The sequence below is a fragment of the Oncorhynchus masou genome, chromosome 8, assembly GCF_036934945.1.
Source record: "Oncorhynchus masou masou isolate Uvic2021 chromosome 8, UVic_Omas_1.1, whole genome shotgun sequence".
Classification (NCBI taxonomy): Eukaryota; Metazoa; Chordata; class Actinopteri; order Salmoniformes; family Salmonidae; genus Oncorhynchus; species Oncorhynchus masou.
In genome coordinates this window covers 16,161,000-16,232,863 of record NC_088219.1, presented here as the reverse complement: position 1 = coordinate 16,232,863, position 71,864 = coordinate 16,161,000, and the positions used below count along the sequence as shown (strand labels likewise).

Sequence of the window (71,864 nt, the reverse complement as noted above, 5' to 3'; positions counted from 1 at the left end):
TACGACAGCAGAACCAGACGGACCTCCAACCTCTGGGAGGGCAGTGCTGGACTGGAGCAGGACCAGGTTCTGATGAGTAAAGGATCCCTCCTTCTTCACAACCCAGAGAGTGAGGAACACTCAGGAACATACACCTGTACATTCACAGGCTTCCAGAGGAGACACGTGGTGCAAACCCAGGTCAACATCACAGCCAGACGACCCACTGCAGGTAACATGTAGGAGGAACAATCAAAGATATGGAGGATGATTATCAAAAGTAAAATGACCATGATATTTCCAATTACAGGTGTAACCAACGTGATGGCTGATCACATGCTGTGGATGATTCCTGCAGTGTCAACACTTCTGTGGCAGTCCCTGTGGAACCATATACACTGAGTATACTGAACATTAGGAACACCTTCCTTTTGCCCTCAGAACAGCCTCAATTCTTCGGGGGATGGACTCTACAAAGTGTCGAAAGCATTCTACAGGGATGCTGGCCCATGTTGACTCCAATGCTTCTCACAGTTGTGTCAAGTTGGCTGGATGGTCCATCACCCAAAGGACACACGGGAAACTGTTGAACGTGAAAAACCCAGCAGCGCGGCAGTGCTTAATTAACACAAACCGGTGAGCCTGGCACCTACTATCATACCCCGTTCAAAGATGAAAAAAAATCCTTATTCAACCTGTCTCCTCCTCCTCATCTACACAGACTTAAGTGGATTTAACAAGTGAAGTCAATAAGGGATCATAGCTTTCACCTGGATTCAAATGTCATGGAAAGAACAGATGTTCTTAATGTTTTGTATACTCAGTGTATAAATTAATAATATATTTGTGGAGTGATTTCACATGGATGAATTTACACTTTGGGAGAGGGGTTAGATGCCAGCAATATTTTTTACATGGTAAACAATGGCCAGACACACACTTACTCTCAGGCACAGTTTTATGGCACAAGTTGTATGGTTGATTAGTCTGTGAACTCAATTACTGTGGCCTGGCTTAATGGAGTAATGTTTAATGAAGCAGACAGCAGGAGCTTGGCCTGGGTGGTGTGCAGGTTGTTGGAACTACTGCTTGAATAGTTGCACAAAGTGTACACCACAGGCAGACGGTGGCACCTCAATTGGGGAGGACAGGCTTATAGTAATGGCTGGAACGGCATCAAGGGAATGGTATCGAGCACATCAAATACATGGTTTCCATGTGTTTGATACCAGTCCATTAACTCCATTCCAGACATTATTATGAGCCATTCTTCCCTCAGCAGCCTCCTGTAACCAAGTCTGCAGTGACAATGACAATAGTATATTCTGAATGAGGAGAGGGTGGAGAACAATTTACGCTTTTCTAAATTGAAATCCTAATAAAAAAGTAAAAATATAAAACTAACTTTACCTCAGTGCCAAACCGAAACATAAAAACAACCCTATGAGCAGTTCAAATGTAATTTTATTCAATATTCTGTCTTTCAATGTACATTTACACAATTTTGCACACAAATGTTTCAGGCTGTATATACCAATTAATGATGTATTAAAGCCTGATTAATCAGACTAACCTAGTGACTACTCATGGTTAGGCAGGTTAAAGTTTTACTTGCTTGGTTAATATGTCCTTGTTTCATCAATGTAACAGCCACTTTGACATGGATTCACACGACACAGCTCATTACACACACACACACACACACACACACACACACACACACACACACACACACACACACACACACACACACACACACACACACACTCAATACTAACAGATACAGGATCAGTTCTGAACACAGACCCTCTGCGATGGCACTGACACATGGATCGGCCACTGTGCTCCTGGTCTTTCTGTGGACATTGTCTATGACTGACTCCAAAGGTATGACTTGACCTCCTCTGTCTCTCTCTCTATATATATATATATATATATTTATATAATTTTTTTTCTAGGGAGAACTGTCTGATCTACTGTAACTAAGCTCTAAGGAGGTGCTGTTATTGGGGCTCTACAGTATGTGTATCTCTTGTTTTAGAGCACATTTTACTTATCCATTTGGTGATCCATATAATGTCCTAACGGCAGCAAAGATAAGAGATATTTATTTGGGAATGACGATTCAGGTAAAAGCAAGAAACTAAATGTAGTTACTTCTTCATCTAACCTTCCTGAATGTATTTATTGAACATCACCAGAGAAACAAACGATCGATAGATGGTAATATGCTGTTGTGGACTTCTATTCCACATCTGATTATAGTTGTACGTAGATTCATATACATTTTGTCAAGTCTCTGCTGTGAGAAGAGACTGCATGTTAAATAACACAAGACACATGATTTGTTTGGGTGGGAAACATCTTTGGGTATTTGCTGTTGGTCATTGATAGTTTAGAAGTTATAACACTAAATATGCTGTAATATCCTGAAAAGGCCAGTCAATTGCATGTATTTTACTTGAATCAACATTCTGATATTCTGGTCATCTCACTGTTTGGATACGTTCTCCTCATCCGTGGATGCTGAGGTGTACTGCAAGTGTTCTTCAAAACCACTACTTTCTAATTGTCAAACATTTCTTTTCAGAGGCTTATGTGACTTGTTTATTCCATGAGGATTGCATGCTTCCCTGTAGCTTTAAACCCACTGGTGCCGTGGTCATCCACTGGTACAAACAGCAGATCCCTGTTCACAGCTACTATTACAACAAGGACCAGTATGGACTGCAGAATAAGCACTTCAATGGAAGGACATGCTTGTTCAACTCCCAGATCGCCCATGGCAATGCATCGCTCCTCCTGAAAAGGATAAAAGTTCAGGACAAGGGAAGATACAAGTGCTACACCAGCACCAGAAAGAGGAACCAGGAGACCTTTGTCAACCTGGGGGTGAAAGGTCAGTGACAAATCTCACTACTGTCTCCTAGTTTATTCCTCTTCCATGCAACATTTCAATGGACAGTTCACACAAACCACTTTCTATTCATCAGTAGATTCCACATTTCAAATCCTGTCCAGACATTTGTAAAGAGTTTAAAAGCTGGTAGGCTTTGTTTGCCATGCCTACCCCTGTCTCACTGTCCCTATGTTAACTGTGTCAGTTTATTTGTTGTGTAACAATATAAACCTCTGTAGGAGAGCCAAAAGGAGTGTGGTTAATCTGTAGTGTTTAATAAAAGCTTAGGCCTACTATTGAACATAACACATTTTTGGAGGACCATGTTTGTTAGTGCCCTTTAATCCTGAAATATATATGTAGATATCTTTGTTAGAAATAATACTTTATTTCCCTTAATGGAGTGACGCTGAATGTAAAAAGAGCCTAACTTACCCCACTACCCCCTACGGGCCTATCGCATGACCAAGCCACAGTCACTGTGGAAACATGGTCGTGACTTCAGGGGGGAATAAAGCAGTCTCTATTTTCCACTGTAACACTTGACTGGTCCCTGTCTGCAGTAGTCTACTGGGAACACCATGTTTGTTCTATATACACCTAACAAACACACAAAACACAGAAAAATCATGTTTTTTTGACTGCACTGGGCCTTTAACACAGGCTTAACACCGAACAAACACTTTAGATTTTTTTAAACACTTTAAACATTGGCCAGTCCCTGGTGTAACCTCATTTCCCAGTGATAATGCCTTGCATTACGCCTGGGAAGAAAACCCTTCAATTTGATCAATTTGCCATTGGCTCAATCATTGGCTCAACTTAGCCCAAGGCAAACATTTAGATATCATTACCCCACACTGCTACAAGAATGCTCTTTCATGATAAGTTTAAGACCTCATTTTGAAGCTTATAGATACCCCAACTGATGTATAGAACAATATTCAAATTATCTACTTTGGTTTTAGATTCAAGCATCATGAAACCTCTAACACAATACACTCATTTGACCTTTAATTTGACCACTTTTTCCATGTGTTTTTTTACTTCACAGACTCCATGAAATTATGACCTCTCCCTAAATATTTGGTCAAATTATTAATTGTGTGTATGGTTTCCTAGAAACAACAGGTGGCTCAACTTACCCCATTCTCCACTATGTCATATCTATGAAAGCCATAGTTGTCATACTAAAAATGCAAGCATCACTAGATCAGTAGGACCATTACTGATATACAATGATATGCCATGATTGGACATGTAAAATCCTTCTAGAGGGCTAGTAAATTAATGTTATCAATCTTTGAAAAAAAACTAAAGCTTAATTCTTTATTCAACACTATCAAGAAAAATGTTTTCTCTTTTGCAGCTCTCATTCAGTCAGTGAGAATAGAGATGACTGGGGAGGTGGTCTCCTGTTCATCTCAGAACATCTATCCTGCCCCTCAGGTGGCATGGTCCACAGACCCACCGTCTGGTCCAGAAACACTACAGAACTCCACCGTCAAAACCCCAGACTCCAAGGGTCTGTACACAGTGGAGAGCACAGTGAGGATCTTGGGTAATGTCTCTGACCATGCCTACTTCTGCTCTGTCATCTCTGCAGACAAGGCCCAGGTGTGGACAGTCTCTCTGAGGCAGCAAGGTATGGATCAACATCCTTGGATGCAGTGTTATGGTTATAAAACTAGGTCTCTCAGAAATTCACAGTGAACTAGCTGTTGTCTCCTAGATATAATCTAAAATGCATATTACAAAGAACTGACTGAGCTTGTATTTGAGATGCTCCTTGGAATAGGAATTAGGAAATATAGCTGTGAGCAGCAATGAACGGGGTTCACAGGATGACAGAAAGGACACAAAATCAGTTCGATAACAAAGCAAGCACTGTACATTAAATGGACACATAAAATCAGATTTGTTTAATTTGTCAATAACTCAGCCATCTTTTAACCAATACCTTTTAGCTGTTCTCAAAGTAAGTTAAGACGTACCATAGGCCATTTGGTGTCATTTGGTCCTATGGTTCATGAGAAAAAGATGTTTTAAGTATTTTTAGCACATTTCTGCATAGCGTATGTGCTAATATGCATCTACTGGTATAGTGTGGCCATCTTTGAATGCATCAACATTATTTTCTCAAACTATTTAGGGACTATTGTGATGAGTCCAATTACAAAATGTAAAGTCCATGAGATTAAGATTTTTTATGATTATTTTAGGCATTAACATTACATTGTCAAAGGTGAATTAAGTGTCTCTTTTTTTTAAGAAATCAATGCCAAACTTAACATGGTTCATAATGCGAATGTCTTTGACGACCCTAAAACATTTCAAGTTGATAGGCTATTGTGGAATGGATGTAAATGGACATGTAAATGGACATGTCAAATCTGATTCACTGATTTATCAATAACTGAGGCATCCTTTAGTTTTTCTCAAACTAAGTTAAGGTGCACCATGGGCCTACATACCAAAGATGGAGGCTGTGTGTCCTTGAGGGAAAGGCACCTACATACTCTAGGTCAAACGGGGCAATGTATATGAGAGTTTACAACAGTACCCCTCATCAGCCAATGGGTGCTATTTTTCTTTACCAAGTTACACCATGGCCTCTAGTTTCTGTGTGCCAAATTAGAAAAAAAGTTACCAATCTACACTGAGTGTACAAAACAATAAGAACATCTTCCTATTATTGAGTTGCAACCCCTTTTGCCCTCAGAACAGCCTCAATTCGTCGGGACATGTACTCTACAAGGTGTCGAAAGCATTCAACAGGGACACTAGCCTATGTTAACTCCAGTGCTTCCCACAGTTGTGTCAAGTTGGCTGGATGTTCTTTGGGAGGTGAACCATTCTTGATACACACAGGAAAATGTTAAACATGAAAAACCCAGCTGTGTTGAGGTTCTTGACACACTCAAACCGGTGTGCCTTGCACATACTACCATACCCCGTTCAAAGGCACTTAAATATTTTGTCTTGCCCATTCACCCTCTGAATGGCACACATGCACAATCCATGTCTCAATTATTTCAAGGCTTAAAAATCCTTCTTTAACCTGTCTCCTCCCCTTCATCTACACTGATTGAAGTGGATTTAACATGTGACATCAATAATGGATCATAGCTTTCACCTGGATTCACCTGGTCAGTTTATGTCATGGAAAGAGCAGGTGATCCTAATGTTTTGTACACTCTGTGTATGCTTGACCATGACAAGGATTTATTTTTAATAATAATTCAGACAATAACTATAGCTTTGATGTGAACCCCTAACTACTGGTCAGTCTGTTCTTTTAGTGTCTCTAGAGAAAACCAACCTGGAGATTTAAAGGCATGTAAAATATGTGCCTCATAAAAGTGTGTTATCAGCTTAGAATCGCTTCCATATGGTTGAATTTTATAAAGTTGTTGACAAAGGGGACACCAGTTGTGTAGTGGAGGGTAACATCCCTTAAATGCCATTTACCCACCTTTTTTGGTACGAGCGTTGACCACCTTTTGTGCAAAAATGAAGTGAAAGTATAAGGAGTGCTACTTTACTCACCATTGGTTACCCACCTTTTTTTTACCACTACATCATTGATTGACTCATGACTTGTGACATGTTTAATCCTGCAGTGGAATTGATTGGAGAGGCGGGACGAGAGCTGTCCATACCCTGCATCGCTCCACAGAAACTCCAGAACTTCTCCCTCACCTGGACCTTCACCAGAACCAATGATCCCACAGTCATCCTCAGCTACGACAGCAGAACCAGACGGACCTCCAACCTCTGGGAGGGCCGGGCTGGACTGGAGCAGGACCAGGTTCTGATGGGCAACGGATCCCTCCTTCTTCACAACCCAGAGAATCAGGAACACTCAGGAACTTACACCTGTACATTCACAGGCCTCCAGAGCAGACACATGGTACAAACCCAGGTCAACATCACAGTTACTCCAATAGGTAGGTGCACATTCATTCAATTGATATGTATGTGCCCTTTATAATACTCATATAGAGTATATTACCACAAAGACACCAAGACAAGCAGATAGTTAACGAGGAATCACAATGTCTGTTTCACAGTAGAGGATGAGCAGAACAGTGAGAGGTCATGGCTGGGCACAGTAGCCTCTGTCGCCTTCTTTGTCTTCACAGTTTCTGTGGCCCTTCCAAGGTATCTAAGGCACAGAGGTAAGTGACGACAGACCTCTAAATATAATTTTTATAATTATACTATCCAAAACACATAGCTGTACACCTGATTGTATTTTCACCTATCTGTCCTGTAGGAAAGCAAACAACATATAATTGGAAAGATGGACGACCATTGCCTATAATGAGACCCTCACATGCAGGTAACCATAGCGCAGGGGTATTCAACTCTTACTGGAGCCTCCTGGTTCTCTGTTCAACCTGGTAATTAATTACCCCCACCTGGTGTCCCTGGTCAAAATCCCTGATTAGAGGGATGAATTTTAAAAAAGCAGTGGAACTGGCTTCGAGGTCCAGAGTTGGACTTGAGCACATGTGTCAAACTCATTCCACGGGGGTCTGTGGGTCTTCACTCCTCCCTTTTACTTGATTGATGAAATAAGGTCACTAATTAGTAAAGAACTCCCCTCACCTGGTTGCCTATGTCTTAATTGAAAGGAAAAAACAAAAACCCGCAGACACTAGGCCCTCCATGTAATGAGTTTGACATCCCTGGACTAGAGGGTAATAACAGTCAGCTTGTTTTAAACCGTTCTTGAGGAGGATGACTGTATTCGGTATTCTTGTGTTGTAGATACAGCAATAATCATGATTGGTGCAACTTTACATCAACAAAATGGAGCAGGTCTGGATGAAACAGGAACAAAGGAACATAGACCACATAGCCAAGGACTGTACATATCTGGACCACATACACTAGATTGTGACATAACACAGCCATATACTCCAAGACCGGATGAATTGTCAAGCGATGTACCAGAGACAGCAGGACGTTGTTCACCACGATCACAGTCGCATTTGAGTGAGGAGCTAGATGGTGACACAATCGAACCACAAACACCAGGCAATGATGAACCACAGCCACACATACCAGAGAGTGATGAACCAGGAAATGGTGGCCCTGTACTTGGAAGTTATTCACAAGACCTTGATGCAACAATATCATATGCCCAAGATGAGATGCCAGGACCATGTACATCAGGAGATGATGAAGAAGTAGGACTTCATCATCTACAGACACATGAAGAGGTCCTGTCCGACCAAACACCAGAAGAGTTGGTTCCTCTGGATCAGATGACTCTGAAAGAGGTGCACATATCCAGGACATACCAGGTAGTAACGCACCAGGACCTTACATAACAGGACGTGGCAACATGTCATAATGGACTAGCGATTGAGGAGATACTGCACTTCTCACAGTACTGGAGCAGGCAAAGGTCAATGATCACAGCTGATGATGGACACATGGCTACATCAATATCCTCACAGAGTCAGAGTCACGCAGGCTGATGTGGCCAGACCTATAAACAATATGACTATGGCAAACTTTGGGATGGTTGGATTTTTGGTGGGGAAATTAGTGTAAATTCTGTCAAAAATACTATTTGATTAGTTAATATCGCCCTGTTTGATATTTGCAATGAGTATACTGTTATGGTAACCTATATTTTCAGACTAACGTTTGAATATATGTATTAAAGATAACTGGGTCAAGTTGTTGATTTTTCTGCCTCCTTGTTTGTTGCTGGCTGTCCACACAGAGAATGAGACTGCAGGTTACCAATTGTTAAATGAGGTCAACGCATGTTTATCCTGGCCTCACACTGTGGAGGAAACACATCCCAATGGTGACAACTGACACAGGAAATGAAAGGGAATGTTTGACAAGTCAGATTGCTCTGGTTCTGGTCCTCTGAAGGACATATTTAAGTTCCCTCGTTGCTTAGTAACTGTAATGCAGATTTTTACCAGGAAATACTGTTAACTTCCTTTTACCCTATCATATATGATAATATCAGATCAAAAGTGTATCTAAGGAGATGACAAGCAGTATGGATGAAGAACTAATGAAAATATGCTTGTGTGACCCCTGGGTCAGCAGAAAGGGGACCTTTGATGACCCTACAGAGAACTTAATTTCCTACTTTTGTTCTGACTGCACTAGCCAGTAAGTAATAAATACTGTGTGCGTGGCTCAGGGGTATAGTGATCACAGAGAAGGCTGGTGGGAGGTGCTATTGGAGGACGGGATAATTGTAATGGCTGGAATGGAATTAACGGAACAGAGTCAAACTCGTTGTTTCCATGTGTTTTATGTGTTTGGTACCATTTCATTGATTCCATTCCAGCCCTTCCTCCCTATAGCTCCTCTCACCAGCCTCCTCTTGAGTGATCACATGTCCTCTGTGACCATCACATGAACAGTGACAACACATGAAGTAGTAGGGAGTTTGTAGGGAGTTCTAGGGTGTTTTTCCTAGCCACCATGTTTCTACACCTACATTGCTTGCTGTTTGGGGTTTTAGGCTGGGTTTCTGTACAGCACTTTGAGATATCAGCTGATGTTAGAAGGGCTATATAAATCAATTTGATTTGAATTTGATTAGTAGTTGGAGCGAATTACTTGAAAGCATAAGGACATTAGTGCTCATATAATCTTGGTTAACCCAGAACTAAAATCTTGCATAATTATGTCTGTCCACAAGAGATTAGTGCTCATAAAATACAGGGACTATATGATAGAAGTGACATGAGTTGTATCTCACTTATAATTTCACAGCCACAACCACTTTCTCCTCACACTTACAAAGGCACTTAGCCAATCACACGCACCTGCATGAAAAACATGCACAAACTCACCATTGCAAAGCTACATAGTGAGTTACACTCTCTCCATCAGAGTACAGCCCAATGGATCCATTGTAGGGTTTTGCAGCTGTGACCATTTATCTTAAAATCAAGCTTCATCGACTCTGTTGCCCTTTTGACCCTACTGGGCCATGAATCCAAAAGGATGGCCAGGCTAAATTGTTCCAGGACAACAGTAATCCTTGGTTGTACACTGGAATTAGGATTCATGTACATGCAAACAGTTGAGGTCACTGGGGTTTCAGGGTAAGCACAACAACAACAGCAGACTAATATCTTATAAAAGTGTTGAATACAAAGTGTTGACACTGCTGAGTAAGAACTTAAACATGAACTCAGTCATAAATACAGCAGCTCTTTGCTGTATTCATTGACAGTCTCTCTAGTCATGGTTTTAAACGTATTGAAATCTCACAGTATCAATTTTACCGTAGCTTTATTTTATGCCTGCTATGTTATTGCAGTCTCGGTCATCTGAGCACTCTGATTGGCCCACCGGAAAGGCAGAGTTTGTACCTTCAGACACATGAAATGGCAACAGTTTGCCTACCCGGCGCGCAGGGCAGCTGAATTGGCTGCACCGACCACCAACAGCCCGAGACTAATAAAACAAATAGGAACACAAGGCTTTATCGTTGGGTTTTTACAGAAATGTTTGGCTATCGACTAGACATGCCTTAATTTAAGATTAACTTGTGGACACCATTTTTATTTATCTGCGTGCATTATGAAGGAAGATAGTGGTCGTTTCGCAAGCCAATGCTAACTAGGGTTAGTGCAATGACTGGACGTCTACATGTACGGTAACATTTACATTAAAAATATATATTTTGGGAGCAGTGGCGATTTTAGCATGTAAATCTTGGTGGGGCAAAATGTTAGATGCATCCCAGCAAAGCCACTACCCAACACAACACTAAACAATACATTCATTGCACAATAATGGTGACAAAACGTGCTCACAAACTGTTACACAAGCCTAAATAAAGCTGTTCCAACAGCAATATGTAATATGCATATTATTGATACCATTTGAAAGGAAACACTGTGAAGTCTGTGGAAATGTGAAATGAATGTAGGAGAATATAACACATTAGATCTGGTAAAAGATAATACAAAGAAAAAAACATGCATTTGCAAAAAACATTTTTGTTCCATCATCTTTGAAATGCAAGAGAAAGGCCAATATATGACTTCGAAATCTAGGCACAATTTAGGTTTTGGCCACTAGATGGCAGCATTATATGTGCAAAGTTTTAGACTGAGCCAATGAACTATTGCATTTCTGTTCAAAATGTTGTATCAAGTCTGCCCAATTTTCAAGTTCATAACTGCACTCTCCTCAAACAATAGCATCCTATTCTTTCACTGTAATAGCTACTGTAAACTGGACAGTGCAGTTAGATTAACAAGAATTGAAGCTTTCTGCCCATATCAGATATGTCTATGTCCTGGGAAATGTTCTTGTACGTACAACCTCATGCTAATCCCATTAGCACATGTTAGCTCAACCATCCCGCTTCGTCTGCTATGCAGATATAAACGTACAGAAGGAGGGTAATTCCTACATTTTCGATCCAAATATTTTGTATAAAGAAAAGCATTATGTTGTTGGATTATAGGAGTAACTCGGGTAGGCCTGAAGCAGTCCTCCTCACCTCAAGGTCAACTGTCATAGTCAGTTGCAGCGCTGGGGTGCACTGCCTTTATATCAATGGCCTGCTGTAGCTAAAGCTTAATAATAGCCACACCATACCAAACCTTCACAAACGTTTCTAAACTTTATTAGGGTAATATCAAAGTAAATCAAGCCATTGTTTATAGGGAAAATATGAGCAGAAGAGCAAATGTAAACCAGGGAAAAAAACTCACTACCCTCCCCTCAGGGTCTTTAGGGGGGGGTTTCCTGTTTACAAAAATATGTATCCTTCCGTCCAGAAGAGATGACAATCCGCAAGTTTCATTCCACCAATAATGCTACAGTCTTCTTTTGGACTTGTGAATATTCTGTCGAGAGTCGAGACCTTAATGGCACCGAAGAACCCCCCCAACGAACAGTGTCTCGCACTGTAAAGAGATGCCCTCCTCGTAATTAGATTAATTTGCCATTAATGTCCATTTCGGGAGTTATAACTGAAGCTTGCAGTTCGACTTCAACAATGGTACGTTTTTTCTTACAATTTTACAAGTGGTCTGACTAGCTTGAAGCTCTAACTGATTTAAAAGAAAATTGCTTCCTACACTGTTAGTTATTTTCTCATTTTTAAACAGTCTCTGATAGTAGGCTACAGACGTTGTAATCCTGAACACTGCGGGTAACAATGGCTCCATTATTATCCTCTGAATAATGTGACTTGCAGCAGCAGATACAAATGTATCAAAAACCCAAATTCCTTTACATTTTATGATCTGGCCCCAGATGAGAGCTGTTACTAGGATTCCATTGGAGGAGAGATGTGAGACACAACACTCTGATGATGTTTACACCATAAACACAACTCTATGTCCATGGTTGTTAGGACAGGAATGACTTTGAATACATGTGGAGGATGTAACGTTTTATCAATTGATTGATACTATATAGATCAGGAGCTGACTCTTGACCTCTTGAAGGGAAATTGGTGGTAGATATAGTGATATATAGTGACTGTTTGCCCGGTTGTGTCATTCCCCTCGTGAGCTCATGATGGACTTTCAGACGATAGCTCGCTATTAAGATTCACTCTGGACCATGACCTGGTTCCCAGAGCCTAAACACAGCATGGGTGTTTTGACATGCAATAACACAGCTGAGTGAACACACAATCTGTTTCTCCTTAGATGGGTTTTTAACAGAGTAATGCTGAGACTCACTTTAAAATGAATGCCAAACAAAAACCAATGGTTGCAAAGTAATCAAACCACGCAACTCAAAGTAGGACACAAGGATTACTTATCAATTTCCACAGAACATTAAAAAATAAGTTTGGTAACAGGATGACGTTTGTGCTGTTTGTGCTGCACTGTTCTTCAAGTAAATGTGTTTTTAGTGTTTAAAAAAATATATGAGTCTCGACATCGCTCTTTTACTGTGGAAATGTCCAAGTCCCAACTGCCCCTGAAGTTAGGAAAGAATATGATGGTATTACCAGTGACCTCATACAGGATGTGAGCTTTCAATGAGAGGAAATGCATGAGTTTCCACTACTCCTGGGGCACAAGGACATACCTCGAAACTAGCAGGAGACTGGAGCAGTGGGATTATCACTTCACATTACTTTCAGCTCTAATCAATTTCCACTGGATTATTGTGATTTGTCAGTCTGAGTTTAATAACTTGTCCTCACTCCTCAATTTTCGAGGTTACTTGTTTTTTTCTACTTTTACTGACTCTCTGTTTCTCTATTCTATTTAGATTCAATCTTTTCAGCAATTCTCTCACTTTCTCTTTCTGTAGTTTCTGTCTCATCCCCCTCTCTCAAAATCCCCTGAATCTGTTCCTAATTTTCTCTCCTAAACCACTCCCATTCCTTTCCCCCACCACATTCTCCATCCTGATGTAAGGCCATCTCCCTCTGGAACTTCCTATGACATCCATCTGTTCTCAGAGAGTTGTTAGTGTGTGTCTGTGTGTGTGTATGTGTCTGTGTGTGTGTGTGTGTCTGGGTCTACTCTTGGGCTTACATCGTTCTGTTGGTTTATAGGACTCAGACACAAGCAGCTGTACAGAGAGCCAGTCCCAGGCAGAGTCTGATCAGCAAGTTCTAGCAACACCCATGGTGAGTACACACACATGCACACACACGCACACACACACACACACACCAGTGGAGGCTGCTAAGGGGAGAAAGGCTCATAATAATGGCTGTAACTGAGCAAATGGAATGGCATCAAGCACATGGAAACCATGTGTTTGATGTATTTGATACCCTTCCACCTATTCTACTCCAGCCATTACCATGAGCCCGTCCTCCCCAATAAGGTGCCACCAACCTCTGACACACACACACTCTATTTTGTTAAAGCTCACAGCACTACTCCAGGACCCTACCTCACTCTCTCTTTCCCCACAGAGGCCACCACTCAACCTGATAGAGACTGGAGGAGGCCTGAAGGTACAGACGACCACACCTCACCTGGTTAGCCTGGGCAGTGGCCGGCTCAGTGTTGCCATCACACTTATGCCCCTAAATGAAGGTATGCACACTACACTACACTACACACACACACACACACACACACACACACACACACACACACACACACACACACACACACACACACACACACACACACACACACACACACACACACACAAAGAAATAACCTAGATACATTTATGTAAATCAAGTCCAGTTGATATCTAGAGAACACAAACACAGTTCTGTAGACTTCCTGTACTTCCCAGAAGGGAAGCACTGAACTGCAAGCACTCTGGTGTGTGTGTCTCTTGGCTGCTAAAACCCAGAATGATTTGTCCTAGCAATGCTGTGTGAATGTCATAATATCAGTGCATAGTCACATGCCTTTTAAATGAACCAGTGCTAAACGTAGAGGGGTTATGACCAGCACTACTGTATGCATGGAAGAAAGGGGAAACGTGTTCCTTAGTCAGTTGCACAACTGAACGCATTCAACCAAAACGTGTCTTCTCGCATTTAACCCAACCCCTCTACAGCAGATTTTTCCACCTTGCCGGCTCTGGGATTCCAACCAGTGACCTTTTGGTTACTGGCCCAACGCTCTTAACCGCTAGGCTACCTGCCGTGTGTTGATGTTTCATATGGGGTGCTATGTGCTACAGAGACAGTAGCTTTCAATGACGAGACTTTTCTGTGTTTCAGGTGTGACCCGAATTGGCCGAGTGGATGCGTCCGTACCTCAAGACATCACTATTGAGGGCCTGGGTATAGAGGCAGAGCATTGTCGTATTATAAACAGAGGAGGAGTCATCACCCTTCACCCTTCTGGAAACCTGTGCTCACTTGATGGAGTCCATGTCTCAAAGCCAACATTGCTGACACAAGGTAATACCGCAAAGTAATACACATACTCACATATGCACATGCATGCATACCCACACACACACTTGTCATCAACATATTAAACGTATTAAATGGTTCATATGCAAACATACAGATGGATACAAGTATCAGATTGAGGTGAAGTAGAAAATATTTTCAACTCCTCTGGTCTTGTCTAAGGATGTAATCTCCTGTAGTGTTAGGACAACAAACTGTGAGAATGAATGATTTCTTGTCGCCGGTCAGTTACCCATCAGGCCATGCTGTTGACATACAGTAGGCCCGCCCTATTGGGATTGGGTGAGGTGCTTAGTGGGGTGAGACTTCACATATGCTGTAACTCTGTGCGGTCGACGTCACCGGTCTTTTAGCCATCGCCAATCCACTTTCCATTTTCCATTTGTTTTGTCTTTGTTTTCTACACACCTGGTTTCTATTCCCAAATTACATGTTCCTTATTTAACCCTCTGTTTCCCACATGTTAGTGTGCGTGTTTATTGATTGTTCATGGCGGTACTTGTCGGCTAGTTATGTTTGCCGGGTTATGTATTTACGCCCGTTATTTTCGAGTGACCGGTATTTTTCCGCACTTTGAGTATTGTCTGTATACTGGTGCTGTCGTGGAATTAAATACCTTGTACACTCATTTCTGTTCTACTGCGCCTGATTCACTGCACCATTTAACCACCACCTGACAGGAATTAAGAAATATAAAAATATTAGGACGAGCAATGTCAGAGTCCAAAGTATACATCCATATATGTAGAGTTTACAGTAGAAGGGGTAGTCGTCGTTAGAGTTTCTGTTTTCGAGGTTCGTAGACACACAAACACACAGATGCTTCTCAGCAAAGATACTAAACACGGTACAGTACGTGTCTGGTATTCACTCCCCTCCTTCACACGCAGTGTACGAAATAACATTACACATCGACTTGATCACCACTCATCATCTCTGCATCATTGGCGTGTAAGAGAGAAAATTGTTTTGTGTGTTTAATACTGTGTGTGTGTGTGTGTGTGTGTGTGTGTGTGTGTGTGTGTGTGTGTGTGTGTGTGTGTGTGTGTGTGTGTGTGTGTGTGTGTGTGTGTGTGTGTGTGTGTGTGTGCGCTCGCGCACAAGTCAGAGTGTGTGTTGAGAGAGATTTTCAACAAGGACTAAAGAGCAGCATCTGGAAGTAATCAGCAGCCCCTCCCCATGATGTAACAGCAGTTGTGAGTGTGATGGAGAGCAGAGCCTGAAGGGTTTCAGCAGTGGGCGAGTCCCCTGCCTTCCACTGCCTAACTTTCACTTGTACAAATACACCCCAAACACACAGACCGTACACATACACACATACACACTATCCCACGGTCCACACTCTGAGAGATGACTGTCGTGAATTTGTTAGTTCATCAGTCACTGTCACTGCTTCTTTGTACCAGTTTAATATGAGTTATATTATAATTATTATTATATTACTATAATGTCAGCCATATGTATTAGTGTTTGTAGTGTTACCAGGACCATTGTAGTAGCTCTACCTGGTTTCTGTCGTTTGTGATGACCTAAGGGAAAACATACAGTGGTCTGCATTATTTAGGTGTGACAGAAACAAGGAAAAGCACTGATTGGAGACTTAAGTGATGTGCATAACGTGCTGATGATTTTGTTTTGGACATTGCTCTTTGGACTGCTTTCTCAGCTTGGGTCGATTAGGGACAGTTCTAAATGTACTGTGGGAAAGAGGGGGGGTCCAAAATAGGAGAGGGGTTGTATCAAAAAATATGTTTTGCTTTGGGGAGGGTTGTGTGTTTTTTTATTGGGCACAAGAGAGGGTAGTGCAGTTTTTCCTTGGTTTACATTCCTGAAAGTGAAGGTTGTACTATATAATTTCTTCCATCCCAGCCAAATTGCCTCATCTGCTTGCTGGCACTTCCCCTATATCAAGGTGTTTTGGTATTTCCCTTATGATCTACGCTTTTCCCTGCTAACTTTTACTATACCACAAGTCAGTAGAGTCTACCAGTCAGTCTGTCCTGTCCTCTATCCACCATTCATAGTGTCAATAGAGGTAAATAGTAATGGAGTCTTTTTTTGTAGGCACGAACTCCACTATGGTTCATTGTACAAAGCTTATGGGGGAAATTAATGGCGTTTTGTAGGGTTTTTGTATCGTCTGTACCAAACGCAGGTTTAGGAGATCTTTTACATTGTGTTCTTTGATATAATCTTAATCAGCTAACGTCATTTGTTGTTAATTTTGAAGTATTTGTAATAATAAAAACATACATTACAGAAAGGCTTCACAATTCATAAAGGTCATGTTAATAATTGCATTATTGTTTTCAAGTGAGTAAAAAAATATACTCTGCATTTAGATCAGTTGCGGGTCTACTCTCGACAGTTTATAAGGTCTAGAAAGACACCGTCTGGCTGTTTTTTAAGGATGATACTGAGATGTGCTGTCTGTTGCAGATCATCATTCTCCCAAATCGTCCAATAATATTGTGGCCACGTGGGCACCTGACAGGCCCAGTTATTCAGGAAGGTTTAAAGCGCACTCTGCCTCTCCAAATCCGAGCGGCTGTTCCTCACGGACCTACAACCTAACGCTTCAATACAGCCTAAATATTTGTCATTTAACTTCTAGAAGGTATTACATTGTATATATATGGCATAAACACAACCAGACACGATGTTTTAATCTGATTAGGCTAATTCAAAAATATCCTGTAGGCATAAGCACATTCATCCTAAATATAATTCCAGCATTCTCAAAATGGCTTTACATTAACCAGGTTTACATCCAACCCTTTTATGCGAGTAAAGTAGTCCTAAATGTCGGATAAAACATGTCACGACATCATGGCAAAGCATGCCATTTATTAGGCTAGATTAAATCAATTCTGATTAACTTCACATGGGTAGTGAATGTGCACGGTGATGAGCTTGATGCTCCTTTCAATAAATAACGAGGGTCTTATTCTGGTGACATGATGATCAATGCTTGGCTGGCATTTGACAAATAAAAATAATCTCACACTTTTGTCCATAATAAATCCTCATCATGCAGTACTGTATCTACGAGCTGTTGGCTAGAGCGCATACGCCAATAGGTTACCAGACTGTGCACCTATTTAACATTTTTTTTCGGTGCATGGGAATTTAACCGGATTTTTTATGTGCACTAAGTATTTACACACAATGGAAATAAGTCCCGGATTTTATTGTGCAATCCTGGTCACTTTTAAAATATTTGTACTGAGTATATATACTGTGTCTTTTTTTACTGACAAATCAAATCAATCAGTTAATCAATCCAAACTGTGCACCAAAACAGCAGAAAGTTCAACAACATTATGAGATTGTCAATCCAAGCCTTTGATACTGTGTAGGAAGAGATGTATTTTTTTGGGGGGGGGGGCAAAGTCGATATCCAGGTTTGCAAACGCAAACTGCATAGTTAAAAATGTTACATTAAAAAAAATGTAACTGTCCCTTAGGGTTGGGGTTACAGCATCAAACGTCACCCGCCCCCATCACCCCCGTCCCACCAAAGCCCCCTCCTCTCCCCAATTTGGCGCGTCTGCAACCACCCAAATCAGCCAACCAGACTTGCGCAGTCCCCGGGTTTGGGGCTCCGTCTGAGAATGGGAGGAGTGTCTGAGGACTCGTCAAGGTAGCAGAGGGAAGCGCCTCTGTCCCTTTGTCATGCTAATCCAAGGCAGAGGAGTTCCGTCCATCACCGACGCTCAACAGTTTGAATGGGACAGCACACAAAGGTTAGTTGTCGTCCTCGAAACAAAAACATCTCAGACGTTTTCAAAAGTTGCTCCAGAGAGCATGCGTGTCTGTTTCACCATTCTCCCTCCTCATCTTGCAGGATAATAACTTTTTTAACCAGTCAGTAATCTTTCGCGAACTCCAGTTTGGATTCATTGTTCAATTGTAGGCTATACATGGTTTTATTTGGTTATGTCCAGTTTGTCAAAGAGTTGCGCGCAAAATAGTCAATGTTCTTATTTTATTTTAAAGCCATTGAAATACTCGAAGTACATTTTTGTATGGACTCAGTAGTAGGATATGCCGCACACCTTTTAGGGGACTGTTTAAACTTTAGCGGGTTTAGATGGTCTCGTGAGTGGCGTAGCGGTCTAAGGCACTGTATCTCAGTGTTAGAGGCGTCACTGGTTCGATTCCAGGCTGTATCATAATCCGGCCGTGATTTGGAGTCCCATAAGGTTGCGCACAATTGGCCCTGTATTGCCAAGAGTGCGTTTTTCTTAATCATTTTCAAATGGTTGCACCGTTTCGCGGAAGTGGTTTGATACTCCTTGCAAGTTTCCCCGAAGTGGGTTGGTACTCATTGGGGAAAAATAAACAATAATAGCAATAGTCTTACTTATTTATAAGAATTATGTAAATTGATCACTCTTGTTTTTTTATGTGATGTGGGAAGTAGCATAGATGCAAGAAGAGGTCGAGCGGCCTGCGCATTGGTCCCTAATCAGAAGTCAAGCGGCCTGTGCATTGGTCCCGAATCAGAAGTCAAGCGGCCTGTGCATTGGTCCAGAATCAGAAGTCAAGCGGCCTGTGCATTGGTCCAGAATCAGAAGTCAAGCGGCCTGTGCATTGGTCCAGAATCAGAAGTCGAGGGGTACATGCATGGTTGGTCCCTAATCAGAAGTCGAGCAGCCTGCGCATTGGTCCCTACTCAGAAGTTGAGCGGTACATGCATTGTTGGTCCCTACTCAGAAGTCGAGCGGTACATGCATTGTTGGTCCCTACTCAGAAGTCGAGCGGTGCACATGCATTGCATTGGTCCAGAATCAGAAGTCGAGGGGTACATGCATTGTTGGTCCCTACTCAGAAGTCGAGCGGTACATGCATGGTTGGTCCCTAATCAGAAGTCGAGCGGCCTGCGCATTGGTCCCTACTCAGAAGTCGAGCGGTACATGCATTGTTGGTCCCTACTCAGAAGTCGAGCGGTACATGCATTGTTGGTCCCTAATCAGAAGTCGAGCGGTACATGCATTGTTGGTCCCTACTCAGAAGTCGAGCGGTACATGCATTGTTGGTCCCAACTCAGAAGTCGAGCGGTACATGCATTGTTGGTCCCAACTCAGAAGTCGAGCGGTACATGCATTGTTGGTCCCTACTCAGAAGTCGAGCGGTACATGCATTGTTGGTCCCTACTCAGAAGTTGAGCGGTACATGCATTGTTTGTCCCTACTCAGAAGTCGAGCGGTACATGCATTGTTGGTCCCTACTCAGAAGTCGAGCGGTACATGCATTGTTGGTCCCTACTCAGAAGTCGAGCGGTACATGCATTGTTGGTCCCTACTCAGAAGTCGAGCGGTACATGCATTGTTGGTCCCTACTCAGAAGTCGAGCGGTACATGCATTGTTGGTCCCTACTCAGAAGTCGAGCGGTACATGCATTGTTGGTCCCTACTCAGAAGTCGAGCGGTACATGCATTGTTGGTCCCTACTCAGAAGTTGAGCGGTACATGCATTGTTGGTCCCTACTCAGAAGTTGAGCGGTACATGCATTGTTGGTCCCTACTCAGAAGTCGAGCGGTACATGCATTGTTGGTCCCTACTCAGAAGTCGAGCGGTACATGCATTGTTGGTCCCTACTCAGAAGTTGAGCGGTACATGCATTGTTGGTCCCTACTCAGAAGTTGAGCGGTACATGCATTGTTGGTCCCTACTCAGAAGTCGAGCGGTACATGCATTGTTGGTCCCTACTCAGAAGTTGAGCGGTACATGCATTGTTGGTCCCTACTCAGAAGTCGAGCGGTACATGCATTGTTGGTCCCTACTCAGAAGTCGAGCGGTACATGCATTGTTGGTCCCTACTCAGAAGTCGAGCGGTACATGCATTGTTGGTCCCTACTCAGAAGTCGAGCGGTACATGCATTGTTGGTCCCTACTCAGAAGTCGAGCGGTACATGCATTGTTGGTCCCTACTCAGAAGTCGAGCGGTACATGCATTGTTGGTCCCTACTCAGAAGTTGAGCGGCCTGCGCATTGGTCTGTAATTTTTACATCTTTGCTCCAAAATAACCATGTCATTAGCGGTCATTATGTGGTTACTTAATTAGACAAAAAGGGATAGGCTACTATTCTCAGAAGGGGCTGTGAGAGGGGGATTCCCTGAGCCCTGGGTGTTTGATTACCTGAGGTACCACACCGCCAATCTCTGTGGTAGACAGATTATTAATAGAGGATTAAGTTGTTGCGAAAATGTTTTATTAGAACAACTTATTACAGGTCTAATCAGTTGGTAATATACAGCCTACTAGATAATTTCACAAAGTAACCGTAGTTCCAGTGGAAGGCTAGTCACACACACACACACACACACAACACACACACACACACACACACACACACACACACACATTGAGTAGAACCCAAATGTGTAGGAGGACTGTGAATTGGGTTTCCCCAATGGTGTCTATAAAAAAAAATCCTCTGTCTGGTATTTGCTCTGCCTCGCTGCCCTGCTGTCTGTGTGATACTTTAACCCCCCCCCCCCCACACACTTCTCATATGAGGGAAAGCTGTTTCAGGTGGCCAGAGCAGGGTGAACTAACTAATGCTGATGGATTGTATGTAGCTGACTGTGTAAAAGGATACCCCACTTCCTGAAGAACCATCAGCCTGGCGGAGCAGGAAACCTTGGATTATCGGACCCAGAAGACTCCGGCCCTGAAGTGTGTGTGTGTGTGTGTGTGTGTGTGTGTGTGTGTGTGTGTGTGTGTGTGTGTGTGTGTGTGTGTTTGGGGGGAGGGAGTTGTACATCTCTGTCATATCGCCAGTCTCAGAGAGTAAATATTGCTGAAATCATCAGTGTCTCAGTGTAGAAGACAGCCCGGCTCAATGACATAGATAAAAGAGAAATGGAATATTGATTCAGAGACACAGAGCAGCCTTCTCAGTCGTCAATTATTTGTCCACAAAAGTGAGGAGAATTTTGTTTCCATCTCAGATACCATTAATATTGGAGGCTGAATTCTTTTCCTAGGATCTGTTTTCCTACTCTGTAAGGTTTCCTCATTTAGCTCCTCGGCTCCAGACAGTATGGTTTAGAGAACAGAGGGCATCTGTAATGTGCTCCATATGCTGCCTGGACTGAGGCATCGTGACAATGTCTTACACTACTGTCCTCTGCATTATACAATGTGTTTTACTTGGACGTCGATGTAATTGGAGAAAACTCAGTAAAGCCCTTTACTCCAAGGTAGACACATTCTGTTGTGTGTGTGTGGGTGGGTGGGTGGGTGGGTGGGTGGGTGTGTGTGTGTGGGTGGGTGGGTGTATGGCTGTGTTCAAAATACTATACAAAGCGCTCTGTTGAATGTGTGTGTATTTGTGAGAGAGTCAGTTCTGACTGTTGTTTATCCAGGATTCACACTCTGTCTGGGTAAATCCTACTTCTTCCGCTTTAACCACCCTGAGGAGGCCAGACGTATGAAGAGCATGCAGCCCCAGAAGAGTCCTGTCGCCACTATGGGCTACAGCTCAGGTAGGGACCGATCTCTCTCTCGCACAACCCTGAAGACTACACTCTTACCGCTATTTCTCTACATTTCCCAATCCTACTGCTATTCTCCCCTGTTTTTCCCCTGCATGAGGAACCTCCAGAAGTACCAAGGTGTTACTGTGATGGCTGTGTGGTAAGGAAGTGGTTCTCAGAGTTCAGAATGTATTTGTTCTCTCTCTATCTCTCTATCTGTATCTTTGTCTGCTGGGGGCAAGGGTCATGCTCTAGCTCTGCTTGACTCTACTCTGCTTTACTCAAGTCTGACGGTTATACTCTTCAGCTAAGCGATTATGTACACAGCCAAAGACCTTGGGTCAAACTGCCCATGTAAGGTATAAATAAATGGAAGTCCACCCCTTTCTCCCCTGTGTGAGTTTATCCACTGAGAGAACAAATGACAGCATGTCAGCACAGATAAACAGAGCCTGAGGTCGGCCAGCCCAGGTGGTCTCAGAGCAGAAACCCTGCACTGTATACTGGCCCGCGGGTCCCGGCCCGGTGGGAGGAAGGGGCGTGCTGAGAGAGGTGATTCCTCAGGGTCCAGGCTCTCCCTCAGTCCCAGAAAGTACAAAGGCATTCCGGCCGTCTCACTCCGCCAGCATTCTTCCATTTTTAGAAGAAGCTTTCCTTACCCACAGACTGTTTGTTTTGGGCCCAGAACCGTCTGAAGGACGTTCTTCGCTGGTTTCTCCCTCCTTAGTCAGCATACTACAGGGGCTGATCACTGTTTGGTTATTAGATCCCACTCATGCTGGTTGCCTCAGTCTCTCTCAGCTTATAGGCGTTAGGCTTGAGTATAGGGTGTGTTTTTACTGTACTCCAAGACAGGATCATATATACACATTAATGAGAGTTTGGTTTCTATGCATCTGATGTTTCCACAGACTGTGTAAAGACTGAGCACAGCAATGGCGGCTCAGTGGGTGGCACCATGATGAGAGGCTCCCGATCGAAGGCGGAGTTGCAGGACCTGATGGAGACTCTGCAACGCCGGAAGAGTGCTCTAGAGGCTAGCCTGAGGGCCAGCGCAGAATCTACCCGTACCTACCTCAGCCTGCCCCCTCCCAGCCCCCTGTCCCCCACGCCCCCCAGGAGTGCCGAGCGCCCCCCCTCCTCCAGAGGCCTCCCCTACATGACCAGTAGTAGCATGCCCCCCTCCCCTCGCCAGGGTGAGCGTCCTCTCAGCCCCAAACCGCCATACACCCGCTCACGCCACCAATCACAGGACAGCCTGCTCCTCTCTAGCTCCTCTGACAGGCATTGCCCAAATGTAGCCAGTTCCCTCCTATCCATGTGGAATGGTTCCTGTTCCTATGGGGAGCCTGCACACAGTCCTCCTCGGGGCCACAGTGGGGCGGCCAGCATGCCCTCCAGCCCTCGCCTTGGTCGCAGGTTCTATGCCCAGGGCCGGAACGGGGACAATGGTATGGACCCTGCGCCACGTCAGAGGAAGTACTCTACAGGGTCACTCAACGGCCTGGGCTCTACCCACAGCCGCTCTCTACCCCGCCTCCACCGGTCGGCAGACTCCACAGCCCTGTCCCTGCCCCCACGCCGCTCCATGGGCTCCCACAGAGGGGAGAAGGGTTCTGTGTCCCTGTCCTCCAAAACGAGGCGCAGCCTGTCTCCTCTGGAGCGGCCGCCAGACGTAACAGTGCTAGCAACCGCCAGCGTACCGGGTACTCCCCGCAGGGCCAGCCTGGCCTCTCTGGCCTCGCTGGGCTGTGAACTGGAGCATGGGGGCCTGCGGGGCTCCTCACCCTGCCTGGACCTGGGCTTGGGGGAGAGGAGGCAGTCCTTTGGGAAGGGTGGGCTGGGGCTGAGATCAAGAAGAGGCAGCATCAGCTCTCTGAATGGGAAGGAGGAGCTTACAGACTACCACAAGCACCAGAGAGACGAGAGGCTCAGAGAACAAGAGGTGCAGAGACTGGTGAGATAAACACAGCCTTAGATCAATCATTTTACTTGTTGTCTAATGCACTCTATTCATTATTATTAAACCTTTTTTATTATGATGTCATTATTATTATTATTATTATTATTATTATTATTATTATTATTATCCTGCCTTTATTCTTCAGTCTAGAGTCTACTACTCTAGCAGGCTCTGATTGTGTGACTTGGACACCTGGTTTCATTCTGCTAGTTTGTCTGGTCCCGTCTCTTTACTAGGGACTGTTATGAATACATGAAAGTGCTTATAGTGCTTTGATTTCAGCTTTTATTTCTTGAGAAGGCTAATTGGATGTTCTGGCTAGTTGTCATCATGTTTCATTGACTGAACACACTCTCACACTCCTGCTGTAAAGAGATGGAACATACGGAGTGGTGCGCCATGAACCAGTTGGTCAGACTGTTGGTCAGACTGTTGGTCAGACTGTTGGTCAGACTGGTTAAGACTCATTTGAACTTTGTGTTCCTCGGAAAATCACTTGATTACATTTGAAATGTGGTTTCTCTGGTTTTATTGTGTTTCTATGGGTAGTTTATAGGTTGTTTGATCGGGCTTTTGAGTGATGACATGATCCCATTGTGTTGACAGAAGACTGTAAATAGATGAAAATACCCATCTCTGAAACAATTGGATCCCAATAACATAGTCTGTCTAATGAGTAGTACATTGGCAATAATATGTGACTGTGTTAACCACGGGCCCTCTTCCTGTAATGTGTGACTGTGTTAACCACGGGTCCTCTTCCTGTAATGTGTGACTGTGTTAACCACGGGTCCTCTCCCTGTAATGTGTGACTGTGTTAACCACGGGTCCTCTACCTGTAATGTGTGACTGTGTTAACCACGGGTCCTCTACCTGTAATGTGTGACTGTCTTAACCACGGGCCCTCTTCCTGTAATGTGTGACTGTGTTAACCACGGGTCCTCTTCCTGTAATGTGTGACTGTGTTAACCACGGGTCCTCTTCCTGTAATGTGTGACTGTGTTAACCACGGGTCCTCTTCCTGTAATGTGTGACTGTGTTAACCACGGGTCCTCTTCCTGTAATGTGTGACTGTGTTAACCACGGGTCCTCTTCCTGTAATGTGTGACTGTGTTAACCACGGGTCCTCTCCCTGTAATGTGTGACTGTGTTAACCACGGGTCCTCTTCCTGTAATGTGTGACTGTGTTAACCACGGGCCCTCTTCCTGTAATGTGTGACTGTGTTAACCACGGGTCCTCTTCCTGTAATGTGTGACTGTGTTAACAACTGGTCCTCTTCCTGTAATGTGTGACTGTGTTAACAACTGGTCCTCTTCCTGTAATGTGTGACTGTGTTAACCAACTGGTCCTCTCCTGTAATGTGTGACTGTGTTAACAACTGGTCCTCTTCCTGTAATGTGTGACTGTGTTAACAACTGGTCCTCAACCTGTAATGTGTGACTGTGTTAACAACTGGTCCTCAACCTGTAATGTGTGGCTGTGTTAACAACTGGTCCTCAACCTGTAATGTGTGACTCTGTTAACCACTGGTCGTCTCCCTGTAACGTGTGACTATGTTAACCACGGGTCCTCTCCCTGTAATGTGTGACTGTGTTAACAACTGTCCCTCTTCCTGTAATGTGTGACTGTGTTAACAACTGTCCCTCTTCCTGTAATGTGTGCCTGTGTTAACCACGGGCCCTCTACCTGTAATGTGTGACTGTGTTAACCACGGGCCCTCTACCTGTAATGTGTGACTGTGTTAACCACGGGCCCTCTACCTGTAATGTGTGACTGTGTTAACCACGGGCCCTCTACCTGTAATGTGTGACTGTGTTAACCACGGGCCCTCTACCTGTAATGTGTGACTGTGTTAACCACTGGTCCTCTTCTCTCTCAACCTGTAATGTGTGACTGTGTTACCTGTAATGTGTGACTGTGTTAAACGGGCCCTCCACCTGTAATGTGTGACTGTGTTAACCACGGGCCCTCTACCTGTATGTGTGACTGTGGTCCTCTACCTGTAATGTGTGACTGTGTTAAACCTGTAATGTGTGACTGTGTTAACCACTGGTCCTCTACCTGTAATGTGTGACTGTGTTAACCACGGTTGACTGTATTTAACCACGGGCCCTCTACCTGTAATGTGTGACTGTGTTCCTGTAATGTGTGACTGTGTTAACCACGGGCCCTCTACCTGTAATGTGTGACTGTGTTAACCAACTGGTGACCCTCTCCTGTAATGTGTGACTGTGTTAACCACGGGCCCTCTACCTGTAATGTGTGACTGTGTTAACCACGGGCCCTCTACCTGTAATGTGACTGTGACTGTGTTAACCACGGGTCCTCTCCTGTAATGTGTGACTGTGTTAACCACGGGTCCTCTACCCTGTAATGTAATGTGTGACTGTGTTAACCACGGGTCCTCTACCTGTAATGTGTGACTGTGTTAACCTGTAATGTGTGACTGTGTTAACCACGGGCCCTCTACCTGTAATGTGTGACTGTGTTAACACTGTAATGTGTGACTGTGTTAACCACGGGTCCTCTACCTGTAATGTGTGACTGTGTTAACCACGGGCCCTCTTCCTGTAATGTGTGACTGTGTTAACCACGGGTCCTCTACCTGTAATGTGTGACTGTGTTAACGGGTCCTCTTCCTGTAATGTGTGACTGTGTTAACGGGTCCTCTACCAACTGGTCCTCAACCTGTAATGTGTGACTGTGTTGTGTTAACCTGTAATGTGTGACTGTGTTAACCACGGGTCCTCTTCCTGTAATGTGTGACTGTGTTGGTCCTCTACCTGTAATGTGTGACTGTGTTAACAACTGGTCCTCTTCCTGTAATGTGTGACTGTGTTAACAACTGGTCCTCAACCTGTAATGTGTGACTGTGTTAACAACTGGTCCTCAACCTGTAATGTGTGACTGTGTTAACCACTGGTCCTCTCCCTGTAATGTGTGACTATGTTAACCACGGGTCCTCTCCCTGTAATGTGTGACTGTGTTAACAACTGTCCCTCTTCCTGTAATGTGTGCCTGTGTTAATCACTGGTCCTCTTCCTGTAATGTGTGACTGTGTTAACCACGGGCCCTCTACCTGTAATGTGTGACTGTGTTAACCTGTAATGTGTGACTGGTTAACCACGGGCCCTCTACCTGTAATGTGTCTAACCACGGGCCCTCTACCTGTAATGTGTGACTGTGTTAAACTCACCTGTAATGTGTGACTGTGTTAACCACGGGTCCTCTACCTGTAATGTGTGACTGTGTTAACCTGTAATGTGTGACTGTGTTAACCACTGGTCCTCTTCCTGTAATGTGTGACTGTGTTAATAACTGTTTCTCAACCTGTAATGTGTGACTGTGTTAACCACGGGCCCTCTACCTGTAATGTGTGACTGTGTTAACCACGGGCCCTCTACCTGTAATGTGTGACTGTGTTAACCACGGGCCCTCTACCTGTAATGTGTGACTGTGTTAACCACGGGCCCTCTACCTGTAATGTGTGACTGTGTTAACCACTGGTTCTCTACCTGTAATGTGTGACTGTGTTAACCACGGGCCCTCTACCTGTAATGTGTGACTGTGTTAACCTGTAATGTGTGACTGTGTTAACCACTGGTCCTCTTACCTGTAATGTGTGACTGTGTTAACCACGGGCCCTCTACCTGTAATGTGTGACTGTGTTAACCACGGGCCCTCTACCTGTAACGGGTCCTCTACCTGTAATGTGTGACTGTGTTAACCACGGGCCCTCTACCTGTAATGTGTGACTGTGTTAATAACTGGTTCTCTACCTGTAATGTGTGACTGTGTTAACCACGGGCCCTCTACCTGTAATGTGTGACTGTGTTAACCACGGGCCCTCTACCTGTAATGTGTGACTGGTTCTCTACCTGTAATGTGTGACTGTGTTAACCACGGGCCCTCTACCTGTAATGTGTGACTGTGTTAACCACTGGTCCTCTTCCTGTAATGTGTGACTGTGTTAATAACTGGTTCTCTACCTGTAATGTGTGACTGTGTTAACCACGGGCCCTCTACCTGTAATGTGTGACTGTGTTAATAACTGGTTCTCTACCTGTAATGTGTGACTGTGTTAATAACTGGCCCTCTACCTGTAATGTGTGACTGTGTTAACCACGGGCCCTCTTCCTGTAATGTTTAGGAGCACCAGCGGCTGGAGACCATCCTGAGCCTGTGTACTGAGCTGGTCCAGGACCAGGGTGGCTCGGCCATCTCCGACCTGCAGAAGATCAACAAGGAGCTGGAGAAGCTGCAGGAGTCTGATGATGAGTCAGTGTTCTCTGACTCCCCCGGCAGCGTCAGTGGCACCGCCCCGGAGAACGGCTTTGGCACCAAAGCCCGGGAGTACCAGCTGGCTGAGATGCGGCAGGTCCGCCAGCACCGCCACAGCGGGCACAGAGAAGCCAGGGATGCCAGGGCCCAGTCACCTGCTGTCAGCCTGCGCAGCATTGTCCCCTCACCCTCCCCTCACCACAGAGCCAGGGTAAGTCCTGGTGACATGTCTAACATTGTCTTAAGACCCGAGGTCTTTCATCTCTAACCCTTTCAACATCAAACAAGCACATCATTTTAGACAGCCAAACATGTGGGTGCACACATACTCACAGTAGAACATGAGTGGGAAAAGTATGAAATGAAAGAAGGAATTCCCCTTGTCCAAGGGCCTGTTGTTGATAATTACAGGGTTAGGGAGGGATTTATCAAAGCATCTGCATGACATAGTAACTCATTCCGACATAGCTGTGTGTGTTCACCCATGACAGAGTTGGTGTGAATGTAGAGGAAACTATGCAGCGCAGTGAGGGTTGAGGTATCAGTGTTGTTAAAGATATATGGAATTCTCACACACAGAGTACACCTCCAACAGTGCACCAGTATGTCACGAGGAGCTCAGTCTCTCTGCACCTAACCCCAGGGTCAGTCCCACTGTTACACTTCTAGAGGGGCTGTAAAACTGTGGCATTTTCCACTCTAGATCAGTAATGACTTAATGGTGTGTTTAGTTTTAATGGAGGAGTTTCTGGGGAATGCAGTTACAGCCACTCAGACTTTCTGACAGGAAGGGGAACAGGAAATGACTTTATCCTTAGTAGAATAACTGTGCGCACTTATGTGCTGTGTGTAAGATGTTTTGTTGATATTAAAGTACTTATAATACCTGGTACATACTTTGTAGCTGATATGAATATTTCTACCATTACAACAGATAATCATACAAGCTTTGTGTATTTGGAAAATAAAATATGTTGGGGCCTACTTTACTACTTTCATCTGGTGCCCGACTACAAGATGAGTATTTTATTTCATTCCATGTACAAATACATTTCCACTATAATTTGTTACAGCTATGTCAGAGTCCTATTAAGTACATTAGTTATTGAACCTTCCAATCCAATCTCTTCTTCCATCTCATATTCCTAAATCGTGGCAGGGAAACAGTGGAGCAGCCAGTCAGATACTGCCTCTGAAACAGCCCATTAATCCCAGGACTGCTGTCTGCCTGCCACGTGAGGCTCTGACTGCTCTTCAGCAGGACTCCTGAAGGCTTCTAACTGGAGGTGGAGCAGGCAGCAGATATGATAGAGGTTGTGATGTGTCAGATACAGTGTGCGCCCGGATGTGTGTGTATTAGATCAGGGGCTGATGACAGGAGCTGATGTTGAGTCTCTGGTGGCAGCAGGGCTCTCTTACTGATAGGAGATCACTGAGGCTTGTGCAGTAGACGCCTTGTGAGACAGTAGAGTATTAACACAGTCCCTGTTCTCCTGAGGGACCTGAATCTCCGCTGCATTACAGACACATGGAAGGGGCATTACTCCCCCTCATTATCGCTGACAGCAATCTGAGGCAGCTCCATCTAACCAATGTACTATTAGCTACAAATCAGAAGGTTGTTCAGAAAACATAACAACATGTACCATAGCTTTAAATGAGGGGTGATCCTGTAGTGGACCATATCGTGATTAAGATATGGCATCATCACAGTGTTGACAGTAACACACATTGTGAGTAGATAGCGGGAGGTTTAGGCTGGGTTTCTGTAAAACATTGTAACTGCTGTTGTAAAAAGAGCTTTATACAATACATTTGATTGGTTGATTGATTGTCTATATTGGTTGATTGATTGATAGTTTGTAGGCCCATGGACTGATGATGGCTCTGTAATATCACCAGCAGCAGGCTACGGAGGACGTGCATCTGAAACAGGAAGTAACACGTATCGAGGAAGAGAGGATCCAGGTGCTGAACAACATAGAAGAGTTGGAGCAGAAGATCAAAGACCTGCACAACCAGATGGAGGAATCCATCAGAGAGGTATGCAGCACAACACAGTACCACACAGCACCACAGAGCACAGCACGGGAGAGTGAATGGAGGGAGCTTCACCCATGCTGTGTGTTATTTGTGTCAGTGGGTGTTGACATGTGTGTGTTTATGAGTTGGGATACTTTGTGGAGTTAGGAAATGAGTGTTTACAGTGGCTGGGTAATGACAGTAGTGGGGGAGGGGGGATAGTTTTGGTCCATCTGTGTCTGGCTTTGGGGAGCTAACAATACTGATTTTAAGCTGTGTGTGTGTGTGTGTGTGTGTGTGTGTGTGTGTGTGTGTGTGTGTGTGTGTGTGTGTGTGTGTGTGTGTGTGTGTGTGTGTGTGGTGCAGATGGAGGTGGAGCGGGCTCTGCTGGAGGGAGAGCAGGACTCTGAGATGGCCCTGCTACATAGGGAGAAGGAGGTACTGGACCAACTCAATGAGAAGATTGGCAGCATTGACAAGACTGTCCTCACAGACAAGTCCCAGGTAACAGCAGCAGACATGTTGTCCATCTCTGAGTTGGATGCCATTGCTTTCAGACACAGGGAATGTGAGGGGGAGGGAGAGACACACGGTCAGGGTATGTGTGGGAGTTGGGGTTTCAGTGGTGAGAATCTGAGTTGGAGGAATCTTCAGTCCAGCCCACGGGTCTGAATACAGTAGGGCAGACCTTCTTTTCTGCAGCCTCCTTGGTTCCTCCTTTACCTTCACTAACACTCTTTCCTTGCTGTGTTGTGGGTGTCAGTGTGTTCTTATGAGCACGCATGTGTGTGCTCTTGTAGACGTGTGTGTTTGTGTGTCCCCACTGCTGTGCAGCACAAAGCCCTGCTCGATGTTGAGCGGGTTAAGGTAGAGTGGTTGGAGGAGCTTGTCTCTGACCAGAGGACCCAGCTGGACACCTGTCCTGAGGCGCTAACTTCTAACTGGTCCCTCATGCTCCTCAGTTAGTATGGCTGCCTTTCTTCCACTAAAGTGCTTCTGCTTCCCTCTCTGGCTGCCCCTCCTTCGCCTCTCTCGCTGCCCCTCATCCTCCCCTCTGGTTTCCCCTCCTCCTCCTCTCTGGCTGCCCCTCTTCCTCCTCTCTGGCTGCCCCTCCTCCACCTCTCTGGCTGCCCCTCCTCCTCCTCTCTGGTTTCCCCTCCTCCTCCTCTCTGGTTTCCCCTCCTCCTCCTCTCTGGTTTCCCCTCCTCCTCCTGTCTAACTTCTCCTCCTCTCTGGCTGCCCCTCCTCCTCTCTGGCTGCCCCACTTCCTCCTCTCTGGCTGCCCTTCCTCCGCCTCTCTGGTTTCCCCTCCTCCTCCTCTCTGGCTGCTCCTCCTCCTCCTCTCTGGCTGCTCCTCCTCCTCCTCTCTGGCTGCCCCTCTTCCTCCTCTCTGGCTGCCCCTCTTCCTCCTCTCTGGCTGCCCCTCCTCCTCCTCTCTGGCTGCCCCTCCTCCTCCTCTCTGGCTGCCCCTCCTCCTCCTCTCTGGCTGCCCCTCCTCCTCCTCTCTGGCTGCCCCTCCTCCTCCTCTCTGGCTGCCCCTCCTCCTCCTCCTCTCTGGCTGCCCCTCCTCCTCCTCTCTGGTTTCCCCTCCTCCTCCTCTCTGGTTGCCCTCTTCCTCCTCTCTGGCTGCCCCTCTTCCTCCTCTCTGGTTTCCCCTCCTCCTCCTCTCTGGTTTCCCCTCCTCCGCCTCTCTGGCTGCCCCTCCTCCGCCTCTGGCTACCCCTTTTCCGCCTCTCTGGTTTCCCCTCCTCCTCCTGTCTAACTCCTCCTCCTCTCTGGCTGCCCCTCCTCCTCCTCTCTGGTTTCCCCTCCTCCTCCTCTCTGGCTGCTCCTCCTCCTCCTCTCTGGTTTCCCCTCCTCCTCCTCTCTGGCTGCTTCTCCTCCTCCTCTCTGGCTGCTCCTCCTCCTCCTCTCTGGCTGCTCCTCCTCCTCCTCTCTGGCTGCTCCTCCTCCTCCTCTCTGGCTGCCCCTCCTCCTCCTCTCTGGCTGCCCCTCCTCCTCCTCTCTGGCTGCCCCTCCTCCTCTCTGGCTGCCCCTCCTCCTCCTCTCTGGCTGCCCCTCCTCCTCCTCTCTGGCTGCCCCTTTTCCGCCTCTCTGGTTTCCCCTCCTCCTCCTGTCTAACTCCTCCTCCTCTCTGGCTGCCCCTCCTCCTCTCTGGCTGCCCCTCCTCCTCCTCTCTGGCTCCTCCTCCTCTCTGGTTTCCCCTCCTCCTCTCTGGTTTCCCCTCCTCCTCTCTGGTTCCCCCTCCTCCTCCTGTCTAACTTCTCCTCTCTGGCTGCCCCTCCTCCTCCTCTCTAACTGCCCCTCTCTCTGGCTGCTCCTCCTCTCTGGTTTCCCCTCCTCCTCCTCTCTGGTTTCCCCTCCTACTCCTCTCTGGTTTCCCCTCCTCCTCCTGTCTAACTTCTCCTCCTCTCTGGCTGCCCCTCCTCCTCCTCTCTAACTGCCCCTCTCTCTGGCTGTCCCTCCTCATCCTAACTTCCCCCCCATTCCTTGTAATCACCATGGATTTTCCTTTCTGTTCTGTTTCTGTGGTGCACATAGAGTCCTCCTCTTTGGCCCTTCTCTCCCTTTTATAGATGTCCTCATATCCTCCCTGTCTCACTCAGACAGCTCCCTTCTTGTCCCTGGTTTCACTTGATGGCCTTTCTGTTATGGTTCAGACAGAGATAGTCAAATCAAATCAAATGTTATTGGTCACATACACATTTTTTGCAGATATTATTGTGGGTGTAGCAAAATGCTTGTGTTCCTAGCTCCAACAGTACAGTGGTATCTAAAAATTCACAATAATACACACAAATCTAAAAGTAAATTAATCGAATTAAGAAATATATTTGGATGAGCAATGTCGGAGTGCTATTGACTAAAATACAGTACAAAAGCTAGTGACTCGTGTTCCATTATTAAAGTGGCCAGTGATTCCATGGCTATGTATATAGGGCAGCAGCCTCTATGGTGCAGGGCTGAGTAACCAGGTGGTAGCCTGGCTAGTGATGGCTATTTAACAGTCTGATGGCATTGAGATAGAAGCTGTATTTCAGTCTCTCCGTCCCAGCTTTGATACACCTGTACTGACCTACGGATGATAGCGAAGTGAACAGGCCGTGGTCTCAGGTGGTTGATGTGCTTGATGATCTTTTTGGCCTTCCTGTGACATCGTGTCCTGGAGGGCAGGCAGTGTGCCCCTGGTGATGCGTTGGGCAGACCGCACCACCCCCGTCAGGAAGTCCAGGACCCAGTTGCACAGGGTGGGGTTCAGACCCTATTGAAGTGGGTTTAGTGTGTCAGGTAAGGTAGAGGTGATATGATCCTTACCTCTAAAAACACTTCATGATGACAGAAGTGAGTGATAGTCATTTAGTTCAGTTACCTTTGCTTTCTTGGGTACAGGAAGAATCGTGGACATCTTGAAGCAAGTGGGGACAGCAGACTGGGATAGGGAGAGATTGAATATGTCCGTAAACACTCCAGCCAGCTGGTCTGCGCATGCTCTGAGGACGTGGCTAGGGATGCCGTCTGGCCCGGCAGTCTTACGAGGGTTAATGTTGGCCAGGGAGAAGGAGAGTCCACAGTCCTTGGTAGCGGGCCGTGTCAGTGGCACTGTGTTATCCTCAAAGCGAGCAAAGAAGCTGTTTAGCTTGTCCGGGAGCAAGACATTGGTGTCTGCGATGTGGCTGGTTTTCCCTTTGTAATCCGTGATTCTCTGTAGACCCTGCCACGTCCGTCTTGTGTCTGAGCCGTTGAATTGCAACACTTTTTCTCTGGACTGACGTTTTGAATGTTTGATTGCCTTACATGGGGAATAACTACCCTGTTTGTATTCTTCCATATTCCCAGTCACTTTGCCATGGTTAAATGCGGGTGTTCACACTTTCAGTTTTGCGTGAATGCTGCCATCTATCCACGGTTTCTGGTTTGGGTAGGTTTTAATAGTCACAGTGGGAACAACGTCCTCTATACACTTTCTGATTAACTCAGTCACCATGTCCATGTAATCACAAATGTTATTCTCAGAGGCTACCTGGAACATATTCCAGTCCGTGTGATCAAACCAATCTTGTGAGTTGTGATCTGATTTCTGAAGGGAGGGTGGGGGAAGGCCTTGTAGGCATTTCGAAAAGGGGAGTAGCAGTGCTCCCATCCAAGAATGGAACGTGCAGTGGCATGAAGTATGTGCAGAGAAGGAGATTGTAGGTTGTTGTTCGCTAGCTAAGGAATTTTATTGACATTACAGGATAATGGGAGCTCATTATTATGGTCTATATGTCTGTAAAATGTCAATGTATTTGTCTATCTGCTAGTTTGAATCCTCCACACAAGGACCCACCCAAAGCCAGTGCATTCTCAACCTTAAATGATGTGTGTGTGTGTGTGTCTGCTGTTCGTCAGGATGTTGAGGTGCTGGAGGCGGAGAGGAAGCGTAATGAGGACCTGGAGATCCAGCAGCTGGAAAGAGCGAGTGGTCAGGACGAGGGGAAGGAGGGTCAGACCCAGCAACTACTCAGAGAGATAGCAGATTACCAGCGTAGTACTGTCACACGCAAGGAGAGACTCCTGACCCTGAAGAAGCAGTCTACACAGATTACTCATCAGTCTCAGCGAGAGAAGGACAGCTTCCTAAAAGAGAAGAACAACCTGCTCCTGATGGTTCAGAGGGTAAGAAGGTTTTTGTGTACTGGTTCTGTTTTGTATCTTTACCGTTGTTTGACTGACAGTCTGTGTGTCTCTAGGAGAGGGAGAACCTGGCTTCTCTGGAGAGGAAGTATGCTGAACTGACTGGAGGGCAGGCCTTCCCAAACAACCCTGTTGCCATGAAGGAGGTATGATGTACAATAAACTACTAACAGTGCATATGTCTGGCCAGCAGGTGGCAGCAGTTTCTCACAGTGCATGACTGAAATGCCTGACAGGTTCCTTTCTGAAAAACCTCCCATTTTCTATGAATGGAAGTCTTGTTTCGTTTCCATGTTTCTTTTTTTGCATTCAATTCCAACATACAGGTACTGCAGGGATTGTTATTGAAAGATAAGACGCATAAACAAAAGCAACAAATACATACAAGAAAAAACAACAACAAAACATTTAAAAGAAACAAAAAATGGCACTAGCAAGACACACCACACCCCGAGTGGGTTGGGTTGTGTACATACTTTGAAGGAATCAGTTAATATATACATGTATACATGAGTCCATAAAGAGTAAGGGATCATTGATCAGACACAATCTCTAGTCCCACTGAATCTCCATGTTCACAGTTAGTAATGACCACATGTCCACAAATGTATCTTTTTTTAATCTTAATCTAAATGTGATTTTGTTCTTATAATTGCCATTCTTTCTGGGACCATCTTAATGCAGAGCTTTTTTAGCTGCAATGAAAAGTATTTGTAACAAATATAATTTGGATCCAAGAATGGCTAACATGGGATCTATGGGTTCTGAAAAAAGCCTCCTATTTCCCACTGAATCCCTCTCCATGAATTTGCATTGGTAACTTTATGAGCTTCAGAGAATATATCTAACCATGGCTCTTCACTTATCTTGATGAAGTTCACCTTACCAACGTTGTCTAAGAATCAATGTGTTATCTTGTTTCATGGAGGATAAAGCACTGTATAAGTTAGTTGTCTGGCTAAGTTTTGTTCTATGGCCGTGGGGGTGCATTGTAACCTTATCCAGTGTTGGTGTTTGGATAGAAAGCTCCGTACTTGTAGAGACCTGAGAAGTCTGACCTTTGGTATATTAAACTCAGAGCTCAGCCTTTCAAATGATTGTGGAGTATCCTTTTCATGTAATTGATGGACGTATTGAAGTTTCAAATGTGCCCAGTTTCTAAAACCTGTGTCTAATCGTAGTGGCTTAAAACCCTTCATATGTACAATGGGTGAAAACACTGAGATTCCTGTAGTAAGGTTGAAAACTCGCTTTGTCTCTTTCCGTTCTTTTCTTGTGGTTCCTGCCCATTTCCCACAACTCACTCAATATATTTTCCTCAGTGAATGGGAGTACGGGCAGAGGGACCAAAGTAAAGCCTGACTTTTCTATTTCCAGCCATCTGTACCTGCAGCTTCAGACATACTGTCATGGCCCTAAATTGGGTTGCAAGCCAGTAGTGTTTCAGATCGGGGAGTTCACATCCTCCCTGTTTTTTGTTTTGTTTGTTTTTTTGTACTTTATATCTGACCCTGGGATGTCGTCCCTGCCAGATACATCTGGAGATGAGTTTGTCTAATAGCACAAACAGATTTTGGTGGTCAAATTGTAAGTGTTTAGAAGGGGAACAATAATCTAGGTAATACGTTCATTCTTATTGATTCTACCCTTCCCGATAGGGTGAGACCAGCACAGACCAGCAGTCCAGATCTCCTTTGATTCTATCGATCAGCTTGGTGTAGTTGGCTTTGTATAAGTTATCAAGATAAGCAGCTATAGTTTTTCCTAGATATGTGGTAGCTTCATTTGACAACTTAAAAGATAACAATGTTTCTATATAGCAGGTGATATGTGTATTAAAGGCCAGTGCATCGTTTGATTAACATTCATATTGTACCTGGAGAAACCGCCACATTGATTTAAGACGTTCTATTAGCTTTGGGACAGACTTCACAGGGTCAGACATAGCAGACCTAAACTACAACATCGTCAGCGTACAATTATATTTTATGCGTTTCATCCACAACCTTTATTCCTTTAACCTCTTGCGACGAGCAATCCCGTATCCGGGAGCGTAATTATAGCCCCAAGCTCATTACCATAACGCAACGTTAACTATTTTTGAAAATCGCAAATGAAATGAAATAAATATATTTGATCACATGCTTAGCCTTTTGTTAACAACACTGTCATCTCAGATTTTCAAAATATGCTTTTCAACCATAGCTACACAAGCATTTGTGTAAGAGTATTGATAGCTAGCATATAGCATTAAACCTAGCATTCAGCAGGCAACATTTTCACAAAAACAAGAAAAGCATTCAAATAAAATAATTTACCTTTGAAGAACTTTGGATGTTTTTGCTATCTAATTTGCTATCATTTGCTATCTAACTCTCAGTTAGATAGCAAATGTTCAGTTTTTCCAAAAATATTATTTGTGTAGGAGAAATCGCTCCGTTTTGTTCATCACGTTTGGCTAAGAAAAAACCCTGAAAATTCAGTCATTACAACGCCAAACTCTTTTCCAAATTAACTCCATAATATCGACAGAAACATGGCAAACGTTGTTTAGAATCAATCCTCAAGGTGTTTTTCACATATCTATTCGATGGTAAATCATTCGTGGCAGTTGCCTTTCTCTTCTGAACCAAATGGAAACGTGCATGCAGCTGGAGATTACGCAATAATTTCGACAGAGGACACCAGGCGGACACCTGGTAAATGTAGTCTCTTATGGTCAATCTTCCAATGATATGCCTACAAATACGTCACAATGCTGCAGACACCTTTGGGAAACGACAGAAAGTGTAGGCTCATTCCTTGCGCATTCACAGCCATATAAGGAGACATTGGAACACAGCACATTCAAAATCTGGGGCATTTCCTGTTTGAAATTTCATCTTGGTTTTGCCTGTAGCATCAGTTCTGTGGCACTCACAGATAATATCTTTGCAGTTTTGAAAACGTCAGAGTGTTTTCTTTCCAAAGCTGTCAATTATATGCATAGTCGAGCATCTTTTCGTGACAAAATATCTTGTTTAAAACTAACGTTTTTCATCCAAAAATGAAATACTGCCTCCAGAGGTTCAAGAGGTTAACATGTTGATGTATCTGTTCTGGTCTGTGCAGCACTTCCGCTTTCTAGAGGAGAGGAGGCGGGGCAGTAAGGAGAACTCCTCCCACCTCAATGACACTCTGCCACGTAAGAGGAGCCAGCAGGCCCTCAGTCACTACAGCAGCTCTACCCTGGGCCGCAGCCTGTCCCCTAAGGTGAGCATAGGCGACCAACCTCCTCTCCTGGGGGCAGCCTGTCCCCTAAGGTGAGCATGGAGGACCAACCTCCCCTCCCTGGGCTGCAGCCGGTCCCCTATTGTGAGCATGGGGGAGCCAGACCAACCTCCTCTCCCTGGGCTGCAGCCTGTCCCCTAATGTGAACATGGAGGAGCCAGACCAACCTCCCCTCCCTGGGCTGCAGCCTGTCCCCTAATGTGAACATGGGGGAGCCAGACCAACCTCCTCTTCCTGGGGGCAGCCAGTCCCGTAAGGTGAGCATGGGGGACCAACCTCCCCTCCCTGGTCCGCAACCTGTTCCCCAAGGTGACATTTGGGGAACCAGATCAACCTCTCCTCCTTGGGGCGTACTGTGCAGAGGACAACCAAAGGGGTTAGATCAGCAGTGCACAGCTCTAGTCCATCAGGACCTTCATTTCTCTAATTTAATCATTAATTGATAATGCCATTGAATCCCAGAGTCCCCACATCTGATTACTGGAGCATTGGATTAGAGAGAAACTTACCAGATCATCTCACTCTCTGTTATGTCCGTCTGTCTACTCTGCAGTCCCACCTGCCTCTTTCCCAGAGCTCCAGCTGTGGTAGTATCATCCCCCGGAGCCTCTCTATCTCTCCCAGAGTTCTGGAAACTCGACGCCTGCTCAAGGGTGAGCAAAAACAGTTTTTTGTTTTGTGAACTTGTGTGCATGTCTGGGCATACTTCAATTTGTATTTTGTTTTTATGATGCCTCTAATGACCTATTGTCTAGAAGTTCAATATTAGTTGTCCGTAGCTTATGGCTGCCTACACCATAACCCCACCACCACCATGGGGCACTCTGTTCACAACGTTGACATCAGCAAACCACTCACCCACACGACGCCATACATTCTGTCTGCCATCTGCCCAGTACAGTTGAAACCGGGATTAATCTGGGAAGAGCACACTTCTCCAGTGTGACAGTGGCCATCGAAGGTGAGCATTTTCCCACTGAAGTTAGTTACGACGCCGAACTGCAGTCAGGTCATGACCCTGGTGGGGATGATGAGCACGCAGATGAGCTTCCCTGAGACGGTATCTGACAGTTTGTGCAGAAATTCTTCGCTTGTGCAAACCTACAGTTTCATCAGCTGTCCTGGTGGCTGGTTTAGGACGATCGCGCAAGTGAAGAAACCGAATGTGAGGGTCCTGGGCTGACATGGTTACACATGGTCTGTAGTTATCGGGCCGCTTGGACGCACTGCCAAATTCTCTAAAACGACATCGGAGGCGGCCTATGGTCGAGACATGAACGTTACATTCCTTCAGTCAGCATGCCAATTGCACTCAAATCTTGAGACATCTGTGGCATTGTGTTGTGTGACAACTGCACATTTTAGAGTGGCCAGCACAAGATGCACCTGTGTAATGATCATGCTGTTTCATGATATGCCACACCTGTCAGGTGGATGGATTATCTTGGCAATGGAGAAATGCTCACTAATAGGGATGTAAACACATTTGTGCACAACATTTTAGAGAAATAAGCTTTTTGTACATATGGAGCATTTCTGGGATCTTTTATTTCAACCAATGAAACATGGGACCAACACTTAACATGTTCCGTTTATATTTTTGTTCAGTGTTGTAAAACCATCTCATTATCTCTCTGTCTCTCTCTAGCTTTTCTCTAATCATTCTTGGATTCCCTGACTCTCTCCGTACCTGCTGCCTGTTTCTCACGGCATGCTAGCTACATGCTGCAGAGATAGACATTCATAGCTTTTCATTTCTTGAGTGGTCAATATTGCATGTCAATCTGTTAGTTAACATGGACTGCCACAGAGCATCTTTCCCCCAGTGTCCATTAGCATCGGCCTGAGCAGGAAAGACATGTTCAGCTATACTCTGATAGTATCTCAAGCAGAAGTAACTAGAGCCTTTGGGAACAGGTCTGAGGGGGTTGAATGACCATGTCCATTTCAGTGTTGGAGGGGAATATACTATTTGTGTATCAGCAATGCCCTCTGACCAACTGCAAATAAGTTGGGACAGTTAACCAGCAACAAACATTTTTAAATGTTTAATCTAATCTTATAAAATGCTTAATAAAGAGTATGTCTGTATGTGTGTTCATCTGTCTCTCAGCAGACCATAGCCACCTGTACATGAGTGAGAACAGACAGAGACTGGTTGACCTGTGTAGCAGGACCGTGTCTGAGTCCAATGTCTTCCTGGACCCCTTCCACTACGCAGACAATGGCCATGGCTTTGACACACGCAGTATGGACAGCTCTGACAGCATGGAGACCAGCATCTCTGCCTGCTCCCCAGACAACATCTCCAGGTGATAGAGAGAACTGTAGGACCATTGTTCAAGTAGCACAATGATTCAAGAAGCCCCACTGTTAAAGTATGACCATTGTTAGCTCAATGTGACATTAGTTTGAAGAGCATTTTTGTTCAGAGAAGAACCGGGGGCATGGCATGTAAGAGACATGTTATGAATGAGAAATGTGACTCAGCATCATTCCATATTATGGTTCTTTCCAAGTACTGTGATTTTAAGCGAAGCGTTCAGGCGTGAGGCTGAGCGAAGCGTTCAGGCGTGAGGCTGAGCGAAGCGTTCAGGCGTGAGGCTGAGCGAAGCGTTCAGGCGTGAGGCTGAGCGAAGCGTTCAGGCGTGAGGCTGAGCGAAGCGTTCAGGCGTGAGGCTGAGCGAAGCGTTCAGGCGTGAGGCTGAGGCGTTCAGGCGTGAGGCTGAGCGAAGCGTTCAGGCGTGAGGCTGAGCGAAGCGTTCAGGCGTGAGGCTGAGCGAAGCGTTCAGGCGTGAGGCTGAGCGACGCGATCAGGCGTGAGGCTGCGTGAGGCTGCGTGAAGCGTTCAGGCGTGAGGCTGCGTGAAGCGTTCAGGCGTGAGGCTGCGTGAAGCGATCAGGAGTGAGGCTGCGTGAAGCGATCAGGCGTGAAGCTGCGTGAAGCGTTCAGGCGTGAAGCTGCGTGAAGCGTTCAGGCGTGAAGCTGCGTGAAGCGTTCAGGCGTGAAGCTGCGTGAAGCGTTCAGGCGTGAAGCTGCGTGAAGCGTTCAGGAGTGAAGCTGAGTTGAAACGTTCAGGAGTGAAGCTGAGTTGAAACATGCAGGGTGAGAGCCCCAGTTGGTGGGCTGACCAGCAGGGACTGGGATGGCTGAGGCTGGTGCAGAAGGGTCAGGTTACACACAGCTGTGGTTTCAGTGAAGGAGCCCAGCCACAGTGGAGATCCAGCCCATCAGTACTGTTACTGTGTCGCTGGGATAGTGCCAAGAGGCTGAATCTGATGTGAGTAAAGAGCTTGTTTGTTGGTGCTTGGTTGTCTGTTGTAGAGAAGAGGCTTTGTATGTTTAAACCAAAAGTATCCTTTTTGGATCCTTTTTGTTACAATGTGTGTTATTGTTTTTAATCAAGTACTAGTACTTTGTCAACCATGTTCTTGTCAGAAATGATCAGTTAGATGAAATCAGTTGAACCCTCAGACAAAGTTGACTATTCTCGTTGGTTATGCTTAACAGACACATGGTACTGAGACTGTTTTCCATTAGCTCTCATGCTCTTCCAAGTGAAACTGTTAGATTCATTCTAAATCTTCAGGATATACTGTTACAATGGGAAAACAATGTTTATTTATATATCTCTGCATGTGTCGGCAGGTAGCCTATAAAGAAACACATTTATCAACATAAGAGGTCTCTAAATCATTACTCTGAATTGACCAAGGTGGACCAGAACATTTACTTGAGGGATCAGAACATTTTATTTTGTTAGTGAGGATGCTGAACGTGTCTTGGGCATATGTTGTCCAGGTGTCTCACACCCAGTTTTATAAGCAGAAGTAGTGTTTTTTAATAAGCAGAAGAGATGTGTTTTCTACTTTACTGATTCTGTACACCTAGGACCACCCAGAAAGTTAAAATTGGTTAAGTGTGTGAGAGTTAAATAAAGGTTACATTTAAAAAATAAAAAAGCGTGTGAGTGTGATCTTGGTCAGTCCATGCAGTATATACAGGATGGAAAAATATGAGAGTAAATGTATGGTCTATACATTGTACAGAATGTGATGGTATGACTGGTGCAGAGGTGCAGTGTTTGTTAACTTTATAGTAAGGGCCCTGGTCTGGAATTTAACTCACACTTAATAGGTTCCAGGATGGACAGTCCTTTCTGGTGGGCGTGTGTACTCTTCTTGCTTTGTGTTTATGAAACCTTTTTTTCCAGTGCCAGCACATCCAACGTAGGAAAGATTAAGGAGATGGAACGTTTGTTACGAGAAGCCCAGGCTGACAAGCATCGACTCCTTGAGCACAAGGTAATGAGGCCTTCATAACTAAAACCATCTCTACTGTTCTTTTTGTGTGTGTGTTGACCGTGCTGTAACTTTGTGTGTGTGGCGTCTATAGGAGCGTGAGATGGAGGTGCGTAGGCAGGCCCTGGAGGAGGAGCGCAGGAGAAGGGAGGACCTGGAGAAGAGACTGCAGGAGGAGACCAGCAGGAGGCAGAAAATGATCGAGAGGGAGGTGAAGTTACGCGAGAAACAGAGGGCACAGGTGAGAGATCCAGAAAGGGATGGGCCAAGATTCATAATACCAATCATTTCAGATGCATGGTAATTTAATTAGGCCATAGCTTTAAAATGTTTAAAGCAACTATGACATTTGAAAGAAAAATGTCTATCAGATCTTTAGCTTTCAGACATGGGCTCAACACAGACCAGACACCTCTGACCCCTGTCCCCAGGCCCGGCCGCTGACACGCTACCTCCCCCAGAGGAAGGATGACTTTGACCTCCATGGTCACATCGAGGCAGCTGGACACAACCCAGACAACTGCTACCACCTGGCCATCACAAATAAAACCTGCAGAGGGTTCCTGGTCAAGATGGGTGGTAAGATCAAGACCTGGAAAAAACGCTGGTTTGTCTTCGACCGGAACCGCAAGACCCTGGCCTACTACGCAGGTACCATCTACTATCTCTCCCTCTCTTTCTCTCTCCTTCTTCTACTTCTGACATTCTCTCTCTTCTCTCTCTCTCCTCTCTCTCTGTCTGTTGCAGCTGTAAATGGTAGCTTAAACAGAGCACTGCAAGAAAAGCAGTGATGACATCATCATCATCAAGCTATGCTGTTTTACTCTGGAAGAGCTTTGATTCAAGTGGTTTTTGTTTCACCACCCATGAACATGGTCATTCCAGTGCTACAGTGTGTGCTCTCTTACAGACAAACATGAGGTCAAGATGAAAGGGGTCATATACTTCCAAGCTATAGAAGAGGTTTACTATGACCATTTAAAGAATGCACACAAGGTAAGGGACAAATGGTATACACATTTAAAGTATTGAAGTATCTGTATTTTATGCTAAGAAACACATTTTTTAAAACTATAGTGACATTGCTTTTCTTTTTGCTCTGTCTTTTCCCCCCACCCTCACTCCATTCCAGAGCCCCAACCCATGTCTGACGTTTAGTGTGAAGACCCATGACAGGGTGTACTACATGGTGTCTCCCTCCCCTGAGGCTATGCGCATCTGGATGGACGTCATCGTTACAGGGGCGGAGGGATACATGCAATTCATGGTCTAAACCAGTGGCGGCTGGTGATTGGCTGAATGCCCGGGGCGCGAGGTGGTTGGAGTTGTCAACAAAGCAGCATGACATATGATGCCAAGTTTTCGAGCTTCTGGTAGTTTCTTTGAGAAGATATATAAAGCAATCTGTGCATTTGAACAGCAGCATAAATGACCACTGCTGCACATGCTTCCACTGTTTTGAACAGATTAGATTATACTATTTAGAATGAGAAGCAGGTCACGAACGAACAAGAACGTAACAAGCATGCAGATGCAGGAAGTGAAAACACATTATCTAACTGGGGTAATATAGCTAATATACTGTCACAAAGCATGATGCGCTAGCCAGTTCATTCTGAATATTTTCCATATTTCCGAGTTAGATATTAGTTTAGAAAGACCTGAAATTGGCATGGGAGCTAACTACCTATCAAGTTACCAGATAGCTATAACTAGCTAGCTGCTTGTCAAAGGTAGATAACTCGTTAATTTTACAAAAAAATCTACTAATCTCTCAATGTTTATAAAAATGACTGTATCGAGCTTAATGAATTTGATCATGCTGTTTCAGTTCACACTACATGTCGCCCTCTCACCTACAAGAGAACCAAATGAACAACTGGGGGGGGACAATACACTTGGCCTGCCACTGTCATGCTTGTTTGTCCTACCAGATCCCCAATGAGAAAGTTCTAGCTAGTGTATCCCTCTGTCTTTCGACACTTGTTGGATGTAGATGTCAGGTCCCAGGATCCAATGACTGTTATGGTTATTTATTTACAAGTTCATTACAATTAGATTGTTGCTTTGGCGCCATCTGTACCTGATAGAGCACACATCTGTACCTGATCTGGCGCGAGAGACTCATTGGGAGGGAGACGAGAACAGACCCAGAAGTTCTGATCGAGCACGCATTTGAGTGCCCCAGGACAGTCCATTAACTTTGTACTGTTATAATTTATGCTAAGAAATCCTGTGATTTCATTGGGGCAGTTCCCCCTCATAGCAAATAGCTGGCAAAACAATATAAGCAATGTTTGCATGGCATATGCACCCGCGAGGGACAGAGTAGTAAGTAACTTAACAGCTCGATTTTAACATTTTTTAAATAGGAACATGTACACATTTACTGCACTTTTTTGAGCATTTAAAACATAATTCATGAATTATATAATATATACTGTACATATTTTTTATACAAATATTTTTTGTTGACCAATCATAATTGGGGCACCGCTCCTAACGCCCTAATGGGCGGGCCGCTACTGGTCTAAACAACCCCCCATCCTGACCACAGACTCTCAGATGACTAACAAACAGGGAATATACTCTCCTCCAGTCCCATCGGTGCCTAAAAGACAAAACAAGTTGACTGGTCAGGTTTGAGAACCTCTGTGACCCTTCTGGTTTTTAGCTTTGTAACCACTTTTATGTCCGTCTAACTTCAGTGAGCCCAGCTCTCTCCTCCTCTTCCCGATTCTGCTGATGTAATGGTCATCTGATACTTCTCAGTGTAGCAGGGAAGGACTTCCTCTGGAGGAGTGAGTGCCCAGTGCCGCTTGTTCATTCGGAAAGGACTTACTCAGAAGATTCTGATACTTATCGCTTTATGTTTGGAGCCTTTTGGCACCTTAACATGGTTTACCCTCATGATATTTCAGGACTGTTAATGACCCAGAGTCTATGTCTGAGCTGTATTATGTAGTCTGATAGGCTCACAGTGTACTAGAGATTACTGCCCATTCAGGACAAGATACTTCTCTTCCATTGTGTAGTCTGATAGGCTCACAGTGTACTAGAGATTACTGCCCATTCAGCACAAGATACTTCTCTTCCATTGTGTAGTCTGATAGGCTCACAGTGTACTAGAGATTACTGCCCATTCAGGACAAGATACTTCTCTTCCATTGTGGCGTAGTGAGATTACACATCGAATCCTTTAAAGTAGTATATATTATTCAGTAGAATCATAGGATTGAGGCTGCCATTGGATATAATGTTATAATATATTCCATTTCACAGACGCTTTTATCCAAAGCGATTTACTGTCATTCATGCATGTATTTTACATACGGGTAGTCTGGGAATCAAACCCATTACCCTGGCGTTGCAAGGCCCATGCACTACCAATTGAGCTAATGCCTCTACTTCTCTGGGTTGAGAAGAGGACCAGGGCCTGGTTTCCCAAAAGCATCTTAAGGCTCAATGGTTCTAAAGATGAATTTAGCCTTAAGATACGTTTGGGAAACCGGGACCAGATTGATTTAAGGAACACAAAGCTATCCCATCCTTTTCATCATCCAAATTGAGCTGGCTGTTGATTGGTCAACCAAAGCTCTCCCTCTGTTTAACTTCCAGCTGGACAGTCTCTTTTTTCCCTCAAACACTCCCTCTCTCTCCGGGGCCAAACCCTCCCGAGACTGTCTAGCATCTGCACAGACTGAGAGGACAATATGTCCCTCCAGTGGAAAACCCAAGGTGATGCACATCACCGATGTGTGACCTTTGTATCCTGCTGTTGCTTAGGAACGTGGAGATAACAGGGGAAACCCTGAAACACCAGGGACTTGAAGGATTTGAAAGTACCTCTCTCAGCACTATGTACCAAAGACATACCATGTCTGTATTTAATATGGAAATCATGGAAATGGAACCTTAAGGCTCCACAAAGGGCTACTTACCGGGTGTGGAAGGCATTGACTGTGTGTGTGTGTGTGTGTGTGTGTGTGTACCTTTCGTGTGTGTGTGTGTACCTTTCGTGTGTGTGTGTGTACCTTTTTCGTGTGTGTGTGTGTACCTTTCGTGTGTGTGTGTGTACCTTTCGTGTGTGTGTGTGTACCTTTCGTGTGTGTGTGTGTGTGTGTGTACCTTTCGTGTGTGTGTGTGTGTGTGTACCTTTCGTGTGTGTGTGTGTGTGTGTGTGTGTGTGTGTGTGTGTGTGTGTGTGTGTGTGTGTGTGTGTGTACCTTTCGTGTGTGCCATACAGCTAAAATAAGTTAGCAAAAACATTCCAGGGCACTTCCAGTACTAGTTCAAATGAAATGTTTTAATGGCGCGTGGCATTGTATATTGTGCCTTCATGTGAGTTGTGTTTTATGACTTGTAGTGTAGGATCATGCTGCCAGTGGATGGGTGCAGCTCCCTACCCGATCAATGGGCTCATTAATTTCTGAAAGTTTGAGAAGCGTTGTGTCGTGCCTAAGAACAGCCCTTAGCCGGGGTATATTGGCCATATTTCACAAACCCCGAGGAGCTTATTGCTATTATACACTGGTTACAAACGTAATTAGAGCAGAAAAATTAAACGTTTTGTCATTTCTGTGGTATTACGGTCTGATATACCATGGCTTTCAGCCAATCAGAATTCAGGGCTTAAACCACCCAGTTTATAATTTGAGTTATTACACAGTTGCTATAAAACCTGTGCAGTACTTGGATATACTTACTACTTTTAAAATTACTTTTTGGGTCACAAATAATGGCACATTAATTTATATTAGTTTGATCTTTTTGTTTTTTAACAAATATATTCATATTTGTCAGTGGTATGTGCATGTTGAACATACAAATCAGCTATTTGTGTGAAACCAAAGAGCAATGCAATCTGCAGTATTCTAGGGAGATTATATGAAGTCATGGAAAAAAGAAAATGTGATTCTACTTATTTGACCCAGGTATCTTAGCTGATATATTTGCAATTATGACAATGTTCTGATAATTGTAAGATGTAATGATACTGAAATGGCTCCGTCATTCACCATGAAGTCACAGGTAGAACATAGTAGCAAGGTCCCTGACTGTCAACGAGGTGACTGCGGGAGTGTGATGAAGAGGTAACTGACAAGCTCTCTGTGACCAGTTGTCTTTTAAAGGAGGATCCCTTATGTGCTCAGTCTGTGTGACTACACAATACAGGCACACTTTTCAGGTATTTTCTGTTACCAAGGAAAAAATTCAACATAACTGCAACACTTTTTTGATGCATTTTAAATATATATTTAGCATTTTTATATGAACAGTGTTAATCCTGCATGTTTTGTAAACAAATGTAAGAATAAATCATATATGTTTACTAATTTGTTTCATGTTACTATTGTTATTCCACTATATACTTTGTCAAGTATAGTATTGAGCGTGTTGCTCTAACAAGGAGTGGAAGTAACATTGAGATCCAACTGCTTCAAAGGGAGGCTTACTGATTATCCTAAAAACATTGACCCCTAGTGGTCTGAATATTGACTTTGAACAATTCTCTCTTATATGAACAAGTCTTATACGTTGATATAAATGAGTTCTACAGTTTATTAGCGTACACTTAATATGTTCCCCTGTTGATGCTTATTATGCATTAAGGTTGAACCAACAAATATGAAATGAACTAGGAAACAATTAAATATGTGAAATTGAATTTAACAATAATGTATTTTGATGCTAATATTATGTACAATATTCAACTATGTTTTCCTATGATAACAATAGCCGAATATATGTAATATGCCATGAACTATTATTTTTTTAAACATTTTCACTCAATTGATTCTAATTAACTTAATAATTATTGGTTGCACTAATTGCACTGTTTGTCTACATAACCTGGTTCAACAATTCTTGACGTCACCCTGAAGGAGGCAGAGTGATTCCGAGACATTGGTGAGTTGATGGGAGTTGAGAGATGGAGTGTGCAACTCTCCTTGTTGTTATAGTTAATTCGCCGGGATTCAGCACCTCCACATAAAATCATTTTTCTGAGTGTTGTGCCAGCTCATGGTTTTTATTCAAATATTGTAACGGGGAAAATCTTCAACATGTACGGGCCATAATCATGTTTTGTTGTATTTTATAGATTGTAGTGTAGCCAGTGAGTTATTAAGGTGTTTTATGAAATGCAAAGTGTTCTGCTGCCTTCACACTAGCTAACTGTCTTCACTTGTGAACCAGTGACCTAATTTGCAAACTCCTATATGGTTCAGAGTATCCATCTGGTGCACACTAATTATTTCTGCTTATCCACATACAGATGATACATTAGAGAATTGGTTGCTTTTTTCACACTTGTGTGTGTTTTGGTGGAGATGAACGCTGTGTTTTGGTGGAGACTAACTCTGTGTTTCTTCACAGCACAAACTGGATTAAGAGGCAATATCCATGTTTTACATTTCATAACAACATAAATAACCACATTAAAATGGATTATTTCAAATTTGCAGGTACACTTATGATAGCATTATTCAAATCATGAGTGAATGAGCAAATGTTTAGAATTATACATCCAAGCATGGTATGATACATATTATTACAGACATCATCCTGTTTGTGTGTTCACATGTTGGGGCCCTTATACATACAGTACCTGTCAAAAGTTTGGACACATACTCATTCAAGGGTTCTTCTTTACTTTGACTATTTTCTACATTGAATAATAATAATGAAGACATCAAAACTATGAAATAACACATGGAATCATGTAGTAACCAAAAAAGTGTTAATCAAATCAAATGTATTTTATTTAGAATTCAATGCTTAACCAGCATGGCTCCCACAGCATCCTGCAGCGATACGCCTTCCCATCTGGTTTGCGCTTAGTGGGACTATTATTTGTTTTTCAACAGGACAATGACCCAACACACCTCCAGGCTGTGCAAGGGCTAATTGACCAAGGAGAGTGATGGAGTGCTGCATCAGATGACCTGAACCCAATTGAGATGGTTTGGAATGAGTCGGACCGCAGAGTGAAGGAAAAGCAGCCAACGAGCGTTCAGCATATGTGGGAACTCCTTCAAGACTGTTGGAAAAGCATTCCAGGTAAAGCTCTTATCTCAAAAATTAAGCTCTTATCTCAAAATATAGACGCTTCTTTTTGGTTACACATGATTCCATATGTGTTATTTCATAGTGTTGATGTTTTCACTATTATTCTACAATGTAGAAAATAGTAAAAATAAAGAGAAACGCTGGAATGAGTCCGTGTGCCCAAACTTTTGACTGGTACTGTACATCTAGACCACTCCTCCTTACTCTCACAACCCTTTCATTGGTTGACCTAGTGGGGTTGGCATGGAGATACTGGAAAATGAGCATGCTAAATTAGCTTCAAAAGGAGTACATCCTTTCTCTCGGGGCAGACGCAGACGAGCACACACATACACAGACTGTTCTTTGAATTGCCCAAGTGCATTGTGGGGATGGTAAATTGTGTAACATCTGGGGCAGGAGGGTGGTTTAGTTGGTAGAGTCAGCTCTAAGAGTCAGCTTTATGTTCCTGTACAGCCTGACAGAATCAGCATGTCTTATACCATACTAAAATACATAGTTTATCATCTTAGTATTCAACATTTAAGCAACATGACAGTAAACTATGGTAAATAGCAGGCAACAAAGGTTATCGTTCAGTGCATTGTTTACATGTATGTGCTCGGATAGAGACGTATGCACCGTATTGTATAAGCACAACATGGAATAGATCCACCTGCTTCCTGTGTAATTCTCATGGAAAATGTCATCTCCAATTTCAGGAGGCCTTATAATACATGCATAATGTGTTTATCACTGACATTGTAAACCCTCTCTCACCTTTGGTAATGGCTTCCATCTGTCCCAGTGTCATGTATACATACAGTGACTGAAGAGAGAGAGAAACACTACTACAGAGACTCAAACTACAGAGACTCAAATTGATCTGTGCTCATTATAATCCCAGATTTTTCTTTGCCTCCATCATCATTTCCAGTGAAATTCCATAATTATCTGTCATGAATGCCTCTATTGTCTCTGTTGCTGATCTCTGACCTCCCTGCTCGACCTAGCTAACACTCTACAGGCTACTCCTTTCTGCCTTACACCATCTCACTACCAAACAACCCGCAGGTGTAGACATTCCATGTTCCTATCTATCACATACTCCACTTCATATTATCCTGAACAAGTCCACTCGATCCTTTGAAACAACTGTTACTTACACCTAATTCTGCCCCACCCAGCCTCTCTCATGTCCTGCTTGCCTCGTAGATAGATAGAGCCTGGGGAGGATATTGTTCTATTTTCGCAGGGAGAGATGTTTTCACAGTCCTGATGTCTAATTCAGTATCTCAGGCTTTTCCTGTGAAACGGCAACTGCTCTCTTCTCTGCTCAGGGTCACTGGCTTTACGTAGTGAACAGAGCTGTGTTTGTGCAGCCTGCCTTGCGCTTCATCTATAATTATAAACTGGGTGGTTCGAGCCGTGAATGCTGATTGGCTGACAGCCGCGGGTATGACAAAACATGTATTTTTACTGCTCTAATTACGTTGGTAATCAGTTTATAATAGCAACAAGGCACCTCAGGGGTTTGTGGTAAATTTTGCCAATATACCACAGCTAAGGGCTGCGTCATGCCTAAGAACAGCCCTTAGCCGTGGTATATTGGCCAAATAAAACATCCGGCCTTATTGCTTATATCCCCATCCTTTATTTCTCTCTCCTTTTGCTAAAAGACTAGCCGCCGATCACCAGGTCAGTGGGTTTGGAGCATGGCAGAACGCTGCTCTGCCGAGATTGGACTATCCCAGTGCACAGTCATCATTATAATGCCTACATGATATTGTAGCGGGCCAGGAGGTTAGTTAAAGGACTGGAAGACTGCCTCTTTCCCATGCTGTCCTCTCTTCGTCCCTCCCCTCCTCTGTTCTAATGGTGTCAGGCCTAGCATAATGCCACTGCAGTAGAGACAGTTTTGGGGTGGAATGGTTTGTCACCACGCCATTGAGCCCTACCCTCACTGCTGATACTGTCTCTTACTCATGCATACTGTATGAACATACACATACTATTGATTCTCAGGACCCACATAGACTTATCCCTCCATGCTGCCTCTACATCCTCAGGACCCACATATACGTATCCCTCCATGCTGCCTCTACATCCTCAGGACCCACATAGACTTATCCCTCCATGCTGCCTCTACATCCTCAGGACCCACATAGACTTATCCCTCCATGCTGTCTCTACATCCTCAAGACCCACATATACGTATCCCTCCGTGCTGCCTCTACATCCTCAGGACCCACAGACTTATCCCTCCATGCTGCCTCTACATCCTCAGGACCCACATATACGTATCCCTCCATGCTGCCTCTACATCCTCAGGACCCACATAGACGTATCCCTCCATGCTGCCTCTACATCCTCAGGACCCACAGACTTATCCCTCCATGCTGCCTCTACATCCTCAAAACCCACATAGACTTATCCCTCCATGCTGCCTCTACATCCTCAGGACCCACATAGACGTATCCCTCCATGCTGTCTCTACATCCTCAGGACCCACATAGACTTATCCCTCCATGCTGCCTCTACATCCTCAGGACCCACATAGACGTATCCCTCCATGCTGTCTCTACATCCTCAGGACCCACATAGACTTATCCCTCCATGCTGCCTCTACATCCTCAGGACCCACAGACTTATCCCTCCATGCTGCCTCTACATCCTCAGGACCCACATAGACTTATCCCTCCATGCTGCCTCTACATCCTCAGGACCCACATAGACTTATCCCTCCATGCTGCCTCTACATCCTCAGGACCCACATAGACTTATCCCTCCATGCTCCCTCTACATCCTCAGGACCCACATAGACTTATCCCCCATGCTGCCTCTACATCCTCAGGACCCACATAGACTTATCCCTCCATGCTGCCTCTACATCCTCAGGACCCACTTAGACTTATCCCTCCATGCTGCCTCTACATCCTCAGGACCCACATAGACTTATCCCTCCATGCTGCCTCTACATCCTCAGGACCCACATAGACTTATCCCTCCATGCTGCCTCTACATCCTCAGGACCCACATAGACTTATCCCTCCATGCTGCCTCTACATCCTCAGGACCCACATAGACTTATCCCTCCATGCTGCCTCTACATCCTCAGGACCCACATAGACTTATCCCTCCATGCTGCCTCTACATCCTCAGGACCCACATTGACTTATCCCTCCATGATGATTCTACATCCTAAGATGCACCCACACATGAAATGAAGTTACACAATGTGTCATTTATCTCAGCTTAAGATAGGCATAGCAATTCCTTGGGTATGTAATTAATGTGAGAGATAGACACCGAGGGTTGAAGAGTGTGTATGCAAATCCTTATGCCATCTGTTAAAATAAAGCTGACACATTTATCTCCATCAGCTAACTGCATCGTTTGTGCACATATCCCTACGCTCTCTATTCAGATGAAGATGCTTCAGACGCTGTGCTGTTGTTATACAAATACTGCATCAAAGTCACACATTACTGAAAACAGTAGTTGTGAAATGGATCCTTGACATCACACTCAGAGATATCTAGGGTCATTTTAGGGTGACTTACGTACAGTGTACTCACATTATTTTATTGATTAAATAGGAAACATAGATCATGTATAAACACAAATATTGTCCTCATCTGAGCATGACTACCGCTATTTTTATTTCTACTTATTTTTCCAGGTAATTTGACTGAGAACACATGATCATTTACAGCAACGACCTGGGGAATAGGTATAGATTGGTGGGATTGGTAAAGGGATGCATCCTTCCAAAATCTGAAGCGTTCAGCATCTACTCAGTGTAACTCAAACTCCACAGGGTCCGTTATACAGGATTACCCCCTGTCCAAACCTTCCATAGGGGCCGTCCCATCCATAATGAACTCCATCCAGAGCAACAGTCTTTCCCAAAGTACACAGTGTGATTGATTGTTATTTATGAGCAGGCAGCAGCTAGGCAGGGTCTGTACGGTTCCACACAGTGTAAATAAAAAACATGGAGAAAAGTAGGAAGAGTCGTCTGGCTCATATTGCCGTACATCCAGAGATGTTACAGGATACTGGTTTGTTTTGCGTTTCTTCAGAGGTGTGGACCCTCTCTTGGCACGAAGGCTACAGTATCACTTATCAAAAGAAAAAGAAAACAGGATTTTTAAACAGTAATTCAAAAAGAGGGAGTAACAAAAGATAAAAAGTATTGTAGAAAAAGTAGATTTTTCACTCTGATAGTCAGTAGGAAAAAAAGCACCCTTAAGAATGTCTCTCTCTTCCATGTGTTGTTGCTTCTGACCTTGGTATGCTACCGTACCGTGTCCTCTTTAATGATACATCCCAAACAAACGTTGTTGTGACCATCCTCCTCAACCACCATTTTATCCCAGGTTGAGATTAGCCCTGAACCTTAACTGAATGCATCTGTCAAGTTGGCACAATACAAGGGAGCCATGATCATTACTCCGGTTCCCAGGGGAGATGTGTTGTTGTTCTTCAGCCTCAGCCTCCATGTTAGTGTTGCTCTGAAGCTGTTGTTGGTGTGGATAAGTAAAGAGACTTCAGCGATGTGGGATAGAGAGCCATTTGAGGAAGTCATGAAGATGAACCAGAGCAAAACAATTATTGGACTGTCTTTGTAAATATACAGGTCAAAATGGTGCCCATGTGATAATGTTAAAATAATGATTTTGAGTGAAAGCAACCATTTGGATGTTTATGTTTGAAGCAGTCTCTTAGCATTATTTTCTGATTTGAGTGCTGGCAGCTGTGGTGGCTGTGAGCTTATTGCCGATCCTGCGGACAGGAACCTTGGACAAAGGTATCTTGGAGCGCGGGAGCTCCTTAGCTCCTTGGGGGACAGGGATATTGCACTGGACTCCCAGCTTGACAGGTATCTTGGAGTCACGTGGTATACCCCTGTAGACTGTCGGTTGCCGGAGCTGGCGACTCTCCTCTGGGCTATGTTTTACAGGGGACAGGCTGGCCTCAGCTTCAGCTTCAGCAGAGGAGTTACTAATTGTGTCCTTGCTGACTTCGTGCCTTAAGCTGGGGCGTTGACTCCCCTCTTCCAGCCCTGTAATAGGTGGGTCCCAGCACCCCTTGTGGTCAGTGGCCTGACTCTCACGGAGTGGCAACTTGCCCGTCCTGCCTCCACCACAGACAGGGATCTTACTGAGCCCTGCTGCCCTCACTGGGCGCGTCTTCTTCTCTGTGGGGGGGCCCTGGGGGACCATGTGTATTTCATTCTGTGTAACATGACATTTCTCTTCTCTCTTGGGTGAATTTTTCCAGGCACCCCGCACATCCATGCCGTTTGGACTCGTCATGTCCTCTCCTCTATTCAGAGAGGCCTTGCGCTCACAACCCTTCACCTCAGCAGAGGCAAGGGGTGTATCCTGCAGAGGGAGAGGAGTGAGAACAGGAGAGGGCATAGAGGAAGGGACTGGGGCAGGGGCAGAGACAGGGGTTGTCTTTGACATAGGGACTGGAGTTGTGATAGGGGCAGGGGTAGGGACAGGAGGAGTCTTAGACATAGGGATTGGTGTTGGAGTAGGGGCAGGGGGAGCCTTTGAGTCAGCTAGAATTGAAGAGGGGGTTTGTACAGGAGCAGGGCTAGTGACTGAGGCTGGCGCTGGAACCGGGATAAAGGGAATTTTAAATGCTGAGCTCAGGACAGCCATAGGATAAAAAGATGTTAGGGAAGGAGGTGCGGTAATGGAATCCAGACATGGGGCAGAGCTAATTTTGGGTGGTGGGGTAAAGGTAAAAGTGGCTGGGGTGGTTACAGGAGCTGGCTTGGATGAGGTTACTACTGGAGCAGGTGGGGATGAGGTTACTACTGGAGCAGGTGGGGATGAGGTTACTACTGGAGCAGGTGGGAATGAGGTTACTACTGGAGCAGGTGGGAATGAGGTTACTACTGGAGCAGGAGGTGGGGATGAGGTTACCACTGAAGCAGGAGGTGGGAATGAGGTTACCACTGGAGCAGGAGGTGGGGATGAGGTTACTACAGGGGGTGGAAGTGGGGATGAGGTTACCACTGGAGCAGGAGGTGGGGATGAGGTTACCATTGGAGCAGGAGGTGGGGATGACGTTACTACTGGAGCAGGAGGTGGGGATGACGTTACTACTGGAGCAGGAGGTGGGGATGAGCTTACCACTGGAGCAGGAGGTGGGGATGAGTTTACTACTGGAGCAGGTTTGAAAGTAGAGGTAGCAGTGATGCCTATAGGGGCAGGGCTTGGGGTGGATTTTGTTGTTGGTGGAGGGGAGGTTTTTGTTTTGGGGCTTGATTTGGTGGTAGGGCTAATGATAGTTGTGGGCAGAGTTGAGGGTTTGGTTGTCACAATAGGGTTAGGTTCAGGTTTTATCGACCAGCTGGTAGGTTCAGGTTTGGTAGTAGGGGCAGAGGAAGGGGTAAGCATTGGGATAGGGGTTGTACTAGCTGAATTAGCAGCAGTAGGAGCTGGGGTTGGTATAGGGGAAGGGGCAGATTTGGCTGAAAGAGTAGTTGAGGTACTCTCTCCAGCCACAGCTCCCTTGGTCCCAGGTCCAGTTCCGACAGTGGTGCTGGCTTTGCCCCACTCTGCCTCCACTTCAGCAGTGATGTCTCCACATCCCGACAGCGAGTCGAAGCTTATCAGAGAGGAGATGTCTGCAAGCAGCGACCTCAGACGATCCACAGCAGGATCCAACGGTGGTGGTTCAATGGTGGGCAGAGGTGACTCTACATCCTCATTAGATCCAGTGACACTGTATGTAGCCGCTGAGAGAGCCGTTGTCTCTGGTGGGATAGAGGCTGAGCTCTCCTGCACTGTGGGGCTCTTGGAAGAAACAGGGGACCCTTGTCCAGACTCAGATTCTGGGACATCCAGGCTGTGAGGCACAGGTCTGGGTGTCAAAGTCATGTCCTCCTTGATGATCTCCATGCTGTTTGTACAGGACGACATGAGGAGAGGGCTCGGAGGGGTATCGGCCTCGTTGCTGGCCTCCTCTCGCTGATTCCATCCCATACTGCCGAAGAGACCCTTCAAGCCCCGACGCTGACGTATTGTTGGCTGAGACTCTGTACGGAACCTCCGGTCTACTCCTCCTTGTCGGCTGCGCTGCAGCTTCATCAGGAAGCTGAGTGATTTGGCGGAGGTGATGGAGGGAAGCTCGGCAGAAGGGATGGGGGGATTTCCATCATCACCCAGGGGCTCCTCCTCTGGTTCCTGCTCCTCTCTCTGACTCACCTCTGGTTCTTGCTCCTTGTCCTTCTCCAGCTCCGACTCTGCTGCCACAGACTCCTTTAATCCATCCACTGTCTTGCTCCTGGCGATAGGTGACTTGTTGTTTCCCTCGCCTTTGCCACGTATGGAGAAGATGCTGCCTGGCTTGCGCTTCCCAAACAGCTTGAAGGCTTTTCTGATTTTTCCAGGAGGCTGGGGATCGCATGGCGAGGGTTCGCTACTCTCCGACTGTACATCCATTTTGAATCTCTATATTCCTGTCTGCTGTTATCTTCCTACTTCGTGCTCTATTTCTATCACCCACCTATAGCTAACTGAACATTTACCATTATTTTCTCGTACCTTACGCTTTTTCCCGTCTCTGCAGACTGGCTGTGCTTCAATTGCTTGCAGTATGTTTCTCTCTCCTCTCTCTATCCCTCCCTTTGCCTATCTCTCCCCTCCAGCTCTTTCTCCTCTATTTCGCCCTCACATGCCCCTCCCATCTCCCTATCCCCTCTTTTTCTCTGGCTGCTCCTGCAGGTCTCCATGGCAACTGAGGGGCTGAGCAGCTTTCGTCAGTGATGGAGCAGAGCCAGAGGCTTTCATCATCCCACCCCAGACACCACTCTCATCTTTCTTACTCTTTCTCTATCGCTGATACCCCCCTCTCTCTATCTCTCTGTCTTTTTGTTTACAACTCTGTCTGAGTTTCATGTCCCCTGTGTTGTTACGTATGCATTTTACCTGTTTTATGTTGATGTGTTTATGTCTCTGTCTTTGCCTGTAAATGCAGCGAGTCATTCCTGACTTGTTAAGCATGAAGGGCTATATTTATTCATTGATTGAGTTTGCCTGTAAATGTTCCCTCCCAACACAAATCCTCACTGCCTTGACCTCTCCAACAACTCCAACAACAATCAAGATCAGGGAGGATGACAAACAAGCCTTTCGTATTAATTACATAAATCCAATTGAATAAAACATGGTTCCATTCCTGACAGATTCATGTCCCACATATAGGATTTGTGTAAATCTGGAAAATTAGGATTTGAAGGGAATGTGGAATTTGAGAGCTATTAAAGCTCTAATGTACTTATGTTGCACATTATTGCTGAATAGCATAGAGCTCTGTCTGGGCTGAGCATGTAGTCTCTGAGAGGATCTTTCCTTCTATATCGCCTGGAAGCAGATAACTAATTTTCTCTCACTCTCTCACACAAATGAACATACACACACACGCACATACATCTTCTAATGGAATTAATTATGCACTCCACTCAGAGAGCTTGTTGCCATCCTATCCAACACAGTTTCTTGAGTGTGATTCCACCCTCTTCCATCTTCATTATCTCGCCTAATTTTTGCGTCATTCCTCAATTTCTGTTTTTACATGCCTCTCTCCACTCCTTCCTATTTGAGTAATTCAGCAGACACTCTTATCCACAGCGACTTACAGTTAAGGCATTCATCTTATTAAGATAGCTAATTGAGACAACCACATATCAGTCATAGTAAGTACACTTTTCCTCATTAAAGAAGTTATCAAGTCTACCCTGGTCTCCATCTTTCACATCCACTTCTCTACCCCAGGTCTCCATCTTTCACATCCACCTCTCTATCCTGGTCTCCATCTTTCACATCCACCTCTCTAACCTGGTCTCCATCTTTCACATCCACCTCTCTAACCTGGTCTCCATCTTTCACATCCACCTCTCTATCCTGGTCTCCATCTTTCACATCCACCTCTCTAACCTGGTCTCCATCTTTCACATCCACCTCTCTAACCTGGTCTCCATCTTTCACATCCACCTCTAACCTGGTCTCCATCTTTCACATCCACCTCTCTATCCTGGTCTCCATCTTTCCATCTTTCATCCACCTCTCTATCCTGGTCTCCATCTTTCACATCCACCTCTCTAACCTGGTCTCCATCTTTCACATCCACCTCTCTAACCTGGTCTCCATCTTTCACATCCACCTCTCTAACCTGTCTCCATCTTTCACATCCACCTCTCTAACCTGGTCTCCATCTTTCACATCCACCTCTCTAACCTGGTCTCCATCTTTCACATCCACCTCTCTAACCTGGTCTCCATCTTTCACATCCACCTCTCTAACCTGTCTCCATCTTTCACACTTTTCTCTCTTCTCTTTTCCGCTTCATTCATTCAGACTTCAAGTACTACTTTCACCAGAATACTTTAGTATCAGGATAAGATAAGACCCAGATGCAGACAGTCTCAAAGTAACAATGTTTATTACAGCAACAGGAGCAAAGGTAAAAGACGTCAGGCAGGCTCAGGGTAAGGTCAGACAGAGGTCGATAATCAAGATACGTGGTGCAAAGGTACAGGATGGCAGGCAGGGGCAAGCAGAGTGGTCAGGTGGGTGGGCTCAGGGTCAGGACAGGCAAGGGTCAAAAACCAGGAGGACGAGAAAAGAGAGACTGGGGAAAAGCAGGAGCTGATACAAAAATGCTAGTTGACTTGACAAACAAGATGAACTGGCAACAGACAAACAGAGAACACAGGTATAAATACACAGGGTGTATTTGGTGCTGCCTTGGTGCTGCCATGGTGCTGTATCCCCGGATGAAGCGAGGATAGAAGTTGGCGAACCCCAGGAAACGTTCCAGCTACACCCTGGACGAAGGCTGGGGTCAATCCACCACAGGCCTCACCTTCCCAGGATCCATCTGGAAACTACCAGCTGAGATGATGTACCCCCAGAAAGAGGATGGTGGAGCGATGGAACTCGCACTTCTCTGCCTTAACAAACAGCTGGTTCTCCAGGAGACGTTGAAGAACCTGTCGAACGTGGAGCACATCTTCTTGGGGGGAGTTGGAGAAGACGAGGATGTCATCAATGTAGATGAAGATGAACCGGTTCAACATGTCGCGGAGGACATTATTTACCAGAGCCTGGAACACAGCAGGGGCGTTGGTGAGGACAAATGGCATAACCAAATACTCGTGGTGGCCACTGGCCGTGAGTTGTGCACTCATCCCTCTCCCGTATCTGCACCCGGGGGTTAGCGTTCCATAGATCCAGCTTGGAAAACATGGTGGCCCCCTGTAGTGGATCGAAGGCAGAGGAGATGAGTGGTAGCGGGTAGCAGTTCTTTAACCATATTTCATTGTCCCCAGTAGTCAATTGCCCTTCTTCAATAAAAGAAGAACCCTGTGCCGGAAAGAGAGGATGAAGGACATATAAATCCTGCAGCTAGGGAGTCCCCAATGGAGGTGTCCATAGCCTTGACGGAAGTGAAGTAGCCCGAGCCTTGTTGATCATCTCCCGAAGGTTCTGGTACTCCGCGGGAATGGCAGAGTGGTCCGGGGCACCTTCTCAAGCCCCGGGGCAGGTTGTGCTGACTTCAGACACTGGGCGAGGCAGAATGGACTCCAGCCCATGATGGCACCAGTAGACCAGTTGATGAGGAGATTGGGTCGCTGGAGCCAGGAGAATCCCAATACCACTGGGATCTGAGGATGCTTGATGAACAGGAATTGAATAGTCTCGCTGTGATTCCCTGACACCCGTAGGTTGATGGGAGTGGTAATATGAGTGACCCAGCCTATAGACCGCCCATCCAGTGCTCTAACATCCATAGGAGTGGAGAGAGGCTGAGTGTGGATGTTCAGCTCAGAAGCCAGAGTAGCATCCAAAAAACTCTCATCTGTCCCAGAGTCAATAAGGACCCGAAAAGATTTAGACTGGTTTCCCCACAGCAGAATGGACAGGGGTGTGAGCAAGAGAAGGAGGAGTACTCACTCCTACCAGTGAGCCTGATTTCTTTAAAGGACAAGAGGACACAGAATTACCAAGAGTCCTTTGACTCATTGTGTCAATCCTGTATTGCCGTTCCGCTGGCAATAGCCCAGCTCTACCTAGTTGCATAGGCTCGGAAAGCGTTGACTCAGCCGTCTTCGGCGACTCTCGGGCAAGGTCAGGAAGCCTCGGGTTCTCTTGGAAATGGGATCGTCGGGGACTTCCGGGATGACTCGGATGCAAGGTGGAATCCCTGGACATGTGAGCGAAGTCACCCATCGATTCTGATGGTCAAAGCGATGAGGGATTCGAGATCCGTAGGTAACTCCCGAACAACAAGCTCATCCTTGACCTCCCCGGAGACGCCTTGCAGGAACATATCTAACAGTGCTTCCTGGTTCCAAGCACTCTCCGCTGCCAATGTGCGGAAATCCATCACATAGTCGGCCACACTACAGGAGTCCTGCTGAAGCTGAATTAGCTTCCGAGCAGTTTCTCTTCCGGAGAACGGGGTGTAAAAAACCTTCACCTCTCCCACAAATCCCTCCAGACTAACGCATATGGCCGGCTGCTTCCCATACAGCAGTAGCTCACGTGAGAGTCCTCCCGGACATCCACATGATGAGATGGATCACTCCAAGATAGCCTGAGGGGAAAGAGAAGGGCTGAAGCTTGAAAATGAGGGCACACTGAGCTAGAAGAAACACCCGACCGATGCTCTACTCTCCATTGAAGCGTTCCGGGGGGGGGGGTAAACGGTGCTCCCGAGAAGGTGGAGTGGTCGATGAGACGGCTCTGCTAACAGCTGGGTTTCTGAGCGGCTGTGGGATTACCACCGTGGTAGGCTGCCTCCCAGACAAACTGCAGAATTGCTTCAGCTAACTGTCCAATGCCCGGTCATGGCGTTCAGCCAACTCATTAAATAGTACCCGCAAAACACCAGTCTCAACATCAACAGTGAGGAGGCGACTCCGGGATGCTGGCCTTCTAGGCAGAGTTCCTCTGTCCAGTGTCTGTGTTCTTTGCCCATCTTAATCTTTTCTTTTATTGGTCAGTCTGAGATATGGCTTTTTCTTTGCAACTCTGCCTAGAAGGACAGCTTCCCGGAGTCATCTCTTCACTGTTGATGTTGAGACTGGTGTTTTGCAGGTACTATTTAATGAAGCTGCCAGTTGAGGACTTGTGAGGTGTTTGTTTCTCAAACTAGATACTCTAATGTACTTGTCCTCTTGCTCAGTTGTGCACCAGGGCCTCTCACTCCTCTTTCTATTCTGGTTAGAGCCAGTTTGCGCAGTACTTTGAAGGGAGTGGTACACAGCGTTGTATGAGATCTTCAGTTTCTTGGCAATTTCTCACATGTAATAGCCTTAATTTCTCAGAACAAAAATAGACTGACGAGTTTCAGAAGAAAGTTCATGGTTCGGGCCATTTTGAGCCTGTAATCAAACACACAAATGCTGACGCTCCAGATACTCAACTAGTCTAAAGAAGGACAGTGTTATTGCTTCTTTAATAAGCACAGCAGTTTTCAGCTGTGCTAACATAATTGCAAAAGTGTTTTCTAATGATCAATTAGCCTTTTAAAATGATAAACTTGGATTAGCTAACACAACATGCCATTGGAACACAGGAGTGATGGTTGCTGATAATGGGCCTTTGTACGCCTATGTAGATATTCCATAAAAAGAAGCTGCGGTTTCAAGTTACAATAGCAATTTACAACATTAACAATGTCTGCACTGTATTTCTGATCAATTTGATGTTATTTGAATGGACAAAAAAGTGCTTTCCTTTCAAAAACAAGGACATTTCTAGGTGACCCCAAACTTTTGAACGGAAGTGTACATACCCCAACCAGAAGCCATGGATTACAGGCAACATTCGCACTGAGCTAAAGGGTAAAGCTGCCGCTTTCAAGGAGCGGGACTCTAACCTGGAAGCTTATAAGAAATCCCGCTAAGCCCTTCGATGAACCATCAAACAGGCAACGCGTCAATACAGGACTCAGATTGAATCGCACTACACTGGCTCTGACGCTCGTCAGATGTGGCAGGGCTTGCAGCTATTACAGACTACAAAGGGAAGCACAGCCGAGAGCTACCCAGTGACACGAGCCTACCAGACGAGCTAAATAACTTCTATGCTCGCTTCGAGGCAAATAACACTGAAATATGCATGAGAGCACCAGCTGTTCCGGACGACTGTGTGATCACGCTCTCCGCAGCCTTTAAACAGGTCAACATTCACAAGGCACCTGGGCCAGACGGATTACCAGGATGACATTTTCAACCTCTCCCTGTCTGAGTCTTTAATACCAACATGTTTCAAGCAGACCACCATAGTCCCTGTACCCAAGAACACTAAGGTAACCTACCTAAATGACTACAGACCCGTAGCACTCACGTCTGTAGCCTTGAAATGCTTCGAAAGGCTGGTCATGACTCACATCACCACCATTATCCCAGAAACCCTAGACCAGATCTACAGATCCACAGATGATGCAATCTCTATTGCACTCCACACTGCCCTTTCCCACCTGGACAAAAGGAACACCTATGTGAGAATGCTATTCATTGACTACAGCTCAGTGTTCAACACCATAGTGCCCTCAAAGCTCATCACTAAGCTAAGGACCCTGGGATTAAACACCTCCCTCTGCAACTGGATCCTGGACTTCCTGACAGGCTGCCCCTGGTGGTAAGGGTAGGTAACAACACTTCCGACACGCTTCAACAAGGGGGCCCATCAGGGGTGTGTGCTCAGTCCCCTCCTGTACTCCCTGTTCACTCATGACAGCACGGCCAGGCACGACTCCAACACCATCATTATGTTTGCTGATGACACAACAGTGGTGGGCCTGATCACTGACAATGATAAGACAGCATATAGGGAGGAGGTCAGAGACCTGATCATGTGGTGCAAGGACAACAACCTCTCCCTCAATGTGATCAAGACAAAGAAGTTGATTGTGGATTGTGGACCAAGAGTCCAGCCACCCTAGTCATAGACTGTTCTCTCTGCTACTGCACGGCAAGCGGTACTGGAGTGCCAAGTCTAGGTCCAAGAGGCTTCTAAACAGCTTCTACCCCCAAACCATAAGACTCCTGAACAGCTAATCAAATGGCTACCCAGACTATTGCATTGCCCCCCCCCCCCTCCCACACACACCTTCTATGCTGATGCTACTCTGTTATTATCTATGCATAGTCACTTTAACTCTACCTACATGTACATATTACCTCGACACTGGTGTCCCCGCACATTGACTCTGTACCGGTACCCCCTGTATACAGCCCTGCTATTGTTATTTACTGCTGCTCTTTAATTATTTGTTATTATTATCTCTTCATTTTTCGGGGGGTATTTTCTTAAAACTGCATTGTTGGTTAAGGGCTTGTAAGTAAGCATTTCCCTGTAAAGCACACCTCATTTCACTACACCTGTTGTATTCGGCGCATGTGACAAATAAAATGTGATTTGATTTGAATTGTGTATTTGTATTTGCACTCATTTTGGACCGTTCGCCTGTTGATCAATTCTGTTCAGTTGACTTTGTTGATCTGCTATATTCTCAGGGTTACAGGCAGACTTAAATAAGCTTAAGTTGGATCATGTAGGCTACGAACTAGTCTGTGGGTGTCTTTTTCAATAGCACTGCTGCCCTCTGTTTCTAGGTAGGAGCACTGTACTTTGGCCAATAAAATAATAGCTCATCTCAGCTTGAGTAAGGCTGTAGAGTTTGGCCATGTGAAGCTGGGGCTAACATGTGACAAATTATAATCGTACACATATTGACCTCAGAAGTAAACAACATTTGCATATTAAAATAAAAAGAAACAGTAGGTACCCGGCACAGCCTTTCTCTTATCTCCAAACAAATATGGCAAGTTTGGCAACCAGGTCATAAACTTTGACACATGAGGTGAAACATATAAAACATGTTATCCATTCTCATGTGGTCTAGGCCAGGGGGTTTTCAACTGGGGGTCCACGAAGGTACTGTAGTGGGTCCTATAAAATAATATAAATAATATTTTATGTTCAGTGTTATTTTTTTATTTTTTTTATATTGCTAGTGACATACCTACAGTAGAAAAGAGGAGAATATTTTCTAATGATGTCAACTTTATTTATCAACTCCTAATATCGAGCAAACTACACTCATTGGAGCCAATTACACTCACTGGAATATCTGACATAGGCCTTGAAAAAGCATCCTAGAATAGGCTACCAGTGCGGGAAGTGCCACTGGCTGCTGGTAAGCTTTCTTGACTTGGACCTTGGCCTACATTGGCCTAAACAACTGCTGGTCAGGTCAAAATAATGAAAACCTATCTTCCAAATCTATTAATTTTAAAATGTTTCAAATTTTTTCTTGCTATTATCATACACCTGATGATAAGACAAGACAATAAAAAATGAATTGATAAAGTATGATGGGGTCTCTGGGTCACCGTATGTCAAGGAGGGGCTCCCTGGGCAAGACAAGGTTGAAGACCCCTGTATGAGGCTTACAGACATAAGATCTTCATTTGAGACAGTTTGCTACAGCAGGGAAATCATTTTTTGTAGGGGTTGATACTTGATTTCCATAAGGAAACATTTCTGACGTTTTAAAGTGCAAATTACAAACTTAAGAAGCCTTTTCAAACAATGAACACAAGCAGACATTGCAATAGTAACTTATTAGAATCACCCACCCCCACACAATTCGGTAATTTAATAAGATTCAATTCACGTCCAGTCTCCATGGCCTACCAGTTCACAGCTGTACATATGTGTGGTGAATTCATCTGATGGAGAAGAGGCGTTCATTGTTCAGTGAGAAAGGAAGTGGTGAAGCGAAAGGGTTGATGCCGCGTTCAAATCAACTGGGAACTCGAAATAATACGAGGACAAATCATGACGTCAGTGATCTTCAGGTTGGAAAGTCTAAAAAGCTGTAAAAAATAAATTCGAGTTCCCGAGTGGAAATTCCGATTTGGATGACTATTCGAATCGGGTTTTCCCAGTCGGACCTCGTATTTTTTCTCCAAGTTCCCAGTTCTTTTGAACAGACCGAATTCAGAGATTTCCGAGTTCCAAGCTCCCAGTGGTTTTGAACGCGGCATTACTCTGCCCAAAATCTGTCCACGAAGTGAGGTATTCTTGTATGGAGGTCAATGAGACAGTGTCGAATTTGGTCGAGCAGAAAATGTAACTGCTAATTTTCCACGTGAGGCTTATTTGATCGAATGCACGTTTCGTAATTGTGAGGTTGTTACGAATGCACTATATAAGTGGCCGCACGTGGCGTTTCGGCAATTTGGGAAAAAACGATTATATTGGAGCTGTGCGTGTTGTTCACTCGCGTATCTTCCCTTTCTGATTGGCTAGAATGGTCCCACCTGATATTGACTCCTCCCGTTTTCCTTCCATTTTTGAGGACATGAATTTACATTGTTCAGTCATTTGTTAAAGCAGCTACTCGACTATCTTGTCAATATAATAGATCATCTTCGGTTCAGTCAAAAAGCTGGAGCTTTGACGTCACACCACTATTTTCCGCAGGATTAAAGATGGCGCCGCATCATGTACTCAAGTGCTGTCAACGGAGTTTAGCTTGGATACCTGTTATTTTCATCAACCTCGTCGTTGGCTGGTCTTATTATGCATACGTCGTGGAACTCTGTATCTGTAAGTATACAATTATCGTTTTTGGATGATTAACGGGGTTTGTTCCCTCATTGAAACTAATTTGCTTGACTGCCCAGCTGGAGGATGTGTAGGATTCGGGAAACAGTACAGAAATGTGGTGGGACGAAAACAGGTGAAACTGTGAAAGACTACTTTGTTGCGGATAGTCAATCATGCTCATAGTTAGAAGCCCCCCCCCCCCCCCCCCCCCATTCGTTGGGGTGCATGGACTCTACGAGGTGTTGAAAGCTGAGCTATGTTGACCTCAATGCTTGCCACAGTTGTGACAAGTTGGCTGGATGTCCTTTGGGTGGTGGACCATTATTGATACACACTGGAAACTGTTGAGCATGAAAAACCTAGCAGCGTTGCAGTTCTTGACACAAATTGGTGCGTCTGGCACCACCCTGTTCAGGCACTTACAATTTTTGTCTTGCCCATTCACCCTCATTTTTTAAATTTAACCTTTGTTTAACTAGGAAAGCCAGTTTAAGAACAAATTCTTATTTACAATGACGGCCAATCACGGCTGGATGTGATACAGCCTGCATTCGAACCAGGGACTGTAGTGACGTCTCTTGCACTGAGAAGCAGTGTCTTGCACCACTCGGAAGCCCCTTTGACCTAAATTATTTCTTATTCTTTAGCCTAGGTCTCATCTGGGCTGTGATTCTGTATTAGATTGTGCCAATAATCTTAAGAGCCATTTGATATGAGGCTACTCTGCCCTCAAATACTCTTATTCCCATATCGCTGACTCGTCATGTGAACCTCACTGTGACTAAACCTGTTTTAGCCTGTTTCTGCTGCTGATGGTACAATGACATGCATGTCTGTCTGTCAGTCAGTCAGTCAGTGAGTGGCTGTAATCAGGGGCATCCCTTCAGCAGGGCAAACAAAGCATTCTGTGATGGGTGGGTCCCCCACTGGTAGTGCCAGGCTACCGCTGGGGGTTGAGAGGAGGGGGTCTGTAGATGTGAGCAGACTACTGTAGTACTGTAACTCTGCAGACGCATCAATCAGATGCCCTCTCTAAACTCCTATTTTCTCTCTTTGTGTGTACTTTGTCTGTTTCAGTTACAATCCCAAATAATGCAGAAAAAAGTAAGTAACATTCAGAAACATTTGGTGCTTTCACAACTGTCTTTGATCACACAAACTCTATTGTATCATACCTGGTTGTTTTTTTATTCTTGCTCCCTCTCTCCAACAGTATCATACCTGGTTGTCTTCCACCTGTTCTTCATCATGTTTATCTGGTCCTACTGGAAGACTATCTGCAGTAGGCCAGCCAGCCCCTCTAAAGAGGTATACAGAGTGGGTCATTGACCCAATTTAGTCTACTGGTCGATAGGCTGTTGGCTGATGTGGGGTGGTGGCAAGTATATATATTTTTTAAATGTATGGCACACGAGACGCCTGTCTGAGTGGACTAATCCATTGCGGATGCCGCTGGGATAGCACACCAGTATCACCGGTAGTACATTTACAGTTAATTACCATAATTTCTCATCTACAATGTTTGTGTGGTTATGGCAATTTCTGTTTCCTGTGGAAATGTCGTAAAATAGGCCTACCCAATTACTTCTTATCCCATGCACAAATATCCTACAGCTGTGTCAGTCTGTCCGCATCTCACCAGCCCAGGATATGGCCCAGAATATTTTATACAATGTTGCAAGTTTGCTAGCTCGGACCAAATGAATAGTTGATACAATGTTTCAAGTTCCTTACAGACAGGCCATGTGTAGCCAATGTGATTTATAGGATATTTATTTTTATCAGGATATTTTCTACCTGCGGGCTGCAATGTTTTTGTTTGTTGGTTTTTTACATATTGGCAATGGCGATAGTTACTTTTAGATTTGTATCATTTTCATTTAGATAGAATATTGATTAACCACATGACATTGATTCTGAGATATATAGACTTTATTACAACTTAAATTGTGCATATGTAAATCGTAACTGGCATGCAGTAGAAATGGTAGGATAACTTGGCACTCCAAATGGAAAAGGTTACTGACCGCAGGTGTAGCCTATTACCGTCTTCTGCTTCTGGTTAGGCTATCTTGATCTCTGGCTCCCGCTTAAGTCATTTGTTTCTTAATTTTTAATCACAGTGCTTAAAGCATCAGACAAGCTCAGTAGCCAACATATAGTTTTCATTCAAACATATGTTGTGTCTATATATGGAAAAATGCATGTTTTAAAATTCCGACTGGTCATAAGAACAGACTACTTTCGGTCAGTCAAGATTTTAGTCGGAGACAGCCCTAATACACAGTGTATAAGTCTTCACCAGTAGTACTCATTCTGCCTCCCGTGAGATGCTACACCACAATGCCACGGGGCCAGGGGAATGGGCACTGGGCTGGGTGGTTCCTTAGGCGCTCTGTAATTATACTGTACAGCAGATGTTCACATAGGAGTGTGTGAGAGCATATGGTTGTGGAGTGGGATTACTCTGTCTCAATCTCAAGTTACTTGTTTCACATTTCAACTGGGCCCTAATTTCTAGATGCATGACTACCGGTACTAACTATGTTATAACATACTTGGTGACACTCTCTCTGTTCTCCCATCAGTTTTGTCTGGCCAAAGTGGAGAAGGAGCAGTATGAGAAGGAGCATCCAGACGCTCAGCAGGACATCCTGAAGAAAGAGGCCGTAGGATTGCCTGTCTACACACGCACTGGGACCGGAGGTGAGAATACAGAGAATACAGTCGACACATGGTTGGAACACACACACCTTGGATTTAAAGTTGATGATTGAGCAGGTATATTGGTATGTTCTCCACAGCCGTCCGGTACTGTGACCACTGTCAGGTGATCAAACCCGACCGCTGCCACCACTGCTCCACCTGTGACATGTGAGTTCAGTTCGTTCTGTCTCTATGGGGTTCAGATGAGATGCACCACTGGATTTTATGTGGGGTCTTTTTAGATGCTTCAACTCCAAAGTAATATACTGTTTTCTTCTTTCCCTTGTTTTTTTGTGCTCTTTCTCTCTCTCTCTCTCTTCTCTCTTTCTGTCTCTCTCTCTCTCTCTGTCTCTCTCTCAGGTGTGTACTGAAGATGGATCATCACTGTCCATGGTATGTAACAGCTCAGTCCGTTCTTGTAATTTAGATGCTTAGCAACAGTACACTCCTTTTGTGTGTGAAGTTCTTTGTTCATACTGACTTGATAGTGATTGGATCAGTGGAGAGTTTAATCCTCTCAATTCTACTGCATATTTGATCTGTCTGACATTTTTACTTGATGAAGTCACTGTTTTGTCTAGTACAGCAATGGAAAAGGGATTACCCAGCTCTCAAACAGATAATTCTGTAGACTTTGTCATCACTGTATTTGATACAGATTAGAGAATAGAGGCAACTAGTGGAGAAGGCAGCAGGAGCCACATTGACTGATTAATTTACCCATCTCTCTCTGTTTCTTGCTCAGGGTGAATAACTGTGTTGGATTTTCGAACTACAAGTTCTTTGTCTTGTTTCTGGCCTACTCCATGCTGTATTGTGTGTTTATCGCTGCTACTGTTCTGCAGTATTTCATAAAATTCTGGACAGTAAGTACTACTAAGTAATACTCTAGCTTCCTTTAATTTCTTCCCTAGCCAGAGCTTAGTGGTTGAGTGTAAACACTGACAGCAGTAAGATCCCTGATCGCATGTTCCAATTAGCCAATACCCAAATCCTCTACATAATCCACCTCAATTTGAGCAGTCTGCATGTCAGATTTATTTTTATATCTAATCGCTGTAAAATAGTTGCACACATTTCTCCACTAACAATCTGTCTCTAATACTTTGCCTAAAGCATTGCCGAAGGAGATCTGTTGGGGATTGTCCTCAGGTAAAATGCAAGATTGTCACCATCTGATCGTCATGGTTAGTTAAAAAGTAAGGTTGAACTTCTTTCAATAGCCTATTGCCACTAATGGCAAAGTCACAATAAGGTAAGCTAGAGAAGCTCCACCCATAATGGCATTCACAGGCCTTTTGTCTGATGTACAAGTCGCTGTTGAGGGATTCTCTTCAGTATGTGTCACTCTTGTCTTGCAGCATAAGCTGTTGTCTGTTCCTCCTTGAGTGTTAAGACTGGGCTTCTGTCCTTGTCTGTGTTGTATGCTGCCTTGCCTGTGACAATGAATGCCCACTGTCATCTTGGCCAACTGAGGCCCAGTGTGGAGTTGGACAGGATTGGTTGTTTGGCATGTCTTATTTTGCATATTGAATTCACAGACAACCAAAGGTCTGTACTGTATGTAGTACCTGCTGGGGTCATTCACTGAACTGTCATGTACGCTCAGATTCTGCTTCTCCAGAATGAGGTCATTGTCATTTACAACTGACTGATCCTGTGTGTCTGTGCACATCCTGTGTGTCTGTGCAGAAGGTTAACATTACTACTGTATGGTTCTGTTGAAAAGTATGACATCACTAACGGCTCTCCTCTCTCTTCCCTCTCAAGAATCAGCTGCCCGACACTCACGCCAAATTCCACGTGTTGTTTCTGTTTTTTGTGGCGGCAATGTTCTTCATCAGCATCCTGTCGCTTTTCAGCTACCATCTCTGGCTTGTGGGAAATAACAGGACCACCATAGGTAGCTGCCATGCCTCACCATGCTGTAACACAGAACATCTCATCCACTATTGTCTTCATTGATTGTTGACAACATTTTATCATTGTTTGTCATAGTATAAGTTTATGTATTGGTTTTTATTTCAGAGGCTTTCAGGGCTCCTGTCTTCAGAAATGGCCCAGACAAAAATGGCTTCTCTCTGGGCTTCAGTAGGAACGTGGTGGAGGTGTTTGGAGACCAGAAGAAGTACTGGATGTTTCCCATCTACACCAGGTGAAAACACCAAGGCTACTATCTACCTATTCTTTTGGAGTTTTAGAATTGTTTTTTTTAAGTGGACCACAAAACATTTCAAATACTTAGGGTGCTTAATAAGTGAAAAATATATAAAGAACTTGATCCCATCATTCACCAATATGAAAGCAGACCTAATTAAATGGAACAATCTTCACAGAAATCTAAGCGGTAGAATTAACCTTTTCAGAATGGAATGGCTCCCAAAGTATAGTTATTCTCGGTAATGCGAATTACCCCACCGAAGTATACTAGGTCATAACAGACTGTATATGGGCAAATAAAACTGCTAGAATAAAAAGTAACATTTTCCAAATGTTTAACATTCCAGACTTGGAATTGTATCAACTTGCCTCTCAAGGCTTTTGCTTGCGACATATAGTTAAATGCATTAAAGAGGGAAAATGGGTACATTTTGAAGATGCACATGTTCACACCAGAATCTTTTTACGTGTCTTATTTTCAAAGGAAAAAGCTAAGAACATTAACAACTTCATAGTTAAGAACAACATGGACATTTTTTACGTAT

The 71,864-nt window shown here is 44.8% G+C and overlaps 3 protein-coding genes across 8 annotated transcripts in view; 2 read left to right on the top strand and 1 right to left on the bottom strand.

Moving 5' to 3' along the window:
* The first annotated feature begins 11,669 nt into the window (after positions 1-11,669).
* Positions 11,670-46,993, top strand: LOC135544213 (pleckstrin homology-like domain family B member 2). Of its 4 annotated transcripts, none has more exons than XM_064971662.1 (19): positions 11,670-11,891; positions 13,413-13,487; positions 13,782-13,905; positions 14,553-14,735; positions 22,129-22,248; positions 23,151-24,196; positions 28,354-28,695; positions 30,390-30,527; positions 30,873-31,010; positions 34,896-35,162; positions 35,237-35,326; positions 38,292-38,432; positions 39,004-39,103; positions 40,564-40,762; positions 42,664-42,754; positions 42,846-42,992; positions 43,183-43,402; positions 43,662-43,747; positions 43,884-46,993. In XM_064971662.1, the coding sequence occupies exons 1-19, from the start codon at positions 11,841-11,843 to the stop codon at positions 44,022-44,024; spliced, it is 3,699 nt and encodes a 1,232-aa protein (XP_064827734.1). In that variant the 5' UTR covers positions 11,670-11,840; the 3' UTR covers positions 44,025-46,993. The 4 variants fall into 4 exon arrangements, with proteins under 4 accessions (XP_064827734.1, XP_064827733.1, XP_064827732.1 ...); XM_064971661.1 differs by having other exon boundaries at positions 30,387-30,527; positions 40,567-40,762; XM_064971660.1 differs by having other exon boundaries at positions 30,387-30,527.
* A 6,379-nt stretch (positions 46,994-53,372) lies between these two features.
* LOC135544212 (APC membrane recruitment protein 2-like) lies at positions 53,373-57,461 on the bottom strand. The gene has a single exon (XM_064971659.1). It carries the CDS (start codon positions 57,265-57,267, stop codon positions 54,535-54,537), a length of 2,733 nt encoding a protein of 910 aa, XP_064827731.1. The 5' UTR covers positions 57,268-57,461; the 3' UTR covers positions 53,373-54,534.
* An 8,751-nt stretch (positions 57,462-66,212) lies between these two features.
* Positions 66,213-71,864, top strand: part of LOC135544211 (palmitoyltransferase ZDHHC20-B-like) — a 9,206-nt gene continuing 3,554 nt past the window's right edge. For 2 of the 3 annotated variants that reach the window (XM_064971656.1, XM_064971655.1), the window contains exons 1-10: positions 66,221-66,453; positions 67,531-67,557; positions 67,667-67,761; positions 69,042-69,159; positions 69,258-69,327; positions 69,520-69,552; positions 69,905-70,025; positions 70,276-70,311; positions 70,930-71,062; positions 71,188-71,314. In XM_064971656.1, the coding sequence (XP_064827728.1) occupies positions 66,336-66,453; positions 67,531-67,557; positions 67,667-67,761; positions 69,042-69,159; positions 69,258-69,327; positions 69,520-69,552; positions 69,905-70,025; positions 70,276-70,311; positions 70,930-71,062; positions 71,188-71,314 (878 nt within the window). In that variant the 5' untranslated portion in view covers positions 66,221-66,335. Of the gene's footprint in view, positions 66,454-67,530; positions 67,558-67,666; positions 67,762-69,041; positions 69,160-69,257; positions 69,328-69,519; positions 69,553-69,904; positions 70,026-70,275; positions 70,312-70,929; positions 71,063-71,187; positions 71,315-71,864 lie in introns of all 3 variants that reach the window. The other variant, XM_064971657.1, reaches the window with a different exon arrangement.

Bases quoted from the DNA above. Each gene is read 5' to 3' on its own strand.
- LOC135544212 (XM_064971659.1), bottom strand. From the start codon at position 57,267: ATGGATGTACAGTCGGAGAGTAGCGAACCCTCGCCATGCGATCCCCAG.
- LOC135544213 (XM_064971660.1), top strand. From the start codon at position 11,841: ATGTCCATTTCGGGAGTTATAACTGAAGCTTGCAGTTCGACTTCAACA. The intron at 30,528-30,872 runs GTATGCAGCACA...TGTGTGGTGCAG, and splicing joins TGGAGGAATCCATCAGAGAG to ATGGAGGTGGAGCGGGCTCT. The intron at 42,755-42,845 runs GTAATGAGGCCT...TGGCGTCTATAG, and splicing joins ATCGACTCCTTGAGCACAAG to GAGCGTGAGATGGAGGTGCG.